This window comes from Tripterygium wilfordii, chromosome 9 (genome assembly GCF_013401445.1).
Source record: "Tripterygium wilfordii isolate XIE 37 chromosome 9, ASM1340144v1, whole genome shotgun sequence".
NCBI classification, from domain to species: domain Eukaryota; kingdom Viridiplantae; phylum Streptophyta; class Magnoliopsida; order Celastrales; family Celastraceae; genus Tripterygium; species Tripterygium wilfordii.
This window is the reverse complement of record NC_052240.1, coordinates 5,377,357-5,449,445: the sequence shown is the minus strand read 5'-3', so window position 1 is coordinate 5,449,445 and position 72,089 is coordinate 5,377,357. Positions and strand designations below refer to the sequence as shown.

The 72,089-nt window shown below is 35.4% G+C and overlaps 3 protein-coding genes, 2 long non-coding RNA genes and 1 other non-coding gene across 7 annotated transcripts; 3 read left to right on the top strand and 3 right to left on the bottom strand.

Moving 5' to 3' along the window:
* Positions 1-4,278: 4,278 nt before the first annotated feature.
* LOC120006746 lies at positions 4,279-4,385 on the bottom strand. The gene has a single exon (XR_005470089.1). It is a non-coding gene; the product is annotated as a small nucleolar RNA R71 (small nucleolar RNA).
* A 4,735-nt stretch (positions 4,386-9,120) lies between these two features.
* LOC120005123 lies at positions 9,121-11,110 on the top strand. Its single transcript, XR_005469734.1, has 2 exons — positions 9,121-9,186; positions 10,854-11,110. It is a non-coding gene; the product is annotated as an uncharacterized LOC120005123 (long non-coding RNA).
* A 20,570-nt stretch (positions 11,111-31,680) lies between these two features.
* LOC120005946 (secreted RxLR effector protein 161-like) lies at positions 31,681-32,136 on the top strand. Its single transcript, XM_038855824.1, has 2 exons — positions 31,681-31,813; positions 31,868-32,136. The coding sequence occupies exons 1-2, from the start codon at positions 31,681-31,683 to the stop codon at positions 32,134-32,136; spliced, it is 402 nt and encodes a 133-aa protein (XP_038711752.1).
* A 10,623-nt stretch (positions 32,137-42,759) lies between these two features.
* On the top strand, positions 42,760-43,876 carry LOC120006574. Its single transcript, XR_005470041.1, has 2 exons — positions 42,760-43,344; positions 43,478-43,876. It is a non-coding gene; the product is annotated as an uncharacterized LOC120006574 (long non-coding RNA).
* A 15,997-nt stretch (positions 43,877-59,873) lies between these two features.
* Positions 59,874-63,262, bottom strand: LOC120005711 (scarecrow-like protein 14). The gene is made up of 3 exons (XM_038855501.1): positions 63,107-63,262; positions 60,361-62,718; positions 59,874-60,256 (listed from the first exon to the last, which is right to left on the bottom strand). Exon 2 carries the CDS (start codon positions 62,632-62,634, stop codon positions 60,472-60,474), a length of 2,163 nt encoding a protein of 720 aa, XP_038711429.1. The 5' UTR covers positions 62,635-62,718; positions 63,107-63,262; the 3' UTR covers positions 59,874-60,256; positions 60,361-60,471.
* A 2,855-nt stretch (positions 63,263-66,117) lies between these two features.
* LOC120006182 (telomere repeat-binding protein 4-like) lies at positions 66,118-71,717 on the bottom strand. 2 transcript variants are annotated; one of them, XM_038856116.1, is made up of 10 exons: positions 71,406-71,715; positions 70,206-70,354; positions 69,268-70,120; positions 68,907-69,098; positions 68,757-68,819; positions 68,594-68,673; positions 68,080-68,303; positions 67,362-67,661; positions 67,177-67,240; positions 66,118-66,600 (listed from the first exon to the last, which is right to left on the bottom strand). In XM_038856116.1, the coding sequence occupies exons 2-10, from the start codon at positions 70,293-70,295 to the stop codon at positions 66,382-66,384; spliced, it is 2,085 nt and encodes a 694-aa protein (XP_038712044.1). In that variant the 5' UTR covers positions 70,296-70,354; positions 71,406-71,715; the 3' UTR covers positions 66,118-66,381. The 2 variants fall into 2 exon arrangements, with proteins under 2 accessions (XP_038712044.1, XP_038712045.1); XM_038856117.1 differs by lacking the exon at positions 66,118-66,600 and adding an exon at positions 66,911-66,993 and having other exon boundaries at positions 71,406-71,717.
* Between the last annotated feature and the right edge of the window lie 372 nt (positions 71,718-72,089).

The window sequence follows — 72,089 nt, the reverse complement described above, 5'->3', positions numbered from 1 at the left end:
TCAGTGTACGAAATATTTGCGACGGACAGAATAGTCCGTCGCTAAATTTAGCGACGAAATATAAGTTCCGTCGCTAAAATTGCGACAGAAATCCAATTTTGTCGCAAATATTAGCGACGAAACATATTTTCCGCCGCTAATTTTACAATGTTTTCAATTTAGCGACGGAATAAAATTTCCATCACCATATTTAGCGACGAAAGAAAATATCCGTTGCCAACTAACGCGGCCCGAATTTGCGAGGGATTTGGCGACGGAATATATTGGCGGCGGAATTTTCCATCATTAATTTTGTCACTAAAATGCCATTGCTTTTTTTGACTTTAGCGACAGCAAGTCAACGATTTTCTGTCGCTAATTACTAATTTAGCGACGGAATAATTTCCGTCACTAAATCCGTGTTTTCTTGTAGTGTCATAATTCATAACTAATTAATTTCCATTCTTAATATAAAGTCTGTTAACCGATATCTTTTTGTCGGATACATCTGCTGGTGTTGGAAGATCATTAATTTAGCTAGCTCTAGATCAATAACTTAATATCGATAAGCAAGCGTATCAAGAAAGATATGGATTTATCAAGGATTATATAAATTAACTTGACTATATTTATTCCCTGTTTTGAATTACAATTTATTCCCAATTGAATGTATTGGCTTTAGTTTAAGAAAACTTGTCATCAAGGTTACTTTTTCTTGCATGAGTAGGATCAAATGAATTCAATCAGATAATTATTAATTAGCAGAACAATATACTTTCCTTTCAAGTTTTCATCTTTTTTTTTATCAACGAGAATTGACTTGGTTGGCAATCGGTTGGGTTGGGTTGGGTTAGACATATGTGTACACAATGTTCGATTCCAACCGCAAATATAATTCTATGCGGTATTTAAGAAAAAATGTCTGTTAAAAAAGAAACTCCTCTTATATCCACTCAATTGGGTATGTTTCAACAACGAATCCCAAATAGGAGAAATTTGTAGATCCGTTAAGAAATCAAGTAAATGGGTTTGGGTCTAATTGGGAAATTGGGTCTAAAATTACATATATCTGGCTAAATGGGGGGTTCGGGTCTAATTAAACCTGACTCGTTAACAGGCCAAGTCATGACCTGACTTGACCAGTTATTTATGTTGTATATTGTGTGTAAAATGATGACATGAAAATGTCTTTTTTTCAAATGAATTCCTAACGTAGGAAAACCAAGAGATATTAGGGCGTGTTTGAGGCTCCGTTATACACCCAAAAAACTGAATTTTTGAGAGCAGTTGTCATCTGCTTGTCAAATCGCGTGTTTGGCTGAGTGTTCTATCGGAACTAAACCTACGAAGTCGCGTTTTAAGCGTAAGCTCGCGAGAGCTCATTTCATTTGTATAATCGTTTTATGAAAACAACTTTTCGTTAAAAAAAATACGGAACAACACTTTCGGTGTCAAATATTTATCTCTCTTTACACAATTGCCCTCAATTTTATCTGATAATTACACGCCTTGTCCCTCTGTCCATTTTAACCTAAATCACGAGATTTCTCTCCAGGCGCAGTTGTTCTCTTCATTTGCATTCTTCCTGCTTCTACTATGATCGATTTCATCTTTAGCAATCACTGCAGGTATGTTATCCTTTGATTTAGAGAGTGTGATTCTCTCTTTTGATTAATCTTCATCTTGTTGTAACCAATATCTGATTTATATGGGTTTTGGGTTTCTATTTTTGTTGGTTCGTTTGAGGTATTTGTGGCTTTTATTTTGTATTTCTTTGTTTGTTGGTAACATTTACATGGGTTATGTGTAATAGAACTATCATATTTTTGACAGACAAGGGGGATGCCAAGGCTATGCATTTGTAATCATGTATTCAGTGTGTTTGTTCTTGTTAGTTTGAGTTTGTAAAAGTAACTGTGACTTGTGTGGATTTTTTTTTGATTTCTTGTTGGATTCTCTGTATCTACATGATTGAATTGTTGTAGCATAAGTCATTGGACAACCCAAGTTGCTGGAGATGCGTCTCAAGCTGACAAGGCAAACTAGGATGCCTTGCTAATAAAATCCTTTGTGGAAATTTGTGTGGATCAAGTTAGGGTCGGGGATAAGCCTAACACTCACTTCTCAAAGGAAGGGTGGAAGAAGATAGTTGCATTATTCGTTGAAAGAACTGGCAAATCATTTGATCATACCCAACTGAAAAATAAATGGGATAACCTCAATAAAGAATGGCTCTTGTGGGAGAAGATGATGATCGGAGAGACAGGGCTTAGTTGGGATCTGATGTGTCAAATATATACATACATTTGTGCATCATTTACGCATAAGTTCATTGCATTTTGAGTTGATTAAGAGTTAATATTGCCAAAGAAAGCTCTATTTGCATATTATAGGTGTCAAGGCAAGAAAGGGAGGAAAAGAGTGCAAAATGAAGATTTGGAGCCCAGTACTGATTTCCGATCGATCGGCCATATTCCCGATCGATCGGACCTGCCAAAACACCTAAAAATATCATCGAGACAGATTGTATTTCCGATCGATCGGACTATTCCCGATCGATCGGAGTACTATTCACAGCACTGCGCAGTTTCGCGGAAAAGACCCGAATTCACGTGTTTCTAGCTCAAAACGACATCATCCTGTGAGATAAACGACTCTGGGTCATGGGGAGTATAAAAGGAATAAGTTGCTAGGTTTTGAGGGGGTTGGAACTTTGGAGAAATTCTCTCAAGCTTGGACGGCAACCCTTGGGAGCTCAAGCTGGAATTTCAGGGGTTTCATCTAATTTCTTCTCATTTCTTGTATTAAATGACTGCTAGTATGGATTTCAAGTTGTATTTCGTGATTATGAGGAACTAATCCTTTAACTAGGGGTCCTAATGGAACCCCTCTTTGAATGTTGAATGAACTTGATTTTTAGCCTTTAATCTCTCTTATTGTTGTTGATTTTCTATGGATACACTTATTGCTTTCAAATGCTTGATCACCATTTGAATGATTTTTAGCTTGAGTTGAGTCCGGAAGGATAGGCCTAAGGTTGCAAGAATCCATAGAAAACATAAGTTGAATGAACCATAGAAATATAGGTTTATGACTTATGCAATTGTTAAGTGATTTCCATTGATCTTAATGGGTTTACAATGTACTAATCCGAGTGTTAGGAATAACCCGGATTTATGTTGAAAACACATTCGATGTATCTAGGAATAGAACATTGAATAGAGTGGGAAATTGATTGTCAACAACTAATTTGAGAATTGAGAGTTAAAGAATCAATGGAGTTCAATTGGATGAGAGGTGGTGAAATTAGGAACCCTAGTGTTTAACTTTCTTGGAAATCAAATTGTCGTTTGTTGTTAGTTAATTGTTCAATTTGTTACTTACTTAGTGATTTTGCAGTTGCTTGTTAGCTTTGAATGACCACAATCACAATTCGCATTGCCAATTAGTGTAATAATTGTTTGAATTGACTTTGAATTTGAATTTGCTAAAATATCCTCGTGGGAACGATACTCTACTCATTCTTTATTACTTGTGCGACTTGTCCGCTTGCGAATAATTTCACAACAAGTTTTTGGCGCCGTTGCCGGGGATTGAGGCAAATTTTTATTTTCGTGTCAATTTAGGAAATTTTTGTGCTAATTCGGTTTTTAATTTTCTGCAGAAATTATTTCATCTTGTATGAGCTTGGGAACACGTTCTTCTAATCCAGAATTAATTGCTATTGATTTGGAGATTGAAAGGACTCTTCACAATCTTAGACGAGAGCTTATTAATAATCAAATGGAAGGCTTTGGGGACAATCAAGGAAGGGGAAATCTTGGTGATCTTGGTGGAGCTGTAAATGTGAATGGTGGCAATGGTAATGGTGGAGGTGTTAATGTAAGACATGGTGATGATGAGGTTGAAGGTCCTCCTAGACAATTTGATCCTCGCTCTCTCGAGGATTGTGCTAGGCCTACTTGGGACACCAATCCTTCAAGCATCCGCTATCCCCCTATCAATGCTACTAATTTTGAGATCAAGCCGGCTATCATCAACATTATCTCTAATTCAGTGGTTTTCTATGGTCTTCCTAATGAAGAGCCCAATATTCATCTTCGCTCTTTCTTGCATGTGTGCACCACTTTTGGGATTAACGGAGCTTCTAAGGATGCTATCTTGTTGAGGTTATTCCCATTTTCTTTGAGGGACAAGGCTAAGGGATGGTTGATGTCTTTGCCTCCCAACTCTATCACCACTTGGGATGAGATGGCGGAACAATTCTTGACGAAATTCTTTCCTACAAGCAAGGCGGTGCTAATTAGGGCGGATATCATGTCTTTTGCCCAAAAGGATTTTGAATCATTTTATGAAGCTTGGGAGCGCTTTAAAGGAATTATTCGAAGTTGCCCAAATCATGGCCTCCCGGAATGGGTAGTGTACCAAGCTTTTTATAATGGTTTGAGCATGCATACTAAGGAGACTATTGATGCGGCTGCGGGAGGTTCTTTTATGACCAAAAATCAAGAGGAGGCTCGGGAATTACTTGATAAAGTGGCCAAGACCACTAACTCTTGGTCCTCGGTGAGGGGGAATCCAAAGCAACGGGGAAGTTGTAGAGATGATGAAGTTATGTCTACCTTGGCTATTATGGCAAAGAAGATTGATGCATTGAAACTAAATCAAGCTCAAGGGGTACATGCTATGCAAAACACACCTTCCTACATTTCTTGTGATTATTGTTGTGGACGCCATCCTACGGGGGAGTGTCTCATTGCTTCTTCCTCTAATCCTAGTGAGCAAGTGAATGCCATTGGTGGAGGTAATTTCAATCAACCCCGCAATGATCCTTATTCCAACTTCTACAATCCGGGATTTAGGAATCACCCCAACTTCTCTTGGAACAATACTCAAAATGTACAAAATCCTCAACATCTAGTGCAGCCCCAAGAGAAGAAGAGGGATATTGATGACATGTTCTCAAAGCTTGCGGGAGGTCTTGATACGCTTACAACGCATACCTCCCAATTTATGACAAAGACGGAGCAATTCATGAGCAAAACCGATGCTACTCTTCAAGCCCATGCAACTTTAATGCAAAATTATGGTGCTTCCATTCGGAATCTTGAAGTTCAAATGGGGCAAATGGCTAACATTTTGTCATCTAGAGAAAGAGGTATCTTTCCTAGCCAATCGGAGGTGAATCCAAAAGGGAAGGACAAAGAGCAATGCATGGCAATCACTCTTCGGACTGGTAAGGTAGTTCAAAATGCTGCTGATCTTGATGCCGAAAAGGCGAAAATTTTGCAGGAAAAGGGGGAGTGCAGCAAAACAAGGGAAAAGGAAGCTGAAAAGTGTCCAGGGGGCATTTTCGATCGATCGGACCCCATCCCGATCGATCGGCCAATCCCAGAAAAAGTTGAAAAGTCAGAAGATGATCCGAATGTACAAACACGATATGCAGTTGAGTTGGATTGGCCTGATAGTTCTCTCCCCGCACCTCCAGTCAAGGCTTATGTGCCTCCAATTCCATTTCCTCAAAGGTTAAAGAGCAACAAGAAGCATGATGATCAATTCTCTAAATTTTTGGAGGTATTCAAGAAGCTTCAAGTGAACATCCCCTTTGCCGAAGCTTTAGAGCAAATTCCTTGCTATGCCAAGTTTATGAAAGAGATCTTATCCAAGAAGCGGAGATTGAAGGAGCATGAAAAGATACAATTAACCGAAGAGTGTAGTGCCATTGTGCAAAGGAAGCTCCCAATTAAGCAAGATGATCCAGGAAGTTTCACAATCCCGTGCACTATAGGTAACACCTTGATTGAAAGATCTTTATGTGATCTTGGAGCTAGCATCAATTTGATGCCATTATCGGTTGCGAAGCAAATTGGAGTGAAAGAGATTAGTCCAACCACGGTGTCTTTACAAATGACGGATAGATCTATAAAGTACCCTCTTGGCATAGTGGAGGATGTGTTAGTAAAGGTGGGTGAGCTCATGTTCCCGGTTGATTTTCTTATTTTGGATATGGAGGCCAACCCTACTACTCCCATAATCTTGGGAAGGCCATTCTTGAGCACCGGGAGAGCTTTAATAGATGTTGAAAAAGGGAAGCTTACTTTGAGAGGTGCGGGAGGTGATCAAATCACTTTTAAAGTATTTGGCAATAGAAGGCAAGAGGAGGTTTCTCAACAATGCCTCCAAGTGGAGCATATTGACATGGTCATCCCTGACACTCTTGAGAAAGAAGCTCCATATATTCCGGTGGAAGTTCTTCTAGGTAAAAATTCCAAGGTTGAGCATGAAGTTCTCAAGGCAGCCTCCCAAGCTGAAATTGAAGTTCAAAAGTCTCAAGTTGAAGATCCCAAGGAGAAGAAAAAGAAGAGGAAGAAAAAGAAGAAGAGGAAGACCAAGGAAATGAAGAAAAATGCCTATCCTAAGGAAATGGTGGTGATGAAAGCTTATGCTCCTTGCATGGCACCTAAGCAATCAAATGTCAATCCTAAGAAGCCATCAAGGGGAGTCTACACCACAACCCTCAAGGATCCCGGTTGAATTCACAAAGGGGAGTCGGGCTGAAGACTTTAAACCAAGCGCTTTCGGGAGGCAACCCAGGTTTTATTGTTCTATCTCTATCTTTTTATTTCTATTTTCACCTATTCCATGCATTGAGGACATTGCATATTTTAAGTGTGGGGGTGGGAATTTAGGTTTCTAGTTTTTGTAAAAAATAAAATTTTTGACTTCAAATGCCTTATGCCATGTCACTCTTGAGTGTATTTGGATGAATTTTGTGATCTTTGAAGCATTGATGGATCTTGCTATGGACATTCTTTCCAATTGAGTTTTCCTAGCTTGAAAATTGTTTTGTCCATTGTGCTTTTGTGAATATGGAACACTTGATTGTGGGGTATGAAATACGACTTGACTTTGGCATTTGTGGTTGTTTGAGATCAATTTGATTCTAAATAGCATTACTTGAGCAATGAAAAATGAAAAAAAAAAATAGAAAAGAGAAAAAAAATTGTGTTTATGAATAAATGGTTTCTTTCATAAATTTTTTGCTGAGTAACCGGGCCTCTTGCCTAGCAAGCAATGAGTTTCGCGTAAAAAGGTAGGAAATGAATGTTAGAGTACCTTGGTGACTAGTTTAACCTCGTAGCCTTTTTGACTTGGGTAATTAGATCCGTTGGGGTGTCTTAACACCTATTGCCCTAAGCCAACTGAATTGGGAGTCATTGGTCGAAAGCTCGTTACATGAGTCATTTAGAAAGCTTAAGGAGGTTGAACATTGCACAAGTCATCTTTGAGAAGAAAAAGAAAAAAAAATGTGAATAAGAATGAAGTTTGAATAAATGCTCATTCTATTTGCTTTTGGATTCTTATTGTTCTTGGAAGACTACATGGCCATTGTTTAGGTCACTTTGAAGCCAAATATCAAGTGAAATCCATTATGTGCATCAATTCTAGAATTTATAAGCAAAGTGGATGAGATAAGATTCTTGAAGGAATGCCTTTATTGGTTTGAATGCCCTAATGTTTGGTTTGTTAATGTGGATAGGGTTGCAATTGTGAATCCGTTTTATACTCTTGTTGATGACATGAATTTTGGCATTGAATTTGTTTAATGTTTGTGGGTATCATTCTGGTAAACCCTCAGGAGACACAACTCGTCCTACTAGGGACACCTAGGGGTTTAAAGGCTTGTGGCACATGCTAAGTGTCATCGTGAGCCCTACGAAAGTGGCATAGATTAGTTGCTTATTTGGAGTAGGTCTTTGTTGTTTTAGTTTTCATTTGAGCTTAACAGAAAATACTCTTTCCCTCCTTTATTCATTCTCAACTTGCTCGAGGACGAGCAAAGGTTAAGTGTGGGGGTGTTTGATGTGTCAAATATATACATACATTTGTGCATCATTTACGCATAAGTTCATTGCATTTTGAGTTGATTAAGAGTTAATATTGCCTAAGAAAGCTCTATTTGCATATTATAGGTGTCAAGGCAAGAAAGGGAGGAAAAGAGTGCAAAATGAAGATTTGGAGTCCAGTACTGATTTCCGATCGATCGGCCATATTCCCGATCGATCGGACCTGCCAAAACACCTAAAAATATCATCGAGACAGATTGTATTTCCGATCGATCGGACTATTCCCGATCGATCGGAGTACTATTCACAGCACTGCGCAGTTTCGCGGAAAAGACCCGAATTCACGTGTTTCTAGCTCAAAACGACATCATCCTGTGAGATAAACGACTCTGGGTCATGGGGAGTATAAAAGGAATAAGTTGCTAGGTTTTGAGGGGGTTGGAACTTTGGAGAAATTCTCTCAAGCTTGGACGGCAACCCTTGGGAGCTCAAGCTGGAATTTCAGGGGTTTCATCTAATTTCTTCTCATTTCTTGTATTAAATGACTGCTAGTATGGATTTCAAGTTGTATTTCGTGATTATGAGGAACTAATCCTTTAACTAGGGGTCCTAATGGAACCCCTCTTTGAATGTTGAATGAACTTGATTTTTAGCCTTTAATCTCTCTTATTGTTGTTGATTTTCTATGGATACACTTATTGCTTTCAAATGCTTGATCACCATTTGAATGATTTTTAGCTTGAGTTGAGTCCGGAAGGATAGGCCTAAGGTTGCAAGAATCCATAGAAAACATAAGTTGAATGAACCATAGAAATATAGGTTTATGACTTATGCAATTGTTAAGTGATTTCCATTGATCTTAATGGGTTTACAATGTACTAATCCGAGTGTTAGGAATAACCCGGATTTATGTTGAAAACACATTCGATGTATCTAGGAATAGAACATTGAATAGAGTGGGAAATTGATTGTCAACAACTAATTTGAGAATTGAGAGTTAAAGAATCAATGGAGTTCAATTGGATGAGAGGTGGTGAAATTAGGAACCCTAGTGTTTAACTTTCTTGGAAATCAAATTGTCGTTTGTTGTTAGTTAATTGTTCAATTTGTTACTTACTTAGTGATTTTGCAGTTGCTTGTTAGCTTTGAATGACCACAATCACAATTCGCATTGCCAATTAGTGTAATAATTGTTTGAATTGACTTTGAATTTGAATTTGCTAAAATATCCTCGTGGGAACGATACTCTACTCATTCTTTATTACTTGTGCGACTTGTCCGCTTGCGAATAATTTCACAACAGGATCCACAACGTCAAACTATGCTTGCTGATAACGAATGGTGGGAGAGAAAAATCAAGGTAGATAATCATTTGTTTAATTTATAACGTACTTAGTTCATGATTTAAACAAACTTAGGAATATATATATATATATATATATGTGTGTGTGTGTGTGTGTGATAGTATTATGTAATCTATTACATATAGGAATTGTGCAAAAGTTGGTTAGGATGCTTTGTTTGCGCACTTAATTCATTATCTTGTTTACTGATAGATTCTTGTTTAGGAATATATATATATATATGTATATATATATGATAGTTACATATAGGAATTGTGCAAAAGTTGTTTAGGATGCTTTGCTTGCGCATTTAATTCATTATCTTGTATACTAATAGGTTCTTGTTTAGGATGCTTTTTGTTTAATTAATTATATTGTTTAGGATGTTAGTTGGGTAGGTTCCGCTCACTTAATTCAGAATATTGTTTAGTTTGTTAGTTGATTTGTGTTCTTGCTCACTTGATTCAGAATATTGTTTAGGATGTTAGTTGTTTAGGTTCATGCTCAATTAACTCAGAATATTGTTCTGGATGTTTGTTGTTTAGGATTTTTTTTGTTTAATTCATTATCCTGTTTAGTTAGTTGCTTTGTTTAGGATGCTTTGTTTCTTCAATGAGGATAACTTTTATTTAGCATACTAACATACACAACCACTCGAATTTCATATTTTATATATTTTTTGAAATCTTATTTGTTTCTTATTTCTTGTTTAGTTAGTATTGTGAAACATTCATATCTTGGTATACATTATATTTTTTTCAATACTTCAATATTGACTCACTCAAGTATTCATATAATAGAAAGATAAGAAGTGCGCGAATTCGACAACTAGGAAATTGAGAATAGGGAGGATCTTCAACTCCTTTTTGGAGGAATGCTTTCAATCCTTTTGCCACTGTGTTTCCTCAAACTCCAAATGAAGATTTTGAACCTATAGAACAAGGTGAAGGGGGACATGAAGATTTGCTGCTTTCGCAAGATGATGACTTCATTGATTTGGAGTATGACGCAAATGCTGAAGTGGTTGTCGATATCTAGAGCTCACCAACTCCACCACCTCGTGCTAGCAGAAGGTCTACTACTCCTAGGTATCGTGGTAGACGCAAGAGGGAGGCTAATGATGTCCGAGATGAGATCAACAACTCATTAGGCCAACTTGTGACTGTAGTGCAAAGTCCCACTTTGCAGTGCAAAATTCAGATATAGATGATGCAATGATTATCCCAAAAAAGTTTCCAGAGACATCCCAAGAGAGACCTCTCCTAAGATTTGCACTGAAGTTATTCGAGAAGAGGGAGAATCGGGAGTGGTTCTTAAGGATTGAGAGAAGGAATTGACAGTTGCAATGGTTACAAACAAAATTTGATGAGGCTATTGGTGGGGGGATCTCTAGGATAGTATTAGGCGTTGATGCTTGATGCTATATGTGCTGCATTTGTTGGAATTCTCCTATCTTATGATTTTAATTATATTGTGTTTTTTTTATTTGAATGATTAAGTGATGCTTTTGTGCATCTAAACCACTTTAGTTTCTGGTATGTTCAATATCTGAGTACCTATATGGCATGTATAGATAACTTGTTTATGTAATTTCATTATTATGCTTGGACTTCATAGTTGTTGGTTGTACTAAGTGTAATTTCTTCCACTTTATATATGGATACTTATACTGAATTCTTAACAGGGTAATGGCGAATGATGACTCTTGGAACGATAATGAGTATTATAGATGCAACAATTCTAGGAGCAGTAGTAGCAATTAGTGAACTTACATATGTTGTGCCACGTCAAATGTGTTGGACTTCTCAAATGTCTGGTCATAAATGGATAACAGATTTACTTCGAGGTAGCCGAAGCAAATTGTTGTCTATATTGAGGATGAAAAAACGTGTATTTGTTGATTTGTGCAATGAATTGTCAATCAATTATGGATTGGTAACATGTGAAGTTGGATTGAGAGAGATGGTTGTCATTTTCATATATATTGTTGCTCAAGAGATTAGCACTAGAGCAGTACAAGATCGATTTCAACATTCGGGTGAAACAATTCATCGTAAATTTCACAATGTGTTGGAAAGCATTATACGTATGTCCACTGATATTATAAGGCAGAGAGATTCTGAGTATAAGGTTTTTTTTTTTTCCATTTTTTAAGGATTGCATTGGGATAATTGATGGCACATATATATCGATAGTAGTTCCATCGGATGACATATTCCATATATTGGGAGGAAATGAGTGACAACCCAAAAAGTGATGACAGTGTGTGATTTCAATATATTGTTCACATTTGTGCTTGGTGGATGGGAAGAGTCGGCTCATGATTCAATAATATTCAATGTCATCGTATCAAATGTGCATAGCAATTTTCCTCACCCATAGAGGTAATTTTTAATCAGAAATAATTTTAGTTTTCTATAAATTATTATACCACTAACTTATATTTTAATTTATTTTGGAAAGTACTACTTAGTTGATGTCTGATATCCAAATCAGAGGGGATACCTTGCGCTATAAAGGGTAGAGATACCACCTAGAGGTATTTCGAAATGGTTCACAAGCCTCAGCCCCCGAGAAGCATTCAACCATGCTTATTCTTCTCTACGAAGTGTCATTGAGCGTACTTTTGGTGTATTAAAAAAGAAATTGTGATCCTAACTCAGATGTCGTCATATAAATTTCGTACTAAAGTAAAGATTATTGTTGCGTGCATGGCCTTGTACAATTTCATTTGAAGGTACGTTATTGAGGATGAAGATTTTCTCGCATATGGTAACGAATCTGTGGTCATTGCAAATGACGACAACTTTGGTACTCCGATGGACATTGGGGAGCCTTCATATTTAAATGAAGATTTAGAGATGACCACTTTACGTGATATGATTGCCGCAGACTTACATGATGTATAGTGCAACATAGAATGAACCAATTGTATTTGATATTAATGTGTAATATTTATATATTTATCACAACTTATAATTATATTTCACAATTTATTACAACTTATAATTATATTTGCTAATTTTTAATATTTTAATATATCACCTCACCTCACGATAATTACACGCCAAACACTTTTTGTCAACATAACTCACCTCACAGCACTATAACTTTTTACCTCGCAACACGAAAATGCAAACACTCCCAAACAGACCAAATCCATCACTTGTAAGAGATAATTAAGAAGATTGATGTTGATGCAACAATGATAGCAAAGTGCTCTAATTGCTCAAATAATATAATGATAGTAAGATGTGGTCTTACAAGTACTATTCACCTATTGAATATTGATATTGTTCTACTTCTAAATTGTTTGAAGAGGTCGAAGAATGATTAATTTCTGAAAATCAACTACATAATAATCAACTAACTAAAATCACAATAAATGATGTGAAGCAACGAATTGATACAATGCTAAGCATTCAACTCTCCTAACCAATTCAATTCAAACACTAAGCAGATCCTATTGAATAACTATCATTCGGGTTGACGGTGAAATACCCCCAAGCTATCCAATTGTCTTTCTCAAGTAGAATTGAATTGCCAAAACATAAAATAACCCACAATATCTCTATATGAATTTAAAGGTATGATAGTGAATTAAGTTCTATGGCAATCCCTACAAAACTACACAAATTAATAAACTATGTTGACACATCTATGTCTTTCTTTCAATTCAAGGTATACATCACACGAGCAAGTAATTAATATGCATCATCTCTCGATCTCAACATGTACTAAAGATTCAATCAAATGGTGATTAAACACTTGAAAAGATTAAGCACAATGCTAATGTTGTAAACTTAACAAAATTAAATTCAATAACATTCCAATAATTTGAATTGTCACGGAGAGGCTACATCCTAACCTTAGCAAAAAGATTAACTCGTGCTAAATCGGTTACAAACCAACATGTTCAGAAAACCCATAAAAGAATTACAAGGAAAAATGAAATTAAAAGAGGAGAGGAAAGAACTAGTTTGAAGACGAGTTTCAATCCAATCTCTTCTTTTTTACCCAAGATCTCATTTCTCGAAAGCTCTATGTTCTGTCACAAAACGGTTGCTATCATCTAAGGATACCAGATTTTCTTCAAAAGCCCTTTTTATATCAACTGCAGAGTTAGGTTCAAAACATGTTGACCGGACCTCTATTTTGAGGTCCTAATACCATCGAATTAGGAGGTTCTAGTGTTTATAGTAATTCATTTGTGTTTAAATAAAGTAATTTTACCCTTATACATGTTTCCCGTTGGTTTTGCAGGAAATCGGGCTTAAATGACTGAATTGGGCACCTTTCGAGCTGAAAGAAGAAGTTGGGATTCAGCAAGTGTCCGGACACCTAAAGTGCCGTCCGGACGCTTTCTTCACAAATTGAGACAGAGGCTTCAAAGTTGATGGACGCATGGTGTCCGGACACCACCGCGGAACTACAATTTTTCTACACAACATTTCAATGGCATTTGGGGTAAATCATGTATATAACCAATGGGGAACGTTTGTATAAGGGTAGTTAGGTATTTTCAATGGTAAAAGGAGGAGAAAACCCTAAGACTTCTTCTTCCTTCTCATAATTCATCTCCTTCAACTTCTTGCCTCCATTGTTTTTCTCTCTCTTTCTCTCTCTAGGGTTTTACTTAGTTCTTGTGATCTTGATTGTAAACATTGGTTTTTATCTATAAAATTGATGTTTATTCTCATTATAATGAGTGGCTAAGTTCCCTCTCTAGTTTCTAGTCCCGAACGGTGGGTGCAAGGTTTCGATTACTCAAGGTATGCTCAAAGAATCGTAGCTTCGATTTCTCTCTTTTAATTTCGTGATAGTTGTGTGATTGGATCTATGAGAATGACATATTTGATTGTATTCTTGGATTGTCTAGTCTAGGGATTGCATCTAATGTGTTCGATTGAGAATTGTTAAACCCATTGCATGATTTCCTTAATTAATTGAGTTTTTCATTGCATAGCTATTAATTATGTGTATTGATGATGGGGTTTTGGGTTAATTTAGGAATGTGCATGGGAGAGTTATGGTTAATTGATCTTTGAGTGTGAAACTAGGGTGTTATCCAAGCCGAGCCCCAAGGGGGAACATTAATCCATAATATTAGGTGCTTATCCCTTTGCGTTCATCGTAGATTAAGAGACCCGATGGCCTACATGTATGAATTGAAGTCTTATATCCCAATTATCTTTGCATATGCATGATTGATAGTATCACACAATGCATTGTGTATGGTTGTGTGTGTTTGCAATGATACCTTGAGTATGAGAACCGAGTAGCCACCGGGACGAACTAGAGACTAAGTTTTTAATTAATTGTTTTAAATCCAATTTGTGCTTACTTTGATTACAAAATCGCTCATGCTACCGAGTCATTCGGCCCATTTCTTTTACTTGCTTTTATTTGATATTCATTGTGTTTATTAGTGTTAGCTAGTCATTTGCATATCATTCACTTTAAATTTGCATTGCTTTCTCGTGGATCGATACCGAACTCATCGGTTTATTACTTGAAGATACCCTACACTTGGGGTAAGTACACACACACACTTTGGTGTCGGTCACATGTCCCAATAACGATGCTGCTCGAGCGGTACCAAACTGCAACTTCAAAGAACGCACTCAGATCAAGCGGCGACTCCAGCATGACGATTCTATAATTGGTTGGACAATTCAGCTTGAGCGGCCTAAATCTGCAGTAGCTACTTTCTTCTTCAGGTGAGGCAACACTCTTTCTTGGCCCAAAATGCTCAAAATAGCGACAAGTTACTCCGCAATAAGCTATAGAGCTCGATTTACTTCAAAACAAGAACGAATGGCATGAAATTTATATAATATTTTCTCAAGAACCCAAAAGAAACTCAATCGAGAAGTGCGTAAAAATATTTTTTTTGGGGATATCAATACAAATTAATGGTGGAATTCAATTGAAAGGGGAAGCAAAATTTTATAGGCCCAATTATAACTTATACGTCTTTCTTTTTCTTTTCTTTTTTTTTCCTATCCCCAAATACAGCGATTAGCAACCTAAACCAGAGGAGCAATGACAGATGAGAAGTCTACTCAATAGTATCGTAGACTTGTAGTGGGTCTCATTAACCTTGATCAATGGGAAGCCAAAAAAGTCTATAAATATGCAAATTTGCTAGCCCATGAGATAGCCAAAAGGGCCGTAATAACATAATGGACTAAAAACATTTCTATCACGATATACCATCAATGCTATGACAATATGTGGTGCCATTACCCTTTATAATATTGTACTACTTCTTTTCTTCAGTAAAATTTACCGTCCAAAAACAGAAAAACATATCCATTTATGCTTAGAAGAGGAGTTTGAGGGATTTGGAGAAGGGAGGGTTTGAAAATATATTGAAAAATTATATATTTTAGTGTTGAAACCCTCACCATCCCTCATAGGCCGTCGACCGTGCTGCCAAACATAGTTAAATAAGTTATAACTAGCGATAGTTCTTAACAAATTCTCTATTTTACCTACTAAAATACCACTTTTTGATAATTTACAAATTTTCTATTTAACAACAATTGCAACAGTATCTCTATTCAAAATTCTACAGTATTAAAATATTAGTTTCTACTTATTTTATTATTACTTGTGTATATTATTTGACTTCAAGTAAAAATTAAAATATTTACGGAATATATTTTAGTTTATATATTAATTTTAAAAAATAATTAATATTAATTATAAATAAGAATATTTTAATAAAAAATTTAATAAATATAAACTAAAAGTATTTATTAATTTATAAGGATTTCCAACGGTTATATTTGAAAGGTAAAAATTCTCAACGGATATAGGCAATGTCATTGTGTTGCTTATAACAATTGCTTCCTCCATTTGAACACTTTCTTTGCTTGTATCTCAAGAAGAAAATCATGGCGTCTACGAGTGCATCCAACAACATTCAAAATACTAGCAACAAAGTTGAAAAACCATGGCATGTCATGAAATTTCTTTACCACACCTACCAAAGCCAACTGAATATAGCAGCACAATCATTCTCTCAAAATTAGAGGCTTCAATCCTGTTTTGCAAATTACCTACGTAATTTGGAAATGTTCAATCCTATTTTGTAAAATAATGCATCAATGGTCTCCTTAATGAGCTAGCGGTTGTGCTAGTAACTTGTTGAATACCTAAGAAGCACTCCACTACATATCCAATAATATTCACATAACATAATGCAACTTCCATTTGCTCCTTTGTCGAAACATCAAGAAATTCATCAACAATAAGTGAGAAACATTCATTCCCAGATCACTAATAATGGAAGTGATGTTTTGGTTGCAACAACATTTACAACGTTCTTCTGAATATAAGGATATGTTAGTTTGACATTCTCTAGCGTATTCATTAAAACAACACTTACAACTTCCTTATCATGAGTAGCAAAGCATTTCAAAAGTTCAAGAAAGTTTTCTCGAGATTCATCATTACCATGAAAAGGGAGTCTTCGTTGGAGAAGAAAATGGTTGCAATCAAATGAGGCATTCAAACGAGTTCTATAATCACTCCAAGCTTCGTTTGATTCCATGACAAACACATTTTCAATATGTTGATCTTGGTTTTGAAGGTCATGACACTTACTTCGAGCTCTGTTGTGAGTGCTAGTGAACCTCTAACATGCATGTCCACGAAGCTTCCCCTTCTTCCACCAATTTTTTAATCCCTCACTGGTAAATGCTTCACCTCCCATTTCTTCTCCAATATTATCTTTAAATAAATAACAATATATCAAAATACAACATCTTTATCTTCACTATATTCCAACCATTAACCAAATTCGTTATACCAAGCCGGGTTCAATCGTCTCGCTTTGTTTCCTACTTAAGTAGGTCAGAAACTTTTTACTTTTGGTTGATGAGGGCCTTTTAACAAATAAGCTCTACAAACTCTCTCTATCATTAGGATGGTAGCAACTAATCTTTTTTCATTTGCTTGAATCCATTGGAAGATCATCTATCGTAGTATCAAAATAACTTAATTGGTTTTGGAAAGTTTAAATGTTTTTAACTGAGTTTTTTAAGTGTTTGCATGTATTTTATGTCAAAGTTCTTTCTTGGCCACTTCTTTAGGTCTCACTTTAAAAACCTTAGAAAGCTTGCTTCCCATTCAGTGGGGTGAGCATATTAGTATGTTCACAAAATCAATACTGCAAGAGAAATTAGGATTAGTTATGTTTAGTCAATAAGATTTTTTAATAAAATGAATATGTCGTTGGATATAATTGTTGGACAAAAGGTCCTACATTTTAATTTTGATAATCGAATATCATTGTGTTATTTGATTACATGCACTCTGTGATGAATTTAATTACAAAGTGATTGAATTTGAAATTGGTTTTTATTGAAAAGGTTTAAACCTACTTGTGAACTCACTGATCATTTTTATATCAAATGAATTTGGATTAAGCTGAAATATGGAAGAGACATTATTTACATCATAATGAACATTTTTTATGAGACATGATTAAGAAATTTTGACGTTTTCCTACTCAAAATCGTTGTCCCAATATCTGTTCGAAATTGCTGTGCAATGTTATTATCCAATTGATTTATGTGACTCATTATATGACTATTTGATATTTGATTGAGCTGGAAACTTACATGTACATTAGTCTATATGTGTTATGATATTGTCGCAACCGGGGTCATGACGCGGACAGGCGTTGGAGGATGATAAATGTTTAGAGTCGCCACCAATTGATTTAAGGTGCAATTGGACACCGTAAAGACCTGCGAACCAGAGAAAAAGGGTACGGGGATCGATTGAGTGTGGGGACGGTGTTAGGCATCCCACAACTCCCGTTTGGAAACGGTTACCCTAATTAATTTAATTACTATCTTATGGAGACTTGCTCTTTGCAAGATATAATTGTTTTGAGGAAAAGTTTGTATGAAAAATACTATCAACTTATGATAGCTTTTGGAAAAAGATTTGTAAGAATACTATCAACTTATGATAGTACTTAAAAAAATGTTTGCAATATTACTATCGACTTATGATAGTTTTTATTTGGAAATACACTACCAACTTTTGGTAGGTTTAATGAAAATACACTACCAACTTTTGATAGTTTTTAAATGAAAATATACTATCAACTTTTGATAGTTTTTAAATGAAAATACACTACCAACTTTTGGTAGGTTTAATTTTAAATACCAACTTATGGTATAAATAATTATTTAGGAAAGTGTCATCATTCAATTTAACCTATTATTGCCAACTTATGGCAAATTCATAGTGAAATCAAATAAGACCCATAATCCAAATAAAGGAAATCAACTTATGATTTCTTTAATTGAAATGACCTACATTCCATTTTAAATTCATACACTCATAATAAATCAAAATAATTCGAATAATAAATGTCCAAATTACATGCCAATATGAATAAATTATCCAACCTAAGGGCCAAATATACGCACATTACAAATCACAATAATCTGGACAAACTCTAAAAATTACTCAAGCTCTCAATAATTCCGGCCCAAATCCTCTAAGTATGCCCTTCGGCCCAAGTGGGGTCAAGCACGATCCAAACCCAATCATCAACACAAAAATGGGTCAAAAGATGGATTCTCAATTATAAACATATAAACATATATACGTATATATACTCATATATATAAACATATATACAGTACTATGATATACACATATATACACCGTGCACACACACATATCGTGCTTATTCACACAAACCCAAACCATATGTATATCACCCATAAACACATATAGCACATATATCATATACTTATATACAATCCTAAACAGTGCCTATATACACACATATACATATTCGGATATACATATTCGGATCAAAGAATAACAAAGAGCATATTTCATTCAAATCAAACCTATAACCACATACACATACAACTAACAAAGTCTAAGACACAAGCAAACATATACCAACAACCCATGCAAACCATACAGAACCTCCGTTGCTCCTCATCGACAAAACCAATGATGTGAACCAGATTTAATGCACCATGGAACCGAACAGCTAACACGTGCACATTAGAAATATATCCAAATAATAAAAAATAAAAAAAATTGCAGAGATAGGAACCACACAACCAACCACATACAGAAACTCTTCTCTTGTGCGGCTACTCCCTCTTTTCTCTCAATTTCAGCCTTTGTTTTCTCTTCTTGTTTTTTACAACTCCCTCCTTCTTTTTCTCCCTCTTTCAATTGTGCTGCCCCTTTTGTGTGTCTCTCAATCGTCTCTTTCTTTTTCTCCCTCTCTCCATTGTGTCTCCTTGAGACTCCCTCTTCTTCCTTTTATATTATGAGACTAAAACCCTATTTTTCTATTTTTACCAAAATGCCCCCCCTTAAACCTTATTTCTTATTTAGAAACCCTAAGAAAATAACCCTTTTTTTGTTTTTCATTCCTTTTGCAAAACCCTAAAAAGTTGTCACCTTTTCCTTTTTAAGGTTTTATTTCCCAAATCTTTTAATTTCCTTATTTTGTAGATAATTTCTAGGGTTTGGTTTTATTGGACTAATATTTGGGTATTTGTGGGTTTAAGGATCCAAAAAATAAACTTTTGAATATCCGTGGGCTTGTGGGTCAAGAAAATGAGATTTTTTGTAGGCTTGTGAGTCCAAAAGTGCCTTTTGAATCTTTGTGAGCTTGTGGTCTCAAGAACGGGCTTTTGCATTTTTTTATTTTTTATTTATCGGGCCGGACGAAAACCGGTTACTACAGATATTATATGCTTAGATTTTAATTATTTAACATCAACTAACCTATGGTTCAAGCATGAAGCTCAAATGAGCTTACAAGCATATTTTCAGGAAAGTTGAGAGGGACTTCATCAAGGGTTCAATCAATGCTCAATATAAATTTTTTTTGTTAGATACGCAAGACGTGTGATCTATTTTAAAGAGGAGGATTGAGTTTCCATGAGAAATTTTTTGACTTGGTGATATTTTGGAGATTAAAAGCCAAAGGGTTACTTTCCTTACTTATTGTCCAAAATCATGGGAGAGCTGGAGGTCAATCTCTCATAAAGGAAATAATTTGCTTGTACTGCCAAATTACAGAGACTAAATGGAAAGATAGTTGGCCGGCATTTGAGTTCAAATGAAGAAAGACTTACATTATTTGATTGAAGCCATTAAGGCAAGAATTATGGAGAATGATATCAAGTCTTAAAGTCCTTATATGGTGCACTCAAGTCTTATCTACGAAGGGAATCAAAATCAAAACTATTACACGTGGATTCTCCGAACTCCTAAATTCAAGGGACGTGATTTGGTGGGGAAATTATCAAGTTGATTGGAGAATAAAGTGTGATATCACTTTCCATTTATAAAGCTTTGAATCAAGCTATTCTTAGAGATTGAGCGGCGGTCCAGCAAGCTATGATTATAATATGACAAGCTTGATTAAAATATTTAATGATTCATGTAAGCAAAAGTCAAGATGTTTCTAAAGTGGTGGAGTTGCAAATAAGGAGATTATTTCTTTTCAAAGACAAAAACGTGGAAGTGATTGAAGGATATCAAATGAACCAAATCAAAGAATCAACGCTATTACTTGATTGATTTATTTGGCTTGAGAAGAATCAAATTACCGAGAAAATTAAGAGGAAATAAAGGAGTCCTTGTGGACTATAAAAGGAGCTCTTGGGACGCCACCAAAGAAATAAGAAAAGTCTTAACCCTCAAACATATTCTATTGTTTCAAATCAGAGAGCTATACTTCATCTTTTCCTTCACTCGGCTACAAAAGTCTCTTAAAATTCTATCATATTCTTCACATTTAACTTAGTGCTAATCCAGGTGTGAAGAACTAATCTTTATTGTTTATCTTCACCGATTGCTATAGCAATTCCAGGTGTGAAGAATCATGTGTACTTGTGAGCTCTTCTAAACTCAAATCTCTTGAGAGTTCCTCTTAGCTTGTTGAGTGCAAACACTGAGTGAGTGAATCATTGAGCCTATCTTTGTAAAACCCAAATCGAGTACTATATTTGTGAGATTGTGAAAATTTTGAGGTAATTTTGAAACCCTTGTGTAAGAGTTTTGTGGAGCTCTTGAAAAGTCACACCTTAATAGAGGTTGGAAAATCCTAGGTTGGTGAACCTAGCTAGTAGATGTAGGAAAAGGGTCTCCAAACTACTCTAAACTACTTGTGTGCTCTTTAGTTGCTTTACTTTTACAGTTTTCTTTAACTCTTTTAATCTAACATAACTTGCTTTATTTTATTTACATAGCACTAATCTAACCAAGTATTATTTATTTTTTTTACTCCTATTGCTCTAATCTACTCTAACCATAATTATATTTGATTAATTAATCTGTCTTTACTTTATATTATTGTTTAGTCTAGTGGTGGACCCAGGAATTTGAATCAGTGGGGGCACAAAAATATTGCGGGGGTCCGGGGGCAGCGCCTCCAGAATTTTTTTTGTTGGGTTCTATATGTAATCGATTTATGATTATTTATTGTAAATACAAAAACATATTAATTTCAAAGCAATAAGAAGATACATTGTAATTATCACAATAGCATTCAACATGTCTCCATCTTTTATTTGCAAAGCCAATGATAATTCATATGTAATCCCCAACATAGTCAACATTAGTTGCAAATTGGAAACAAAATCAAATGATTGCAAGTATCTCAAAAGGTCATGTGCTTGAGCTTTTTTTGTTGAATCTATAGCGTGAAACAATTTCTAGGATTTATGAGGTTGGGTTGGGTCTAAACTAGTTAGTGAATTGGGTAAAAATTAATGGATTGGGGGCATCAATTTTTTTGATTGGGGGCCCTAAACTTTATTTGACATGTAATTAACTAATTATAGCATATTTAGTATTAAAATATATTTTTTTCACTGGGGGCACGTGCCCCCTAGGGTTCGGCATCGGGCCAGGCCAAGTTGGCCCGACCCTACTTTTTTGGACCCAGGCCCGGGCCCGGTTTAGATCTTCAGGCCTCAGGCCGGGCCAAACTAAAAATAGGAGGCCCAGGCCCAGGCCCATAAAGCTCGGGCCTCGGGCTCCCACGCCCCGCCACTATTCATCCTCTTTGAAAATTGTATAAATTGTTCACCATAGGATTTGAACTTGAGATTTTTAGATAGGAGAGCAATGAACTGACCAACAAGCCAAAGCTACTTTCATGTTATACTTGTCAACTAATTAAATTATTATCTTTACATACCACCTGTTATATTTTTAACACAATTAAATAATTTTAGTTTTACTTAATGAGTATTGATTTTAAATTTTATATTATACACATCTATAGTTTTAAATGGTTTAATTTTATACTTATTTTATAAAATCTTAGGGTCTTAAGATTTTATCAACATTTATGAGTAGATGGTCATATTATGGATTTAGGGTTAGTGCTTAGGTTTAGGGTTTAGGCCCTTTAGGGTTTAGGGTCTTTAGGGTTAAGGGTTTAGGGTTTAGGGACTTTAGGGTTTAGGGGTTTAGGGTTTTGGGGTTTAGAGTTTAGGGCCTTTAGGGTTTTGGAGATTAAATCAGCGCGGGGCGGGTCGGGGCGGATCGGGTACAAATTGTCATCCCTGCTTACAATTGATTAATGCCATAATTGTACTTTAATTTTTATACAATTGAACAATATTTTATAGAGGATGAAATATATACGTATTATGTGTATATATATACACACATACATTGCAATAATATATATATATACACACATATATATTATATATTATATATTATATATACATATTACATATATATATGTATGTATATATATATGTATGTGTGTATATATATATATATATATGTAAATATATACATATAAAAATAAATAATGTCGGGCTTGGGTCGGGTTCGGGCTCTGGCCGGGCAAAAATTGACCCGAGGTGTCGGGCTTCGGGCAAGGTCCGGCCCCAAAAATGGAGCCCAGACCCGCCCAAGGGGTTGGGCCAGGCTGCCCAGGCCCGGTCTACTTTCGGGCTTGGCCGGGCTTTGGCCCGCGGGCCCGGGCTGGGCCTAGGCCCGCGGGCCAAATGGTGAGCCCTAAGTGCCCCCAGTCCCTTCCACGTTGGTCCGCCTCTGGTTTATTCTGTTCATATTTGATTGCTATTGTTCTGTAAAATTGCAAGTTAAGTACTTTCTAGTGTCTATCTTGTTAGAAGCTTTGCTTCAATCGATTCCTATTGTGCAATTTATTCATATTGTTCATATAGGCCCATTTGTGTACAATTATACATTGACATTGATTAAATTGATAGGATTTTGCATCTAGACATATTATACACTTAAGTTACAAGTCTAAAGATAAAATTTGATTTACTTGGAGATAAATTAGGGCAACTGTATTAGTAAGACTCACTTTGTGTGATTGGTGTTGGACTTGATTTGTGAAATTTATATAAGGGATTCCTATTCGGAATTTGGGGACACAATTCACCCTCTCTTGTGTAACCTAGATCCAACAATAATCGCACCATCATTACAATAACACAACCTGTCACCTTGACAGGATTCATTTGGAATTTCTTAATTGATTGTGTCAATTTATTGGCTGTGGCCCTGGACCTATTATAGTTTCTTATTTCCTCCATGTTGAATAAAAACCTATTGAAGCGCATCGCCACTTGTAAAGAAATACAAATGTACAAAGTTAGAAGCTTTGCTACATCAGTCGCGTCATTGTCTGTCTGGCCTGTCATCGCTGCTTGCAAAGCAGCTTTTATGTTTGTTGATTTTAGCATCTTGACATCTGTGAATCTCGTATTGACAAAGTCCAAATCTATAGGCTTCGACTGTTTTGCCAAATTCATCAAATGCTCCCTTGATGACACACCAAAAATAAGTGTTATGTCGTTCTCCAAAAGTCGAAGCTCCTTTATTCGCATTATATGACTATGGCCATTCACTATTCACTGGAATATGGTATTTCATTATTTTTTTAAAACTGAATTACATTGACAATGGCCATTCCATTAATTTATTTCTACGGAATCAGTTATTTATTGATTATAATTAGTAGAATAAGTAGTTCCATTGATTTAAAACATAGAAATAACTAGATCCATTAATCTAAACTATGAAATAAGATACTCAGAAATTGATTTTAAAAAAGAAAACCAAAAACAATATGATACCATACATTATTCGTAGTTACAACTGGAATCAATTGTATATGTGTCTATCAATCTTCTCAATAATCAATGGGTAGTGATATTATACATTCGAAACTGTATAATCAGCCCGAAATAACAAATGTCAAACCTCTATTGTCATGAAATTCAAAGAATCACCGTAATCGGAACTCAAACCCAAGAATAATGAGAAATACCTAGTTTCTCGTTAAATACTCTTCCAAAAGTCCAACTGAATGTATTAACTTGCAGAAATAGTTAGTTGGGCTCTCTAGCATTATTGTAGGGAAAAAAAAAAAAAAAAAACCGGAGCTTGCCTGGAGAAGAGCAGAAATGTTTCTACTCTGTAGTTATAGTATTAGATAGATTAGATTAGATTAGATTAGATTAGATTAGATTAGATATGTTTGGTATTTATTATGGTTTGAACTTTGTAGTACTATGGGCCTATGGCGATGGGGGGGTTGCTTGTAGCCACAGACAGAGAGAAAGAGCTGTAGAAGTGACAGTGATTGACGTGGCTGCAAACCTGCAACGAGAGGAGAGAAAGAGAGAGAAACAAGCAGGAGAAGTGGAACCACAATCCTCGTACCGGGTCCAGTCACCAATGCTTTTTTAGTTCACGTACCCTAATTACATCAATTAATAATATTAACCACTTGATCTGCCCGGTTAATCTTGACAGGTAAGTTGTTTATTGGTGGACCCGGGATAGTGAAATTGAGCAAAAGAAGAGAATCCTCCTACTAATAGTAAAGCTTTTTCAAATTTGATCTTCCTTTCACAAAGTGAAGGGACCCACCTGCCTTTTCTGCAGTTTACTCAAAAATCCTGCATGTATTTTACTATTTACAACACAACCATCCATTCATCCAATATCATCTTGTGGGCCTAACTAATCATCAAGTTTGAAACGGATTAGGGAGTTCCACAATTAGTTTTAAATAAATTGTAGAATTTACAATTGAAATCCAATGGTTAGAGAGATGTGCCACATAACACCACATTTTTGTTTTTTCATTTTTAAAATTTGTATGACTTTTTCTTCATCATTGAATATGAATTGTAGATTCTAACAAATTGTTAAACCTCCAAATTCGTTTGAAACGATGCGTCAAGCACATGCATGCAGCCCTTAAATCTGGCATGCAGTTGCAGCTGCTGATATATTCACATCTAATGGCACACCGTAGAATCTACGATTTTAAACGAATGATGGAGGCCCTTAAATATGGCTGAACACCCACATGCATGCTGTAGAAACGGGTGCTACTGTCGTATGTTTGCATTGCTACCTTCTTCTAATCCATCTACTTAGCCTACTCCAAATCAAAATCCAAATGTCACCATTCGCAAGCTTGCTAACCCATTAGTTTTTGAGTTTCTGTCCTACTTGGTCCGTTCTCTTGGTTCAAGTTATTCTTTATTTTCATACTAAAAAAACATATAATCAACAGTACTAGAGAGTTATGTCATATGAGCCACAAATATTAACTAAGTATCATACAAAAACTACATCTAATCAACATTAGTTTCTCTTGTCTTTTTTTAGTGCTTATTTGAGATTTTCCGTCAACTAATTTCTTAAAACAAGCATAGCCCATCAAATATTAACAAAGTATCATACAAACACAACATCTAATCAATATTAGTTTCTCCTGTCCTTTTTCAGTGCTCATGTGATTTTTGTTAGTTTAACGACATACACATACTATAATTACTATTGATTGATATAATCAATCATAATATTTGTAATATCATCCATCAAATACCCTAAAATCAATTAGGAATTTGATTGATTGATTTCCTCACCACACAATCCTATAAATAAAAATCTCCTATATAATAGATATCAAGCAATAAGAATATGTCTACTATTATATTATCTTCCCCATTCAATTATAAACTTCTTCAATATATGTATGTACATTCTTACGTACTCAAAGGTAAGTTACTTGAGATTTTCCGCCAACGAATTTCTTAAAACAAGCATAGTCCCGGTCTCAAGTCGAGTTTTGGCTTAAACTTTGTGAAATGCTTATGTAGAAAAATATAGGTCCCACGTGTTATCACATACATCATACGATTTATTCTCTTTGGCACATAAAAGAAAAAAAAAATAGAGGTGAAACAATCGAACATCCAAAAAAAATAAAGGAAAAGTTAAGGCCCTTCTGTATCACCTAACCCAAAAGAATGATTAGGTGAATCGTGCGTGCTGTCAAGCTACCATTGCATAGATAACCATTTCAAAAGCATCTCAGTAGTGTGTGACACTCATTCATTGAGTGTGATGATATCATAGCAAGAGGGCCATTGAAAATCACACACTATGAAGAAGTTTTTGGGATGATTATCATTGGGATCTTTTGTTGGAAAATAATGATATTAAATATCATTAAGTGTAGTTGAATGAAATATACTTCATTCCAAGACACATTTTCCACTCATGTGTAATTCTCATATGCATTGGTGCATAATATGACCAATTCAAAGTTAGTTAAGGTCCTCCCACAAATTTCTTGGTTTGTTTATGGTCAATGATTAGTGGAGATAATTTCACCATGAAAATGGGTCAATAATGAGTCCTAAAAATCAGTCCATATTGCTGATTTTGTGGACCATTTTGTTGAAATGCTCTACTATAAATAGAGAGCTTAGTTGTAGAGTTGAAAGACTACAAAAACCATTATTCTCCTCTCATTCTTTTGTTCACAAATCTGAGAGTACATTCATTTTCTTGATTCGAAAGTGTTGTGTGGTATTGAAGTGTCACTTACCTACACAAAAAGAGCATTGTATATTGGGAGGTGTTTGTCCGGAAGTGTTGACACCAAGTGGCTGGGGCAAATTCACCTTAAGGAGATTCGGTGCACACCGTACCTCGCTCTTCCTTGTTGTTCTCCTATCAATTGTCTTGACGTTTTGGTTTGGTATTCTTTAATATAAGCAATTGCATTTATGTTACTATTTTGTTAATGTATGTTACTGTTTGTGTAACTTGGTCATTGTTTATGCAATTATTACTATATTGGCTTATGCATGCTATATATATCCAACAATCTTAAGGTGAATTTTGGCTTTTGCATCTTTGTTAAATCTGGCACGCTTGCATATATTGAAAGTGTATTGAACAAATTTTGCATCTGGTAAAACGCGTATCTTCGCCTATAAATTGCTATATCATTTATTTGTATAAAATTACTGGTGCATGCATATTGAACGAACTTTGCATCTGTCCATCTTTATATGTACGTGCATATCAACTTGATTAAAAAAACCGATTAGTGCAGAATCAATGAATTGTCATATAAGTTTTTGCATGTGAATTGTCATATAAAATTACTATTGTTGTTGGTTCGGTGCAATTGTTATAGTTGGATTGATTTCATTGGAACAAGGCATGCTATATGCTTACCTGCTTCTCTGCCAAATGAAAAATTAAATTAATTTTTTTTTAACCGTGTATGTCTCAATATACGTGATACACAAATTCAATCAAGTACTATTAATCGGTTTTTATCATTACTTTAGTTATTACAACTGAAATTTTTTGTTAAGTGTTCATTATTGATTCTGGTTCAATATTCTTATATACTGAATTTTGTCATTGTATGCAAATATTTTGGTAATCTTTTTAGTGATTTAATGATGACTAAGCAATGTCTAGAAAGTTCTGTATAGGAAAGGCGTTATTTAATTGAGCGCCGTAATATACGGAAGACCCCCTCTTACCTGGGAACGATCTGATTTCTAAAGTTGTTAGTCTCTAATTTAGAAAGCCGACAAAGCTTTTTTGTGACTTTAAATTCTGTGTTAATTTTGTGGTGTTATATCTTAGAATTATTTGATCTATTTGTGTTACTTACACTACACATTGATTTGTGTAGAAAGACAATGGCTGAAAATCAAAATAATGAGAAATCCACCGTCTTTCATGGAGGTGATGAGAATACCACTGGTGGTCTGACCCCAGTTGGTTCTGTTGCCCAAGCTGGCGTGACTACTCAAGGTAGCCCTGCTCTTCCTACCAACGTGACTGGTATGGTTGGCCCCGTAGCGTTGGTGTGACCACTCAGATGGCAGCCACTGTGGGGACAGCTGATCCCGTGATTGGTCGCGTGACTTCTGTGGTTTTGGGAGAAAAACCGGAGAAATTCAGTGGTACTGAGTTCAAGAGGTGGGAACAAAAGATGCAGTTCTACTTGTCCACTTATGGACTTTCAAAATACCTCACAGAAGTGTGTCCTGCCATAAGTGCGGATGGGTCGGATCCTTCGACTATTGCTACTGTGCAAGCATGGATGTATGGGGACTATCTATGCAAAAACCATGTTCTTAATGGATTAGTGAACTCACTCTACGGTGTGTATTGTAAGATACCCACCGCTAAGAAATTATGGGAAGCTCTTCACAAGAAGTACAAGACCGAGGATGCCGGCACAAAGAAATTTGTGGTAAGTCGGTTTCATGATTTCAAAATGGTAGACTCAACGTCTGTCGTTGCACAAGTGGAAGAGTTTCAGCTTCTCCTGTATGAAATTGAAGCAGAAGGAATGAATTTGAGTGAGGCTTTCCTAGTAGGAACAGTCATAGAGAAATTACCTCTTGGGTGGAGCGACTACAAGAATCGCTTGATGCACAAAACCAAGAAGATGAATATGGAGGATCTAAGCCTTCATCTAAGGCTTGAAGATGAAAATACGAAGAAGAGTGGTAAACTTCCAAGGGTGCCCAAGGCAAATTTGGTGGAAACTTCCATGCCCAATGGGAAAAGGAAAAGAGATCACCAAGCCAAAGGCAAGCAATCACAAAAGTTTCAGGGTAACTGTTATGTCTACGACAAACCCGGACATAGAGCCAAAGACTGTAGAAAACGCCCAAACAACAAAGGAAAGAGCAAGGGAAAACTTGCTAATCAAGCTCATCTGACCGAGCAAGAAGGTGAAGAAGATGATAAGATGTTGTGTGCTGTGGTCTCCCAGGTGAATCTGGTGGCAAATACCAAAGATTGGTATGTGGACACAGGTGCAACTGCTCACATTTGCACTGACAAGAATCTCTTCGCCTCCTATGAAAAGAGAGATGATGGAGAGAATATCTACATGGCTAATGGTGTTCCTGCCACTGTAGAGGGAAAGGGTAAGATGATCCTGAAGTTCACATCCGGGAAATCCTTGGCCCTAATGAACGTGCTTCATGTTCCAGAGGTTCGCAAGAATCTGCTCTCAGTCCCTGTACTGATCAAGAAGGGATTCAAGATGGTGTTTGAATCCGACAAGTTCACTATTAGGAAGGGTGAAATGTATGTAGGAAGGGGTTATGCTAGTGATGGTCTTTTTAAGGCTTGTGTTGCTGTAATGGATGAAAAATCCAAATTTGTGTACCCAAGGCCGTTATTGCCAATAATAAAGCAGAGTCTTCAGTTTACTTTGTTGTTTCTCCTTATCTATGGCATGGTAGATTAGGACATGTAAACTATGGTACAATGAAAAAACTAGCAAACTTGGGGTTAATTCCCAAATTTAATTTGGATGACAACCATAAATGTGAAACATGTGTTGAAACAAAGTTTGCTAAAAAACCCTTTCAATCAATTGAGAGAAGCACTGAGCCTCTAGCATTAATCCACAGTGATTTATGCGATTTGAAATTTATTCAAAGTAGAGGTGGAAAGAAATACTTCATCACTTTCATAGATGATTGTACTCGGTTTTGCTATGTCTATTTATTAGCGAGCAAAAATGAAGCTTTGGACGCTTTTATCAAGTATAAAAATGAGGTCGGAACTCAACTTGATAAAAAGATCAAATCTCTTAGGTCCGATAGAGGTGGAGAATATGATTCTGCCTCATTTGATGAGTTATGTGCAAATTTTGGAATAATCCACCAAACTACTGCACCATACACTCCTCAGCAAAATGGGATTGCTGAAAGAAAAAACAGGACATTAAAGGAGATGGTTAATGCCATGTTAATAAGTTCTGGTTTACCTCAAAACTTGTGGGGGGAAGCAGTTTTAACTGCTAATTATATTCTTAACAGAATGCCCCACAAAAAGACAGGCAGTATTCCATATGAAATGTGGAAAGGAAGAACACCTTCTTTCAAATACTTGAAAGTGTGGGGGGTGTCTTGCTAAGGTGGCAGTACCTCCACCAAAGCAAGTTAAACTTGGACCTAAGACAGTTGATTGCATATTTATAGGATATGCACAAAATAGTAGTGCATTCAGATTTATGGTACACAAATCTGAAATTGATGACATCCATGTTAATACAATCATGGAAACAAGAGATGCTGAATTTTTTTGAGGAAACATTTCCTTATAAAAATACAGAAAACTCTCAGAAAAGGGTTAGAGAATCGAATTCTGAGAATGAGAATCAAGAGGCTGATGAAATAGAACCAAGAAGGAGCAAGAGATCAAAAATCTCTAAATCCTTTGGTTCAGACTATCAGCCTCAGACATTCAATGAGGCAATATCAACTCTAGAAGCTCCATTTTGGAAAGAAGCTGTAAACAGCGAAATAGAATCCATTCTAAGTAATCATACTTGGGAATTGGTTGATCTCCCTTCGGGGAATAAACCAATTGGATGTAAATGGATTTTCAAAAAGAAGCTTAAAGCTGATAGTTCTATAGATAAGTACAAAGCAAGACTTGTAGCCAAGGGGTTTAGACAAAAAGAGGGTCTAGACTACTTTGATACTTATTCACCGGTCACGAGAATTACATCCATCCGGATGCTAATTGCCATAGCCTCACTATATGAATTGCAGATATATCAAATGGATGTAAAAACTGCATTCTTGAACGGTGAACTCAATGAGGAGATCTATATGGAACAACCTAAAGGGTTTAAGGTCAAAGGACAAGAACACAAAGTATGTAGGCTTGTCAAGTCATTATATGGACTTAAACAAGCTCCTAAACAATGGCATGAGAAATTTGACCAAGTGATGATTCGGAACGGATTCCAAATCAATAAGTGTGACAAATGTGTTTACACCAAAGTCGTTAACGACGAATGTGTAATTGTTTGTCTATACGTCGATGATATGCTAATTCTTGGACGTAATATTGAGATAATCAATAGTAGCAAGAAAATGCTATCAAAAAATTTTGATATGAAAGACTTGGGTGAAGCTGATGTGATACTGGACATTTAAATTTTCAGAAATTCGGAAAGTCTAGCTTTATCTCAATCACATTATATTGAGAAAGTGATTGAAAGGTTTAAAGGACATGGCATCAAGGATGCTCATAATCCTTTTCTCCCTCATCTAGTCTTACATAAAAATACTGGTAACAGTATTGAACAGTTGGAATACTCTTGGGTTATAGACAGTCTCATGTATATTATGAACTGCATGAGGCCAGACATTGTGTACTCTGTCAGTAAACTAAGCAGGTACACAAGCAATCCTGGACATGAGCATTGGAAAGCTCTATTAAGAGTATTAGGGTATTTGAATAAAACCAAGGAGAATGCTTTGCATTATGGTAAATACCCGGCTGTTCTATAAGGGTATTATAGTGATGCTAATTGGATTTCAGACTCCGAGGAGTCGAAATCAACTAGCGGTTATGTATCCACCCTAGGGGGTGCGGCAATATCTTGGAAATCCTCAAAACAGATGTGCATAGCACGTTCAACGATGGAATCGGAGTTCATCATTTTGGATAAAGCTGGTGAAGAAGCAGAGTGGCTTCGTCACGTTTTAGAGGATATTCCCATATGGCCGAAACCCATGCCTACAATTTGCATTCACTGTGATAATCAAGCTGCAATTGCAAGGGCACAAAATATGATATTTAAACGCTAAGTCCAGACATATTCGTCGTAGACATAATACCATTAGGCAATTGCTCTCAAATGGAATAATTTCCATAGACTTTGTGAGGTTTAAAGACAATTTAGCGGATCGGTTTACAAAGGGATTGAGTAGAGAGCAAATTGACTGCGCATCGAGGGGGATGGGCTTGAAAGCCTTATAATAATGAATTATCCAGATGGAAATCTAACCTAGCAATTGGAGATCCCATGGACTAGGTTCAATAGGACAACACAAGTTTGTGTAACTCAAGTGAGTACTTTGGAATTTTAATTCCAATCCATTCCTTGGATGCACTAAGTGCTAAGCGAGTATCAAGGTTAAGCAATGCTTTTAATGATACCTATATCTTGTAAAAACAAGTGGAGTATTAGAGGATACTCTTGATAGGATATCACCTATGTGAGTGAAGAGTAAGGCCGACTCTACGAAAATCTTTAAAGGCGGAATTTTCTAAAGCACTCACTGAACCCAAGATGTTCAGGGCCGAAATAATGAACACAACCGAGAACCAATTATGAATTGGATTAGTGCTGTGTGAGATTTATTGACTAGGCTTACATAAACAACTGGCAGTTCAAGGCATTAGTCCACTGACTAGTTAAGTGAGTCCGATAAGTTTTCACTAAGGAAGGTTCAAAGCCAAAAGCTACCTATCTCGATGCAATACTTCTCCTAATGTACTGTCAGTCTAACTTCCGTGTCTGAATTATCGTCTATTATCATTCAATGTGGGGGATTGTTGGAAAATAATGATATTAAATATCATTAAGTGTAGTTGAATGAAAAATACTTCATTCCAAGACACATTTTCCACTCATGTGTAATTCTCATATACATTGGTGCATAATATGACCAATTCAAAGTTAGTTAAGGTCCTCCCACAAATTTCTTGGTTTGTTTATGGTCAATGATTAGTGGAGATAATTTCACCATGAAAATAGGTCAATAATGAGTCCTAAAAATCAGTCCATATTGCTGATTTTGTGGACCATTTTGTTGAAATGTTCTACTATAAATAGAGAGCTTAGTTGTAGCGTTGAAAGACTGCAAAAACCATTATTCTCCTCTTATTCTTTTGTTCACAAATCTGAGAGTACATTCATTTTCTTGGTTCGAAAGTTTGTGTGGTATTGAAGTGTCACTTACCTACACAAAAAGAGCGTTGTATCTTAGGAGGTGATTGTCCAGAAGTGTTGATACCAAGTGGCTGGGGCAAATTCACCTTATGGAGATTCGGTGCACACCGTACCTCGCTCTTCCTTGCTGTTCTCCTATCAATTGTCTTGACGTGTTGGTTTGGTATTCTTCAATATAAGCAATTGCATTTATGGTACTGTTTTGTTAATGTATGTTACTGTTTGTGTAACTTGGTAATTGTTTATACAATTATTACTATATTGACTTATGCATGCTATATATATCCAACATCTTTATCATTTTTTAGAATGAAAATAGTGATTTTTTTTGGTATAAAGGAGCTCTTGGCCAAATAGTGATGTGGAATAGGTTATCGAATACTCGAATCCTCTCACACGCTAAAAATAACTAATTAAAATAATATCATTCATAAAAAATAGTGATTTTTGATATTGAGCTACCATTGCGGAGAACGAAAATAGTGATTGAAAATGCATGTCTCCAGCCCGATCATTAGAAAGGGCCCAGTTGACTAATTTTACATGAGTCGGAAGATGAGAAAGTGTAGCTAGCTAGGCTGGCCTTTACATGAACGTCCAATCTGAATGTGAGTTTTGATACCCAACTGTGGTGTTCTTGTTCATCAGGGAAATTAACCTCTTTCTATCAACTTACTATTTTTGTCGTCTCTCTCTCTCTCACACACACACACACATAATTACTTCACAGTTCATAATGGAATCAACCCTACCAGTACATACGTACATTTATGGGTATGTCAGTTTTAAGGAAGAAACCGAAAGTAAACGTAGAGTAAATGAGTGTCACCGTGATCATCGCATGCATGATGTTGACTATGATGATGCCATGCAACGCATGCAAGAGATTACTCCTCTACTACTACTACTACTACTACTACGTACTCCCTACGATTCAATCAATGGTATCATTTCATCACATCAAAAGCCAAAAAATGGTCAGAGGAGAGATCTCTGTATATCATCATCTGAGAAAATGTCTTGTAAGCTTGCACTCTTTTGATTGTTGTGTGTTTTCTTTTCTCTATGTTATAAATTATTCAGGGTGGCTCTGCAGGTGTCAATATACGATTGGTTCTATTAAAGCAGGCATGTCTATTTGCTTTTCTTTATGAGTTGACCTACGCAGCTTCAATTCAAAATATGCAACTTTGAGTACATTGGATCAATTTCTAGTGGTTCGAACCTATTAATTAGCATCATATTACAGACTCTTGTAGTGCCCTTTGCCGCAAGAAGTCCCCTTGATCCAACAGTTTGACCCACTACGTATGCTATTGCAACCCATATATTGCTTTATGGCTAGTTTTCCCCCTTTTGTTATACGTTTATACTATTTTTGTTTCAATATGGGAAAGGGGAATAAGAACGCAGGGACGTAGCCAGGATTTGCGATTAGGGGGGCATCGTGGTAGTTAGGGGGCAATGCCCCCAAAATTTTTTTGGACTATTTTTATATTGTTTTTTTATTATTCAATTTAGTAACATAACTTGTTTGCAAGGCTAGAGCTATTCTAATTGAATTATATACATTGTTTTTATATTACTAGAAATTGACATATAACAAGCAAAATAAAAAATATTAGAGTAAGTAGCTAAAATTTAACTATAATTAGCTTTGTTTTCCCCAACTGAATCTATGCCTAATAACTTCAAAACATGAATAAATAAATTGAATGAAATAAACACAGACGATTAAATTTATTATTTAGATAAATAAATTTAATAGGCCAAATAAAGTAAATGAAGAAACAAAAATAGCCAATAGGAACAGCATCAATTATTGATACTGTAAAAAAAGAGACAAAATAAAAAAAATAGTAAATGCAATTAAAAAAAAAGCACAAAATAAATGAAGTAGAAAAGCACAAAGTAAATAGGGCATGTGGCCGGTGAGGGTAGACCCTGGGCGGCTGGGTCTTGAACTCAACTAAAACGTTAATAGCCACTAGAACAGTCACCATTATATAGTCAATTAAGTAAACTTATATGTATATCTACTAATTTGTTTGTCAAAATCCAAGAGGGCACGTGCCCCTTGGGGCCCTCTGTGGCTCCATCCGTGCAAGAACGGGAATGGGAATAGGAACGGAAACAGGAATGACAATAGGAATGGGAACAAAAATTTCTTACATTCCTATGTTTGGTTAGTCAAGGAATTCCCCGAGGAATATGATTTTCCTATGTTTGGATGTAATGATTCAACATGGAATTAGAATATGAATAATGATTAAATAACTAAACAATCCCTCATTTATATTTAAATGTCTAAATACAAGGGTCTTTTTCGTCTTTTCAGAACTAAAACACAATTCCTACTTGCTTGGAATTGGTGGTTCCTAAGTCCAAGGGGGGAAAGCTAAATTCTCAAGTTAGTCAGAATGCATCATTTCATTCCTTGTATATTGTACAACCAAACACAGGAATTCGTCTCTCCACTGGAATTTGTCATTCCGTTTCGGCTGGAAGTGGTGAACCAAACATAGTGTTAGAGCTATAAGGTCATTCACATCGGTTACGATAAAACTAAATCTCTAGGATAAAATCGAATCTGTCTCTAAACTATGTCATGAACCGCATATATTTAGGCAAAGAATAATGCTAGAAACCCCCAAAAGATGACCCCCAAAAGTCCTCCAAATATATGTGACATTAAAATAGTCATTGATTAAAAACACACATATAGGGTCCACTGCATATCTAACACTCCCTATTATATGGGGGTCTTTTGGATTCACTTTTTAAGGGTCTCAAACATTATCCATTAAAATATATCTTGCATTGGTATCTCTTAAAAATTTGTGTAATTCAGATTTTTATTGATCATGCAACACCTCTGGCACAGAGTTGCCACATGTTTGAACTTTGTAAAAATAATTTAATTGTTTTTGTTATTTTTTTTCTTATGGTGGTGATAAACATTGGTGAAGTATAGAACCTCATCCACTATTTTTTTTGCATATTTAAATTGTGATTTTAGATCATGAAAATGATCAAATAAAATATTCAATCTCTATTAAATTCTTAAAATAGAAAATTATTTAAATTATTACAACTTAGAAAATTACAAAATAATAACAAACTAATAAAATAACGACATACTAATGAGAAACTTACACGCACACGAAATTAAGATCTATTTGAACAATAATTACAAGAAAATAAACATATCGAACAATAATATTACCAAGCATTGCTATGAATGTTCCACAAATACTCCACAAGGTCAACTGAAGTTGAGTATGTATTTCTATGTCCTGGATGCGGTGTACTGGTCAATAAAGTCTCGAAACTCACAAATTCGTAAGTGCTCTAGCGTTGGCATAGAAGGACCATCTTCAGCATGATCATACATATCTACAATGTCAAGTTGAATGGGTAAATGTCATTCATCTTCAACGATCATATTGCGCAATATTATGTATGCCAACATTATATCATAAAGTGTTGAACGTTTGAAGTATCAAGCTGACCCACTTACTTTTGAAAACCTCGCTTGAAGAACATTGAAAGCACACTCAACATCCTATCAACAAGATTCTTGCATCCTTTTGAAATATCTAGCCTTACTAGTCTATAGCATAGGGGTTATCTTGACAAAAGTCCCCCACGACGGTTAGATACCGTTAGCGAGATAGTAACCCATTGAATAATAACGACCATTGATGTAATAGTGAATTGGTGGGGGGAACATCCTTGAGTTAGATCTGCAAACACAAATGGATGATCCAATAAATTGATGTCATTATGTGAACTTGGTAGTCCAAAGAATGCATGCCAAATCCTTACGTAGTACGATGTGATGACTTCTAATATAAGCGTTGGTTGGTGAATATGACCAGTAAACTACCCTTTCCAAGTGGTTGGACAATTCTTTCGCTTCCAGTGTATGCAATCAGTACTCCCTAATATTCCAGGGAAGGCTCGACTTTAACCGATAGCCAATAATCTAACAATATCATTACTATGTGGAGATGTTAAATATTCATTTTCAAAAATAGATATCAATATTTTCAAAAATTTCTTCATAGACAATGTTGCCGTGCTCTCTCCAATCCTCACATATTCATCCAAAACGTCAATAGAGACATCATATGCAAGCATTCTTAATGCAGCCATTATCTTCTGAAGTGAAAATAACCCCAACTTTCCAGCCATATCCATTTTAACTGAAAATAATGTTCGTGAGCCTCTATTACAGACTAGAGGCAAAGAAATAAGTGACGTCCCATTCGAAATCTTCTTCTGAATCGATCATAAGCATAAACTGAATCTCAGCAAAATAATCATTAAAAATTTGTTTGTGACCCCTAATAAAGCCACGATCGATGTAAATGCTGAAACCCTCACCATCTCTAACCTCTATTGCTCCGGTTTGAATATGAACATATTTTCTATCTCTTCATCGGAGGAAGAGTAGAAAACAGATTCTTGAGACCATTTTTTTAAAAATGAATGTACTGATTGTGGGAATGATGATAGCAAATGCAATAAAGTTGAAATTAGGGAGTAAGACTGAAGGAACTCTATTGCACGTGCTTCTAATACACATGGGGATCACATTATGGAACTTTAGTAAGCTTGATCAAACTATTTGGATCAATAATTTATATTCTTGAATTAATTCGGGATGAAGGGTAAGGAGATTAAAAGGGTTTAGCAAAGGGTTTTTTTTTAATATATGTCAATTTGCCTTTGTATTCAACCTATATTTGCTGAAAATAGTATTGACAATTACGAATGAGTTGTCACAAGTATTATCGAGGAAAGATCAAGACATTGTGAATACTGAGGCTATTTCAATTTTCCAAAAGTATACTACAGGGGGATGATGAATGAGATTCTTTCATTGATAAAGTTCATCATTTGTGGCTTACATAGTATTAGTGTTCCTATCATGAGAGAGTATTATCTAGTTACAAAAAGATCAAAACATGGAGAAAGTAACAAATTTATATCATTATCGTACTAAATTTTTCTACACTGTTGTGCTCGATAGAAAACTTAAAATTTATTCATATTAAGTGAGAAAAGCATGGATAGAAGGCTAACACCAGGATGAGAGCACTTCTATTAACAAAATGAAGTGTAACACATCACTAGAATGCATTAGGATTTTCATTGGGAATACATATTGGAATGTATGAAAGAACGTACTTTACAAGATAAAACAAACATAGACGCAGAGACTATAGCCACACCTATATTATATCATAAAGTGTTAAACGTTTGAAGTATTAAGCTTGTCAGCGCACTATTGGAAACCTTGCTTGAAGAACATTGAAAGCACATTGACATAATAGCGCACTAGTGGGAAACGTCCTTGAGTTAGATCTGCAAACACAAATGAACGATCCAATAAATTGATGTCATTATGTGAACCCAGTAGTCTAAAGCATGAATGTCAAATCCATAGGTAGTACGATGCGACAACTTCCAATATAGGTGTTGGTTCGTGAATAATACTAGAGAACTTCCATTTCCAAGCGGTTGGACAGTTCTTCCACTTCTAGTGTATGTAATCGGTACTCCCTAACATTTCGAGGAAGCCCCGACTTTCACCGATAGCCAACAATCTAGCAATATCACCGCTATTTGGAGACGTTAAGTATTCATTTTTAAAAACAAATATCACTATTTTCACAAATTTCTTCATACAGAATACTATCGTGCTCTCTCCAATCCACACATACTCATCTTTTGAAGTGAAGATAACTCCAACTTTCTAACCACATCCATTTTAACTGAAAATAAGATTCATGAGCCTGTATTGCAGATTGTGAAGAAATAAGTCATGTCCCATTCAAAATCTTCTTCTGAATTGATCATAAGGATAAATTGTATTCTCAACAAAATAATCATTAAAAATTCATTTGTGACCCTCAATAAAGCCACGACTGATGTACAATCGTGGAGTACGTGATGCTGAAACCCTCATCCTCTCCAACCTCTGTTTCTCCGCTTTGAATATGAGCATTTTTTTCTCTTTGTCGGAGGAAGAGTCGAAAACATATTCTTGAAATCATTTTTTTAAAAAATGAACCCATTGATTGTGGGAGTGATGATAGCAAATGCAATAAAATTGAAATTGGGAGCAAGAATGAAGGAACTCTATTGCACATGTTTCAAATACACGTTGGGATCACATCATGGAACTTTGGTGAGCTTGATCAAACTATTTGGATTAGTAATTTATGTTCTTGAATTGATTCAGGATGAAGGGAAAGGAGATTAAAAGAGTTTAGCAAAAGGTCTTTTGTTTAATATGTGTCAATTGCCTTTGTATTTAAACCTACATTTGCTGAAAATAGTATTGACAATTATGAATGATTTGTCGCAACATTATAGAGGAAATATCAAGACATTGTGAACGCAATGAGGCTATTTTAATTTTCCAAAAGCATACTACAAAGGGATGATGAATGAGATGCTTTCATTGATAAAGTTCATCATTTTGTGGCTCACATAGTATCAGTGTTCATATCATGAAATAGTATTATCTATTTGCAGAAAGATCAAGACGTGACGGAAAAGAACAAACAAATTTACATCATTATCATACTAAATTATTCTACACTGTGCTAGATAGAAAACTTAGAATTTATTCAGTGTCAAGTGAAAAAAGGATTAGATAGAAGGCTAATACCGCAATGAGAGCACTTCTATTGATGAAATGAAAAGTAACACATCACTGGAATACATTAGGATTTTCATTAGGAATACATATTAGAATGCATGAAAGAACGTGTTGTACAAGCTAAAACAAACATAGATGCAGAAGCTACAATCATGGAGGCTTTGAAAAAAAAAATGAGTGGGATAAACTAGTTGACCAGAATCATGCTAATTGTAAAGTAAATGATAAAGTTTAGAGACACGGAATCTATTTTGACGCAGGGTCAGTTTGAATCTCTTTTATTCTTCTTCTAGTCTTCCTAATGATCATGGTGGTCTCCCTCTCCTATTTTTTCTGGCTCGATTTTGACATGTTCTATCATGGTAGATCATGAAAAATTGTCTTCTTTCTTATTGCTTGGGTTGCTGGGTCGAAACTCTTTATAACCGCAACATCTTCAAGGTAAAGGGAATCTTGGTGAAAGTCTCATGTCGTGTTCCTTCTTTAAGGTGGATATGGGAGCAATGGGAACATGCAACTCACTCCACTCTCCTAGAATGTAGGTCTTATACTTGCTGTCAAAGGAAAAGGGCTGATAGCTATCATTCGTGGCTCCTCCTGGCCGATGAACGTGGTCTAGTGGCTTGATTTTCAAAGTGTAGAAGAAAGTTTGATTCTGGTTTCTGATAGTCGTGCAATTGTTGAAAATGTGTCTAAGACAAGTTAGGGATGTGTCAACTGTAAACTCTATATTTTCCTTAAATCTGTTGAGCTTATCCAGCTAAACTATCTCTTTGTTACTAACAAATCACTTAACAACAGGAGAAACGACTGTAACATGAAATCACTATATTTTAGTTTTCTTCGGACATATATACTTCTTCAGACAGTCATGATTTCCAACAACTAATTCTTGGATTTTAGCTCAAATAATATCATATTACCTACAAAATGAGCAATCGTTAGTGTAAAATTTCATTGTCCTCACCACTTGTTCATTGGTCATTGGATGAACATGGCAATTGGTGTGTCCCACACGGCCACGTGTCATAAGGTGACCGCATGTTTCTTTTGGTACAAACAAGAGTACAAGTTAGAATTCAAAATGGTGCGTTTTCAATTACCTTTGAGTGATGCATGAATCAAGGTGAAAATCAAGGGCGGACCCAAGGCTAATGCTATGGGGTCAAGTGACCCCATTTAAAAAAAATTCATACATCTACTTATAAAAATTAGAATTTGACCCCACTCTTTTTTTTTAATTTTGACCCCATTCTTATAACATATTTCACACATCTTAGAGTATTCCATAAAAAATTTAAAATGCCCAATAAGATGGGCTTAGTTTTGTAAATTATTGTATTAATTTTAAGAGTCCTAGCCCATTAGTGATTAGTAATCAATTATTCTTTAAAGACCCATAACTAATAACTTGTCATTTGCAGTTTGAGCTTTGATACTTTTGTTGTGTTTGTGAGTTGTGAGGTGAATAGGCTAGTAACTTACTAAGCTCGAAGCAGACATCAGACATGAGCACAGAGCACTTTGACCTTGAGTAGTTAGTCCTTATAAAGAAATTTGATAATTCAAGTTCAAAATATAAAAAAAAATTATCTACAACATATATATATCAATTTTCAATTATTAGTTACTTTTGTCCTATAACATTTTGATTTTTAGTATTTTTTTCATACTTTTGAAGACATAATAAATAAATAACCCAAAAAAATTTCTGAGGGTTCCGCCCCCAGATCCCTATAAATAATTTTTTCGCTTCCTATATAAACCCGATCCCATGTGCTTGGGAGACTGAATCCGCCCCTAGTGAAAATAGATGTACTTATCGTTTATACTACTATACTTCAATTATGTCAGTAAGTGGTACTCAATCACAAAAGGAAAAACAAAATTCACAAATAAAGTTGTAGTCATGTCACCAAGGTGAAAAATAATTCAATTGTTGGGGGTTGTGTAATCACTAGTACACTTTAATTAGGGACTAAATAACTTTTTTTTTTTTTTTGGTTTCCCAAATATATCCCCAGGCAAGTCTGAGACTAATCCTCCAAGGTATGGTAGAGCGCCAAAGGTGAGGACCTCTCCCAAGAAGGTTTTCTGCATTCCCAAGGACTCGAACCCAACACCTTGCTTAACGACCAGAGCCCTTTACAACTTAGGCCAACCTTGGGGGACTAAATAACCTTTTCAGCCTTCAAAAGATAATCATTTACAAGTCCACCGTCAAAATATTTTTAAGAACGAAAAAACATTAAAATTTGGTTTAATTTAAGTGGGAAATTGTGTTAACGATTACTTTGATTAAGCAAAACTTTAAAACTGTTGACACATTTTCATATTTTGGGTGGTAGTCTGATAGAACTGTAAAATGTTTTCTTTGACTGAGTTGAAAAATGCCTATGCGTGTGCTTGGGAGTTGGGAAAGCTCACTCTCAATGAAAAAAAAAACAAATGAGGGATCAAAACAAGCAACCTTAAATTGAATTCCTTGGATGATCAGAACATAGAGAAAGGGGACTCACAGGCCCTACACCCCTAACCACTTGAACAAATATGCTTGTTGAGGACGAAAACAGATATTTATCCTTGAACCTAAATGGCACTATTACTGGTTAAATGATACATTTATGGTTCACACTCTGCAAGGGAAAGTGACTCACTCACAGAGTAATTTTAAAGATATTGATAAATTTGGTACTTAAGATTACGATGTCTAACTGTTGTATCTACACACGCACCCCCTTCACACACACATAGTTTCTCTCTCTCTCTCTCTCTCTCTCATCTGGCAAATCTCTTGGCACCAACCAATCTCCCTCTCTCTCTTATTCATTATTCGTCACTCACTCTCCCTCTCCCTCTCTCTAATCTTGTACGTATATTTATACCCCCTTGATCTCTTTGATTTTGCATATTCATCTCTTGAATTGTACTTCTTTCTTCTCTTTGGTTGATCAAGTCTTGTGTGTTTGAGTATCTTCTGCTTTTTAATTCTCATCTACATATATGTTCTTTCTTGTTTCACTTTCTTTTTTTTTTCTTGATGGGTATGTATTTTTTTAGATTTTAGGGTTAGGATTAGGGTTAGGGTTCCCTTTGTGACCAATTAATGAAACCATGATTCCTCTCTTTTTCTCCATGATGATTGTGGAGATCTGATTATTTAAAGCAGCTCAGCAGTCGTTGTTTGCAGATGCAGCATCTTCAAGATTCACAAATCCCTTTAGGGTTTCCAAATCTGGGTATCCCTCTTTGATGATATATGAGAATCTTGATGATGCTGCAGCGGCAATAAATGGCTTTTTTTTTAAGTTTCTTGAGAGATTTATTCAATTGTTCGAAGATGGCGCTCTTGTTATGGTTCCCTAGCAGCTCCAAATGCTCAAGGTAAATTCATTGATTTCATTTTCTATTAAAAAACAAAACCCTCTCCTTTTTAAATAAATCTTGATTGTACTGTTTCAGTTTTATTGGTTAATTTTTTGTATTAAGGTGTGTGATCTCTGTATCCATCTTTCAGAACAGTATCTGCTCCGGGAGACTGACGATGAAGCAGAAACTTTTACTTTTGGTGGTGATGATGGCATTTTAGTGATTTTTTGAACTGTGTGTGAACATCTGGGGTTCAGACGTTATACAGTAGGTATGTTTGTCTGTACTTTGAAGCTACAACTCTATTGAACTACAAGATAAAGCTTGGGGATGCTTTTAATATTTATTGGTCACTTGGGGGTTTTCTTTACTTTTTCTTAGTACTTCTCTGTAGATCTTGATTGCCATCTTGCTATGGTGTGCCAAACAGTCATTCTCTCTGCAATCCTACACCAAATGGTTGATCATTGGAGTTTTTGCTTGTTCTGGGTCTTTAGACATGTTTTGATTTTACTATAGGGCTTTAAATGGGAAGATATTTTGTTCACAATTAGTATTACTTATGCTTCTCTTCTTTCCCTTTTTCTTTTATTTGTTGGTCATAAAGACAGGGAAAGAGGAGCTAGAAGGTTTTCTAGCTACTCGGATATTATTGTCGCATGGCATACATATATAAATTCTAATATATGTTCATGCTTAAAGTCTTAAACTTTGTTTAGTTCGTTTTTTACTGCTATTTTTGGGTTTCTTAAAACATAATAATCATTTACACATATGTTATTTGGGTATGTAGCTAGGTTGAAATTAATCTATCATGGATGATCTGAATGGCTATGCAATTTCTACTTCTTTTCTCTTAATGATTTGATATCATACAGTTCAGTTTGGAATTTGAACATTCCAATATATTAGTGTCATGTGGAAAGGGATATGATATCCCAAGCCCAGAAACAACCAAACCAAAACACCCAAGACAAAAGGCAAAGATCGACCACTACAGAACCCGTGCAGAACAAAACAAGAAGCCCAATCAAAGGAGTTTCCCAAGCAACAAAGAAAAACGAGCAAGATGCCAAGAAAGTCGCAGACAGACGACCTTGAGAATAGGAAGGCGAAGGGAGCTTCTAATCTCAAACAACTGAGAACAATGCAAATCGAAGTCCAACACCAGAGGACCATCAGCAGGGAACAATCATCAGCGAAGAATCTAAACCAGCATCAGCAAACCTCCAATCTTCACCAAGGCCTTTTCAAAATTTAAGTAGATTAGGCAATAGCCAGAAGAATAGAGTCGTGTGAGTCCGTATCCGGAACGGATAATATTGGTTTGTAGTATTTGGATGAATTTTATAACATGGTATCGGAGCTAACAATGTCTTATTACAATTGAACATGTCTCTATCTGCCTACTGTTGAGTCTGAAAAGACCAAATACAAGTGTGAGGAACTGTATAACCCACATTATATTTTTATGTCATTTTTAGTTTTTCCCATTTGACATTCGTGCCTCTAATTTGGCACAATTCTGTAATTATAATTTTATGTCATTTTTATTTTTTCCCATTTGACATTTGTACCTCTAATTTGACACAATTCTATAATTATAATTTTATGTCATTTTTATTTTTTTCCCATTTGACATTTGTATCTGTAATTTAAAACAATTCTGTATTGCCTTAAATTGCATATTGTATCACTTCATCAATTGTTGTATTGATTAAGTACAAAATTTATCATATCAAAAGCTATTTGCGTGTTATGTCAATCCCAATAAATGTACGAGAGTGTCAAGACGAGTAAGCTCACATCGGTTGAAGAGTACCAAGCGATATTGTTTATAAGAAAAGCTCAAATGTCTCTCATATAATAAGACCTTATAATAGGACAAATCCGTGAGTAATTCGACGTATCCACAGTAAATCAAAAACTCAGAGCGGACAATATTATTATTGTGTGAGAAGGTCAAATCTCTAATTTCCATGAAAACCTTTTCTTGTCCACGCTTTTCACCCAAAGTTTGTGTGATTTTGCCTTTTTAAAAATTGCCTCAACTATTGAAAGGAATTGGGTTAAAACTCATAAACCATATGGTCGGCTCTCACCTAATCGATGTAGGACTTTTTTTTAAGAAGAAAAGATAGTTTCATTCAAGATAATTAGATGCTATATAAGGTAGAGCATTGAAGGAGGACACTCCTCAATCACAAAAACATCTTCAAAAGATGAAAGAGCTAACTTTGCTAAATGATGAGCCATAGAATTTGCAGATCTCTTAATATGGACAAATTAACACGCAGCTATGAAAGAGCCTAAATCGAGTCTGAATATCTTGAAGGACAACCCCACAAGGATGCAAAGAAAAATCCAAACCATTAATCGTAGCAATCATCTCGGAAGAGTCACTCTCCCACATAGATGTTCATCTCGCCAATAGAGAGAGAAAACTCAATACCAAAAAGAATATAAACCCACCTAATCCAACAACATGTGTAATTAAAGGGGATGACCAAAACACTTTCAAGTGGCCGTACAAGAAAAAATGCACTGCTACATATGACACCATTAATAATTTAATTTAATACGGAGGGTAGTATCGATCCAGATATGCCTTCTCCTCCTCCTCCTATTGAGTATTGACTATTCTATTGTGGTAGAATAATTCAAACGGCCTTGAGATTGGGCATGTCAACAATCACTTCAAGGGGACTTTGAGATCAAATAATGGGACCTCAACCAGATTCTGTTTCTGTTCAATCGGTCAGGTCATGGGCCCATTTGTTTCCAAAGGACAATATTGTATAGGCTTAAATTTACTGCAAGTTAATCTTAACGGAAAATGTTATTTTAATACCCACTTGATAAATGTTGAACACATAAATCAAACAAAAATTTTCTTCTCCATATAAATACCTCATTTCCACATGAGTACCTGCTTTAACTTTTAACAATTACATAATCCCAAAATTGTCATTCCTCAAAATAACTCTTAGTATTCACACACGTTTATACCTTCGCTCGAGTAACGAGCCCAGGCCATGGTGCTCGGCAAAAAGTTGAAAACGGATCCCGATCTTCAATCTGCAAAGCAATGGAGCATCGAGGCTTTGAAATTCATATCCCGATATTTGGGTTGTGTAAGGATCGATGCCGTTGATCCTTCATACTTATTCGTTGTTCGTGGAGGACTAGGTAGGGGCTGTATGCTGATGGTTTGTGGTTGTTAATCGGATTGCTTGGTTTCTCGATGTATGCGTAATCTTAGGTTATATCGAAGTCAAATTGTTTCTTTGTGATTTTATAAGTTTCGAATTTGAGTTTTGGTTCAGGAATTATTATTGTATCATCGTATTTGAGCGTGATACACAAGATTGTCCCAAGGCCTTGTTGCTTTTGGTTGGCTCATACATTGGCTTCGGGCAGTTAATTGTTAAATATATTTACATGATTTCGACAAAATTCTTAGCAATCATGCAGAATTGTTATTGATAGTTGCAAACTAATAACATGAAAACCTCCACAATCATCTTCTTCATTTTTTTTATTATCCTTCATTTTTTTATTATCCTTTCTTATTAGATCTGAGATGTAATATGATATCTGAGATTTTAATATGAGATCTGAGATTGTAATCTCAGTTCAGATCTGAGATCATAAAAATCTGAGATCGTATGTTACCGTTTCAATGTCACTGTTTGAAACAGTAACATTACATTACACGAGCAAAACGTACCAGCTTCGAGTCTCCCTTTCTAGTGGTCATTTTGGACAAAATCTTACTGTGCATTGTGCATCTCAGTGAGGGAAGTCTAACGGCGATGGTGATGTAGCGAACTTTAGTCAAAATCGTCTGGATTTGAGACTTTTTCTTTCATGTTACTGTTTCTATGTTACTATTTCAAACAGTAACATCATCATGTTACTATTGTAAAAGATAATATTAGACTAATATTGACATACATTATCATGTTAATGTATTGGCATTGTAATGTAGAACCATGTACTATAGATCGAGTATTTTTTTAAGGTCATTTGCTTCAATAAGAAATATAACAAGGGTTTTATTTATCATGTTACTGTAAAACCGTAACATGAACATATCTGAATGATTTGATAGAACTTGGTTGATTGTTTCAAATCAAATACTCATAAACTCAAGAAAATCCTGAACGAAAATTCTATACCCAACATCTATAACTAAATGAAAGCCAGTGACGTATTTGAGTCTACGGGGGTCTCAGTCGAACTCTACAAAAGGGGTCATATTTTCTTTTTTATTTATTTTATTTATTGGTTTTTTAGTTGAAATATGTTGGGAATTATTAATTTTTTTTGGTTGATTTTTTGTGTTTAAAGTTTAAACTACTATAAAATTAATTTTTTTAAAAAATTTGTGGACCTTAGGGATTTGGGGGCTCGGGACAGCCGCCCGTGTTGCCCCACCCCAAAACGGCCACGGATGAAAGCAAGAAAAAATAGAAACACTATAATTGAAATCATCTAAATGCATTTAAATGTTTAATTAATTAAAAGAAAAGAAAGCTTCTGTCTTTAGTTATTTATTAACGCATTTTTGAATTAAAAAAAAAGAAAGAAAGAAAGCTTCCGTCCACGAAAGATGGAAGTACTAAAGCAAGCGGTCCAACTTAAACTAAAGGGTAAGGAAAATGACATAGATACATACATAATTTTTGAGTTCATAAGATACATAATCTATGTGACATGCCAACTAGGCATGCCACATAGATTTTTTGACACAAACCCAAAGAAGCAAAAGAGATTTCCCGCTTCTCTCTCCTTGGTCGCTCTCCTTCTCTCTTTTTCGATTTTTGTAAAATTTGTTTAGTTTTGTTGCAGCTTTTTTGTACATCTTCCTTCTCTCTCCAGTTTTCTTGTCATCTCCTCATCTCTCTCCAGCTTTCATGTTCTCTATCATCATCTCTCATCACCCATGTTAATGCATTACGAATTAACAAGGTATTTAACATAACTGTCAATGGCAGTGTCTTATTATATTATGTTTTTATAGTGTCTTTGTATATCATACGTTAATGCATTACGAATTAACAGGGTATTTAATGTAGTTGTTCATGGCAATGCTTTATTACATTGTCTTTCGATAAAGTATTTATTACTCATTTGTTAATGAACTACCAGTGTATTTAGAAAAATTGACAACGTATTTGACACTTTTCAATACAATCCATGTCAACAAAAATAAAATCCTCGAGGTGTAATTTCCACGTGTTTCTTGTCGATGAACACCTTGAACAAATTCCAAAAAGGTGTCTTTCGCAAACTTCTTTTATGTTTGTTCTTCAAGCAAACTAGTGGTGTTAGCCCTTGCATATTATACCAATATTGCAATGAGATGAGTTTCTTTTTTGTGTCTTTGGTTTTGACCATTATGAAAAAGAAAGGTCAATTACATTACGCATTAGTGCATGACGACCTTCAACAAACAAATTAGGTTGTGCAAAATGATATGGTATCGAAATACAAAAAATGCATTCGAAAAACAATTACATATCAAAATGTCAGTGTATTGAACGAGTGCATTGTGCATAATTTACAATGTTCCAAATACAATATGCATTGCCCGAGACCCCAATGATTACATCCCAATTTCTGCAGTGTCTAAAAAGAGCGTATAATTTGATGTATCTATCAAGGTTGCTATGTTTTTTAGACAATACCCAACAATCTTTGGGATAATTATATTGTGCACAAATAGCGTACTAACACACTGGGCTAAATACACTACAAAATGCATGGTGTAATAACCTGCTGTGCTAAATACATTGCCAGATTTCATTGTGTAATAACCCACTGGGGTAAACAAATTGGGAGAAATACACTATCAGAAATCACAACATACATAAATAATACGAACAAGTATACTACCAAAATAGCAAAGTGTAATCACTGGGATCTTGAACACAGCAAGCCAAAATAATCAAATACACTTTCATACTTTCATACTGTCAATGTATTTAGCAACTGCATTGTGCAAAATTTACACTATCGGGAATATACTATGCAATATTGCAAGGCCTACAAACAAATTAATTATATTGTGCATACTTCAATTGTATTACACTTTGAACTGACAATGTAATAACGAACTAGAGCATACCTTTGAAGTGGGTCTCCATTTTCCGGTGACCGTTTTGGTCGACAAAAGGCTGGGCTAGGTGCTCCTCACCTAACGGAGTTCATTGGTGGTGTCGGGTTGTCAAACTGACACCGGAATTCGTCGGATCGGTGTTTTTTATCCGGTTAAAACCCGCGGCTTCAAGGTGGATTTCTGGCAAAACCAGTGTCGGATGACGACAAGTGGTGGCTGGGCTTTGCTTGTGGGAGCCGGGCGCTTCTTTTGACAGCAGTGGTGGTCGGATTGGTGGCTGGACGGTGGAGATCTGGTGTTGGCCATGAGAGAGGAAGAGAGAAGTCGTGAGGGAGGAGAGGGAGAGAATGATGAGAGAGAAAAAAAAATATTGGAGTCCAAAGAGAGATAAAAGAGCTATTTTAAGGGTTTGATTTTAAATTTTTGAATTTTGAATTTGTCTAGTCAGCATCCTACATGGCAAGCCATGTCATTATGTATCCTTATGTATACCAATATTATGTATGCATATCATAACCGAAAGGGTAAAGTCATAATTGACTATTTTATAAGTACTTTTATGTCCATGAGTTTTTTTTATTGAATCTAGATGTCTAAAAGTTCAATAGAGAGTACCGGCCTCTCAATGTCCCTAATCTTAACTTGGCTGAAACCTACCAGGCCGATACTGGGCCTTTGGAACGCATAAGCTCATTATTAATCCAATTGAATTCGTGGGCCACGCTCTGGCAATTGAAGTATGCTATTGGGCCCTTTTGACTAATTGGGCTGAAATCATTATAAATCACATTGGAAGCTAAACCCCAACTGTAAGAGCATCTCTAACCCATGCTGTAAATGAGGTTGCAAAACTCGTAACTGCCAAAATACCACCCAAACATAAAAATTTTCAAGTCCAACCGGAGTTGTATGTAAAGTTGTATTTTAGTTGGATATTTAAGCAAGATTCAAAGGCTAAATCAAAGTGGTCAAATTGAGCAAGGAAGAGTAAGCATAATGTCATATTTAATTTGGTATTATTCCCAATATTAGTATAAATTTTGCAACAACTATTATGTATGTTTTTTCAGTTCAATGAGACTCTAGAGACTGAAACTATACGCCTTCGATATGGACAAGCCATTTCATTATACCAATTGCTTGGAAGTTTTGAAGGAAAATCCAAAATGAAAAGCCTTTTTTATCACTGAAAAACAAAAAAAATAAAAAATAAAGCTAGTGTTGATATGTCGGATGCTATTTAGCTTCGTTGGGCAGTTGGGCTTTTGAGAGTTGTAGGCTTTTGAGCTTTAAGAATATGTTGGAATGTTCAATGGGTAACAAATGTCTTGCACTATACTGTCCTCTTTACAATCATTAAAAAATATATCAATTGAATCTCGAAAACATTGAACTTTTAACCGATACACAATTTGATGTACGGTTCGATTTGAAAAACTATAGGTCTAACCATTTAGGCATTTACCACCCCATATCACTTGTATACAATCAAATTATCAATTCATACATTTTGTTGAAGACTCGTTCCTTAGTTGATTCAGATATTTGTACATGGATCTATAACAACAAAATTAGTTATCAATGCCACAGAAAGTTTAAAAGCTTACCATCAATATTCTATACTAGACCTGAGTTACCCTAACTAATTAAATCCGAAATATTCAAGAAAAAAAAAAACCATAATCTACCAAATTAGATCATTTGAGTATCCATCAATTTAAGCACAAGCTCCTCTTCTCAGCGCAATAGCGAAGAAATCTTCAAGTTCCGGTGGCCGGAAATAGCCGTTCTTTGGTGGCTCTGCGTGCCTCAAGTACTTCATGGGCTTCTTCATTGGTGCGGCGGGACACTTTAACACCGTCGGAATCTGACACTTGCCGCTGCGAACTGGTGTCCTACATCCCTCATCTTCCATCTCCATGAATATAAAGTGATTGAGTCTTTTTAAATCTGTATAAAAAGATTGGGGTGGATTTTGCAAATTTATAGTAGGAGAAATGAAGTGGCTTGTTCGGGAAGGTGCCAGATTTTGGCTTATCCGAGCTTGTGGTAGAAGCTACTAAAACTCCGCCAAGTGGAGCCCACAAAAAACAAAAAACAAAAACTTGATGCTTACGTGGCATTACAAGCAAGCCGCCAATTGGGTTGTGTCCGTCCATCCATCGAGATGGACGATTGTTGTAGGGCGAAGAATTGTTGAAGGGGGAACGAGTGGGTTTTGAATCTGGACCACAGATTTTGATATACTTTTATGGGGTTCTTTTATTATGGACTTTTTGGTGGGCCATACATATCGTGTGGTCAAATCGGGTGAGTTAAGTGTGGGGAGACGGGGTTCACGTGTGAAATGGCTTTGTCTAAAAATCTCGTTAATACAACCTTATGTGATTGAAAGATTGTTCGTCTTTTAATTTGGTTAGAAGTGAAATTGTGTAAATTTAATTACCTAAAGTTTAATTTGTTTCAATTTTATTATTCGGGCAGAATTTATCAATTTCAATAAGTCAATCTATTGATATAGTAAATTAACCGTTAAACCAAGTGTTCCATGCGTGGGGGGATTTAGCACTAGGCTGCACTAAACGATAATTTTTAGTGATTTTTGGATATGAAATTAAGGAATGAGGTTTCCATTTCCGTTTTAGTTTTTAGTGGAAGGGAGTCAATGGGTGTTTGCCTTCAGGTTTGGTTGGTCCATGGAACCCATCTTCAAGATTCTCAATATACACTAGGTCCATCTTATCTTATATCGAAATGAATTATTACTTCTCATGATGTCATGGTGACATTTTGAATTCATGAGATTAACAAAAATAATTATAATTTAATTATATATTTTAACTCAATATATAGTGCGATCTTAATGTTTAAAGGGTGAGTTTTGTGATTTTTTTTTTATCTTGAAAATCTTCCTCTATTTTAAGTAGGAGAAGACAAATAAGGATTAAAATTCTCCATTTACAATGGAGGCAAGGATGACATTTTCCTTGTTTCTTTCTAATGTGATATAGATTACGATTTTAACTCTTCTTCTATTTCCATGGCGACTACAGAACAAATACTTTCAGTTATGAAGCATGTTAAAACAACACTTTGCAACAAATAGATAATGAATTTTTTAGTGATTGCATGGTACTTTATATTGAACAAGAATTTGGTTAGAAAGTCAATTTAAATTTAATAATAGATGATTTATATTTCTTGAAGTCTCATAAGGCACAATTTGATATTGTTTCATCTTGACACCTGTCTGGACGGCCCACAGGACCATAGGAAGTGTCCGGATAGCCTTTAGTAAGTCTGAGATTTCTACCTGATCTTCTTGTCTAGATGACCTACAAAGGGTGTCTGGGCGGCCTTCTGACGTTGGCGCAATCATGGGTGCGGAAGCATGCCAAAAAAACCATTGTTATGCTTTAGAAGTTGCATCTTTGCACATGTGAGCATTGGTGGGCGCGGGGTTGCTGTCCGGACGATAAGTTTTGGGTGTCCGGACAACTTATCATCTGTTAGGGATTTCTTGAGCGCAGCTTTAGGACTTGACTGCTGAAGCCTTTATCATGGAACACCCTATTAAAGGAGATTGAAACCTCAATTTAGAGGTTCAATCATGGAGGAACTTGTGAGGAGTTCAAAAATTCAAAGTCTGGAGATGCATTCCTTTGATAAGGTATGCTGCTATAAAAACAGTATCACCCCAATAGGACTTTGGGAACAGAAAATAATGAATGTGGTGCAAAGAGTCATGCAGTAAGTGTTGGAAAACAACCTGAACAAAAAAGTTGTACATACAATATGTAGCATTTGTATCATCATCCATGTTCACATGTTTTATTGTTCTGCCAACAATACTGAATATGCTCAACTGATGGAGTTATATTTTACACTATGGGTGTACGAGGCTTTCTATCTAATACCAGATGAACTAGAGTGGTTCAAATACAAAATAAACCATTAGTGATTGTCGATCTAGAAAATCGTCGATTAGAAAATAGTCGTTCAACATCAACACGATTGACTAATAAAATGGATACGAGAGAAGGTTGATTGCAATACAAATATAGTATTTGTGGTCAAAGAATACATAACAAAAAGTTCCAACAATCAACGGGATAAAGTAAATTTTGTTCTCAAAGTACTTTAAGCTCAATGATAATTAATTGTAATTTTTTTATTTTTATTACATAATAAAAACATATAATGTCATGCATATTCTAGTTGCCAAGTTCACGTGGTACCCTCACATCCATGTATTTCAGTCCCCGTTTGACCATCTGCGTAACAACCCTCTCTGGTTGGATTTGGTCAATTGCACTAAATCTAGGTGGGTCCACCTATTGCCCACAATGCCTAATAATATTTTACATGATAATCTGGTAGGATCTTCTTCACATCGTAAGAGCATCCACAATGGTGTTATATTTAACATTGTTAACAATACTTTTTGGATAAATATAGTGCTATACTCTCACAATGGATATAATTGAGTGTATTTCAAGTACTTGAAATGTTATTTTTTTGATAAATATAGCGCTACATGCACACAATGGGTGAAAAATGACACTTGAAATTTTAGTTGTGGAAAAATGATACTTGAGAGTTGGAGTATATATATAGTTGATGAATAGTGAAGAGAGAGATGATGAAAATGAAGAGAAATGTGATGAAAATGAAGAAAGAGAAGATTAAAAGGAAGAGAGAGGTGATGAAAATAAAGAGAGAGAATATGAAAAAGAAGAGAGAGATGATGAAAAGGAAGAGAGAGAAAATAGAGAAAATGAATATAGAGTGTTGGAATTTATGGAGTGTTGATGAATAGTATTTATTATGGGACTCATTCATCCAATTAAATTGTGCCACATAGGAGAGAGGAGAAGAAAGAGAATAATTTTGAAGTGCTGTATTATATTATACTACTGTGGATGCTCTAATCTTATCCGATCTTCTACATATTATCAAGTGTGCATCCCTTGCAAGTTGTTTATTTATCCTAGTGGGTCGAGACATTCTTGGATTGCTTGATGCATTGAGCTTTTTTCTTTGTTATAGTTGGCTAGTTGCCGAACATTTACTAGTAGACTTTTAGTTTGAACGACCCAAAGAAGTGTCGGACTTGCCCATTTGAGTAATGTTACAGATACTAAAAATATGACCATGATTTTAACCTCAAATCTATTAGGCGTGAAATAGTCATTAATTATAGGATAAATTAGACATAAGTCCCTCATTTAAAAATTTTGTTCTAAAAAGGACACTGAAATAAGTTTTGTTCAATAAAGTCCATTAAGTTTGAACCACTATTCCATAAAGGACAAAAATTTATATTAATTTATTTTATTGACTAAAATACCCTCATTCTATTTATTTAGATATTTGACTTAAATCAATTTTTTTAGAAACTCCTTGCTTAATTCGCACATCATTAGCTCTAGTGGATCTTATTATTTCAATTCCTTGTTCTTCTTTATGGATTTCTTATTCTATACAGATTTGTCAATCGATTTGGTTTTCTATTCTGATTTAGTTTGAGATATTGGTTCTTAGGGCAACTCCAACAAATGATGTATATGAGAATGTAAAATTATAATTGTCAATATACATACTCATTTTTAATTTTTATCATTCCAACAAAGTTCTTACCACAACATGTAGATTTACATTCCCTCACATGAGTTCTCAAATATTATACAAACTTAGAGAGGAGAGGGAGTGAGTTTGTATATTTTTTAGAGGGTAAAAATGAGTTAGTTAATTTAGGAACCATTGTTGGAATGAAGAGTTGTTAGAATTTGTAAATGAGTATGTAAACCACTTTTGAAGTATGTATAGCACACATTTGAAAACTTATTTTACATATCATTGTTGAAGTTGCTCTTATAGATCTATTTGGTATTTGAAGTTGATTTTATTGCACAAAGGTGATTTTTATTGTAATTTTTCTATTCGATTTATATATTCTTGTTTGATTCTTATTGATTTTATACTCAATCTGTGTTCGATTTGCATTATTCTTTCATTTTGGCTTGTAAGTGCTATGGTGAGATGTCTTCGAATGCTTTCATTTTCGTTGTTCGACTTCAATTGATAGGTGTAGGTAAGATCCAATCTTTTTTTTACCTTTCCTTATGCTTTATTTATCTAATCATCAAACTGATATTTAGTTCTGGTTCTGCCTTTTAATCTTTTTCTTCTTTCTTTTGAAGTCGTGACGTTAAAGCAAATAAATCTCTGCTCGTTATCATTTTTGCAGCTTTCAAGTAATTGTGAGACCTTAAACTCAATTTGCTTAAGATTTTCAAGATTTTTTTCTATCTGTTTAAGCCTTGTATCATATGTTTATTTATTTGAAGAGTGTTTTTGATGTCTTAGAGTCTCATTCTCTTTTTCAGCACTTCATTATCTTGCTCAAAGACATCCACTTTTGCAACAAGTTCTTCTTTGTCTCTTTTTCAGCTTCAAGTTCATTACGTAGTGTTGAAATTATTAATTTTTTTTCATCTTATTTCCCATAATCTCTATTTGTTCTATTTTCTTCACAAGTTCTATATCTTCTGCATCATACTGATATTATTATCTTCATTTTCCTCATAAGTAGTTGTCCTATTTCCAACATTTTCTTCCTCTTCCGTATCCTCATCTTCTTTTTCACGTTCTTCTTCTTCATCATCTTCTACCTCTTCTATTTGTTCTCCTTTTTCCTCTTCTTCTTCTTCTTCTTCTTCTGAAATTTCATTTTCTTGTTTAGATTCTTCTTCCAAATTAAATTTATTAATTTTCAGCATCTTTATTTCATTTGCAGTTAGTGTGAGTTCTTTTTCCTTGATCTGCACATTGAGGAAAACATATAGTATTTGAGCAAGATAGATAACATTTGAGAAAAACATATAACATTTTAATGAGACATATAACATATCAATAAAAACATATAATATTTTTGTTGGAAAATAATGATATTAAATATCATTACGTGAAGTTAAATGAAATATACTTCATTTCAAAACAAGTTTTCATCTCATGCATAACTCCCATATACATAGTAATGCTTAATATGACCAAAGTCCACCCAAAAAGCATGAGTTGTTTATGGTCAAGGATTAGTTGAGATAAGTCCACAATGTAAGTGGGTGGTTGAGCTAGTATATTTGGTCAATAATGAGTCCTGAAAATCAATCCATATTACTGATTTTGTGGACCATTTTGTTGCAACGCTCTACTATAAATAGAGAGCTTGATTGTAGAGTTGAAACACACCCGAAAATATTCTTCTCTTCTTCTTTCTTTGTTCACAAATATGAGAGTACGTTCATTTTCTTGGTTCGAAAGAGTTGTCTGGTATTGAAGTGTCACTTACCTGCAGTAAAAGAATGTTGTATCTTAGGAGGTGCTTGCTCGGAAAGTGTGGACACCAAGTGGCTGGGGCAAATTCACTTGAAGGACATTCGCATTCACGTACCTCGCTCTTGTCTTCAAGCAGGGGCAGAGCCAATGTAGGCCCAGAGTCCAACCTCAATTTTAGAAAAAAATTGATTAAATATACGCAAATTTCAATATAAGTCTATTTTTTTAATACAAAATAAGTCCAACTATTCACAAGCTCCAATATTAATATATGGATATATTTGGACTATTTTTTGCTGAATATTTGTAAATAGCTCTAAAAAAAAAAATTCAGGCTCGTTGCTCCCGAACCCCCATCAACCTTTTTGCTCTCTCCTATAGACCAAACCCCTCTCATAACATTTCCTAGATCCTCCCCTATCTTCAAGTGTTCGGTAACAGTGTATAGTTTGGTCTGTTAATTTTACATCCTGTTGTTGCTTAACATTGTTAGTATAATTGATTTAGGTGCATGTGATAGACTGATTTCATTTTACTAAAAACTAGTTTATAACTGCTACAATCCTCTAGTTTTGCATTGTATCTATACTTGCTTCTTGATATATATATATATATATATGTTCGGATATCATTTGTGATTGGTCTATGGATTTCATTAAAGCATACTGATTCATATATCTGTTATGCATTTGATACGTGTTTTTATATGTGTAATATTTAGTCAATTTCTATATTTCTTTATATGATAAAAATTGTTAACACTATACTCTGTCAAAACACGTTTTTCATAGGTGAAGTTTGTCTTATATACAATCAATGAATATATTTGTCCATTTGAGATACATATTGATTACACATTCTTGCATATGTGCTACTGATTAGATTTAATGTAAAGTATTCTATTTGTCTTGCTATACATTATAGATCTCTCATTTAATTTCCAACAATTTTAACAAGACAAATAATATTTTTAAACAATACATATAACATTAGGACATCAAATTGTTAACGTCTTTTTCAGATATCCGTGTAAGATATTTTTTTGTCACTACTTTATCCAGTTGTGAGATGTCCCATTTAATAAACTTGGGATCGTATCTTTCTTCTTTGGCTTTGTCAATCTTGAGTGCTCACATAACTAATACTACAAAACAAAAGAAATATCAAATTTACAAGTTTACTGAATGATTAATGTTATTGTCAAACTAGTAGGGCTAGAATTTATTTACCAATCGTGCAGCCATTGACACTATGTTATTTTTTAGTATTGATTTCATTAACCTTTTGTAGATCGCTTATGGCCAATTCTATCTTCTCATGTTTGCAAAGTATTTCACATAATGAACAAAGTTTCAAGATATTTGTGCAACAATAGTTGGGAACAGTGGGTAGTGACATGCATAAATTGACAAGATCATTGCTACTTGTTGTGTATCTTTCTTTGAAGCCGCATCATAATAAGAAATATAAACTTCCTTCAAATCTGTTACAATCAACTTTTTTAATTTGTTGAATCTTCTCTTGATGAATTCTAATTTCTCTTGTTCGGCGTCCTCTTGGTTTGTTGTCAATGCTCATTTTTTCTTGACCTGATGACAGACCAAACAATAGTTGTATACATCACTTATTTTGATCATAACTTTTTTTATGGCCAATAACAAATGTCTTGGACTTCTTGTCATATATTTGATTCTCAAAATAGTGGTGTCTAATTTTATTATTTTTTTAAGAACATCATCATTTATGAACGGCTTGAACAAATTTTAGAAAACTATTTTCTTCAGTTCATTCTTTTGTTCAGTCATCAGTTGAAATTTATTAATCACTCTCTTTATTGCATGCAAATTTGATTGGTATTGTACGTTGTAACGCAACCCTAATTCTTTTACAACTTCTTGTATCTTTCTTTCCCTTGGATGTTTTATTTTTGAGAAAATAAGACAAATATAATAAAATAGAGGTTTTATGTTGGAAGAGATATTATATATAAACCCAAAAAAACACAGAACTGAACAAATTTGTTGTTTAATAGATGAAATAGACAGTGAATTTGTTCAAACAACCATAAAAACCAAACCAAAAAATAGTATAAGAAACAGTTATAATAAGACAGAGCTCAGAAGATATGGTACATAATCAAGTAAATTTATGGAAAATTGAAGGGATAGATGAATGTATATAACCATAGCAACAACAAGAAGCACAATAATAAAATGTAGTTTAACAAAAAGAAATAGATATAATTTCGAATTAGGTTTTTGTGTTAGGAACACATGAACACTAAATCAACAGATGTAATACAATGTACTTACTCTTTATAACTCTTTGTTTCACCATTTTGATTTGTTTTCCCTATTCTTAGCAATCCGAAGAGAACGACGAAGATGTTTGTGTGATTGAGTAGGTTTTCTAAAAGTGACAACAATAGAAACTATATAGATCGAAGTGTAGCTTCTTTGATAGTGAATGCAAATCGAAATCAACGAATACACAAGTCTGCGGTTGCAGATTCTATAGTGTAGAATGAGGGCGTATTTATCGTAGAACGATAGGCGTATGCGCGTATAAACCAGACGAAGGAGAAGGTACACACATATAGGGGCATTTTAGTAGTTAATAATAGTCGTCCTTTTTTCCAAAAAAATTTCCCAATTTGTCCTTCGAATATAAATATTCCATTTTATCCTTCAATCTAATATCCTCTTGATTATAAATATACATATAGAGTTCACTTAACATCTAACACTTCTAAAATGATTAGGGATAAAATGAGGGTCATATTTTTAGGGTGTCAAGCATTATTCTTGGCTCTTTAATAAAAGAGTAACAGAAGACATTTGCATATTTCTAGGCCTTGATCTCCTGAAATTTTAATAAATGAGCCCTTCAAGAGAGGATTCAAAATCAGAAACCAACTCATTCACAACCATTGGGCACACAATATTGATGAAGCTGTTTTTTTTTTTTCCAGAAAGAGTGACAACTATAATTAGATTTTGCATCACCAGTCCAACCTAAGAAGTAAGAGACTGTGAAATGCAATGAAAAGCATATCAGAGTTTGCATACCGACATTCGAATCAAAGTGTTCGACTACTCTCTTCACTATCATTTGCAATTACATAATACATTGCAAGAAATAAGGAGTGTCATGACATGAAGCTAATATGCTAAGAAGAACACAATACATTGCAAGAAACAAAGAGAATCATGACAAGCTAGTCTGTTAAGAAAAGAAAGTGACAGGAGAAACTACTACCATTTTCGTAGAAGAAATAATCTCTGTTCCACATATACATCAATGCATGTCTTGCTAGTCTGAGGTAGAGGAAGCATCAGTACAATCTAACATATGATTCATGTTTCATCCAATAAATTGAATAATTCTATCCACTACCTAAACAGAAGAAGTTGCTTTTCGTGGCGTAGACAAAAGGCCGTGACCAAAATTATGCTCCCAATTTTCCTGTTCAGCAAACACAGTAAATTGTTATAAACAATAGATTTGTATATCAGCAATTTCATTTACTAATGTGTATAGAGTTTAATTAAACTAGAAAATACTCGTACCTTAACTTCATTAATCAGAAGCCTAGGGGAGAGCAATCACAAAGGACAGGCAATGAGCACATGATAACTCCAAACCCTGCCTTTTTATGTGATGATAATTTTGTCATGGACTTAAGATGCAGGTCTCCAACAAGAGAGAGCATAAACAATCCGACCTTTCCAGCCCTGAAGCAACCACTCACTATCTTCATCAATTACGAAATCTTTATGGTAGAGGGAATTTACCTTCTCCTTCGCTATCTTGACAATTTCCCGATCCAAAGGAAGCTGGGTAAGTCCAGCTCTTAGATTTCTGACTTGCCACTGCTTGTATGTCTCTGGTCTCTCAATCCTCTCAGAGCCTTCACATGCAACGACATTCATTGCCTCCCGCCCAAATATTTCTCTCTCTAATAGAGTCCTCTCTGGACTCTCATGTGGCACATTAGTCTGCAGCATATCAAACAATGTAGAAAAGTGGAAGAGAGCTTCTCGGAATCGCGAAATAAAAAATGGTGCATTATATGCACCATTCACAGTCCCTAGTATAAAAATATCCGGATTCATCTTCCTGATTAAGTTTAGAACAATATTCCTTGGACTCTCCACAATCACAGTTTCGTCCAGTAGATTTCTAAGCCTGTAAATACTGTTAACAACAAGTACTTCATCTTTATCGATCTTCAAATCTTCAATTTGAATGGTGTCCCACTTCTGAGCTATTGCATTGAACTTGAATGGAACTTTAAAAGTTTCTGCATATTTTTCTAGACGGCGCCCCGTCTCTTCAACCCTTTCTGCTGGTCGAAAACCTGGTTGAGGAAAATCAATCCCAGTAATCCGAATCCTAGGAGGTCCACCAGGTCTTGATGAAAGACGTTGAATAAGGCAAGGCCACTGGAAACCGTATAGAATGCCAAAATCAATAATATGAAGCTTTGTTGCTTTCTCAGCTACATTCATAATTGTTTTATTTGAGAAAAAATTTGAGAGTTTCCTAAAAGGACACGCAGCGAGAAGTAAATGATACGCTTTCAAAACATCGGCTGCTGATGTTCGCTTGGTGATAAGGGCTTTGTATATCTTGGTTCCAGAACCAGCCAAGCGAGCATGAAGCCCATCAGCAAAATAGCAGGCCATTCTTTGCATACCATCCCCTGTGGGCGATGAATACTGTCTAATTTGCGTCAACAGGTCATTTGCACTTCTACGATCATCAGCTGAAACAGCTTGTGCACACATAGTCAGGAGAATTCTCAAATCAACTGCATCTCTTTTGCCTCCTGGTTTCTTCTTACGGCCCTTTCCTTTGTTAGACCCTTTTGACTGCCCATTCTGTTGTAGGTTCTTGTTTCTCTCATTCTGTAAAGCTTCACGAAGTGCAGATTCTTGTCCACAATTCAGTAATACTAAGTCAAAGGTATCCGAATTTTCACTCGGTTCAGTGAAAACTGCCGACTGCTTGTTACTCCTCCCACCCTCCAAATTCACATCCTCAGGATGACGATTTTTCTTTCCCCTGGTTTCATCAACAGGATGGTCATTCTCCCGCTTATTTCCTACGTCAACTGTCACATCCTTAGCTTCTAACCTCAGATCTTTAAGAGAGAAGCCATTACTCTCCAAATCAACAAAGAAACAATTACTATTTGGAAGAAACTTACTAGCTTCTTCAAACCCTTTCTTAAACTGCACAACAGATTCAGCCTCGGTAAATATTTCAGGAATTCTAAGAGGGCTGATTGGAGAATCCACAGTAGTGGTGGTGCTGCTCCCTGAGGTGTAAGATGGAGAAGTGGATTGTGAAGCGTCATTTAGAGACTTATGCTCATCCAGATCACAAGTCAACCCAGGATCCATTACATCCCTCGCATTAGTGCTGCTACTGTAATTCACTTGATTTCCTGCTCGACTTTCATGACTCAGATCAACAGAAGGGCTAGTATCGTGAATAAGCTCGTACAAGGATTTTTCAGTGGCTTGAAGTGCTGTGGAAGACTCTTGATACATGCAGTTCTTCTCTTCTATATTTTCTTCCATAAGCATCTGGCTTATGTATTTCAAAACTACATCACTGAAATCGAAATCCTCATGTGCATCTCCCTCTTGGCTCATCATTGAAGCAGGGGAAAAATTGCTAGAAACTGTATCAGATTGCAAAGGTGTATTCCCATTCATTTTATTGACAAAAGGGCTGCTGGTTTCGAGATTCTGATTGGACAAAACAGAAAGGTTTGTGCGGCCGAGTTTAAGTTCATCAACAGAACCATACAATCCCCCCAGGATTTGATCCATGACAATCTATTGCAAGAAACTATCACCAAAGCAACACTTAATAACAAGAAAAATCCCCAAATTCAGCTACAACCATCAATATCCCTGCAACCAAGGGCACCCGAAAAAACTTCAGTCCCCAATAGAAACCCAGATACCCAAAATCGTATTTGGTGCAAAAAAACTCCAATCCCAGATAGATTAACCCCAGAAGCACCGGAAATACAGAACAAAAAATGAGAAATTAAGAAGTTTGTGAAGTGAAATACATCGGATGCAGAAAAAAAATGGAGAAAAAAAAAGCTGATCAGTACATGCTAAAGCTAAGAATTAATCATAATAGATTTGAAAAACACATGAATCAAGATCAAATCAAAGGGACCAAAAAGAACACATACTTGTACATCGAAAAGTTAAAACATGGAACCAAGTAAAATCTAACGTGTTTAAACATATAATAATGCAATAAAAAGTAGCTGTAGCTCAGACAAACCAGAGAGACGCAGAGAGAGTGCTTCGCTTTTTCAATTGCAGGAAGAGACTAGAGAGAGTTGAAAAATGAAGGATAAACATTTGGCAACTGGCGCTGCCAGCATGCGCCGACTATAAAAAAATCTCGCTGCGATTGACGCAATCCCAACCGTCCAAGTTCAGTGGTTCTGGAACGCTTGATTCTTCGAAGGATGGTTTATCATTATCTGGATGGAAGGTCCGAGACTAGCACTGGTATTTTCTTTTCTCCAAGTTAAGACATGTAGCTAGGCAATTGGCTGATGTTCATGATTAATCTGGGAAGTCTGGAACATTACATATATGCTGTAATCAATGGAAGACAATAATTCCGCTTTAGATTTCACATCAAGATAAGGGTGTATGTTAATTTTACGTTTCTTAATCTTAAACTTGATTGGTCTGATTGTCTCACCCTCAATTACCAGAAACTTTTACGGATCCTGCGCATACCTCCCAACAATTTTGAAAAATTGGGATCCCAGATACCGCGATCTTTCTCTTTTTCGTTCATTTACCATTGTTGCGTGTAAACATATCATAATCACACGAATACTAATTTTTAAGTAATAAAATGACATTGACATGGGAATGAGGTCATGCTCTTTGACATATGTGATTTGTTGTTATTTTAAGATACTAATTTGGTTACTTGGTCTATTAAAAGAACAGTATAAAAGGGTTTAATTTAGGGGTGAACGTAACTCTTTTCTGTTCGGATGATGGAAGTTGTCCCCTTGGAACACTTGAATTAAATAAAGTTTGGACATAAATTTTATGTCCGAAACTCAAGTCTAAATACAAAATTTTGTCCAGTTTAAAACTAAGTCCGGATCCAAACATAGAAAACTTATCCGATTTATTTGACCATATCGGATTAGATTGTTGTCCGACTTACTTGTCCGGATTTAAACTAATATGGATTTCATCAATTAAGTACTTTCAAAATTCAATCTGAATCAGAGTCCGGACATGTAAATATTTTGTAAACACGTGCTCTTATCCGATTTGGAACCCATTTTTTGTCATCCTTAGACTTTAATTAGGTTATTTACTACTTTGATTAATGCAATGTTTCATTTGCAAGCAATTGACATGTAATTTAGACTTTAATTGCAAGTTATCTCTAGGGAAAATTAAGGATTAGTCCCTCATTGAAAAGTTTTGCTCCAATAAAGACACTCTTAAAAGTTTTATTCCATAAAATCCATGTAGTTTGAACTAATATTCTGAAAATGACAAAAAGTCAAAATATATGATTTTATTATCTAAAATACCCTCATTTTCATCCTCAAACATAGCGCATGCCTTTTGCACATGATTCATCTCTAACCTCTACCGGAACCTTTGTCTGCCCCTCATAGCTTATTCAAGAGTTTTATGACATTTTTTAGTTATTTTTCATCCCAATTTTTATTGTATTCGAACTAGATCTACTCATACTCACCTGAGACTTGTATATCTTGTTACTTTCATTCGATCTGTCATCACATCATTATTTTCAGTAATTTATGTGGTTTTTTGGTTTTGATTTGGGATCTACAGATTGCAGGTGATTTGTTATCTGTTTCGATTAATTTGATATCTATCATAATGTTATTTGTCTTGCAAAATGTTATATGTCTTGTTAAAATGTTATCTGTCTTTAATGAAATATTATTTATTTGAAGTTTCAAAACAGATAACATATCAGAATAGATCCGAAACAGATTTAATATCTACAGATTCAGATCCGATTTCATATGGAAAAAAAGGTTCAAAAAAGCAATAAAACCTCAAAGGTGATGCTCATTGCTCCGTGGAGTTGATTGGGGGTGTTGATAGTCGTTTATGCTGGCCGTATTGGCCGGATCTAGCTCTTTTTCAAATGGTGGCTGTGATTTCATGAAGATTTTTCAACGAATCAAGTGATTTTCTACTATCAATGATGACTAGGCTTTGATTGGGCTGACCTAGAGCTTCATTTTGATAGTTCGTTCATCAAAAACGATGATCGGACGGTCAACTTCCAATATGGTCGCGCAAGGAAGAATAAGGAAGAGGAAGAAGAAAGGAGAAACAAGGAAGAGGGTATTTTGATAAGTTGGTAGACTTTGTCATTTTTTAAAAATTTTTTTATGTTGTGCTTGTTGAAATACAACTTTTATTTTTTATCCTTATGGGTAAAAACCTCTTATCTCTATTACAATTAATGATAATAATAATATTATTTATTGTAAAATGTGAATTTATTTGGTGGAGATTGTTTTTTTTTTTTTTTTTTGACATGGGATGAAGGGATTCAATCAGTCACCATCAGGTGATACATACCATCTTTACCACTCCAACTAATAACTAGATGTAGTTAAACAACTTTTATTCTATATAATAAATCATACTAGTCTCATTGAATGGGTCAACTTCAAACATCATATTATAAAATGAAAGGGTGGCTGTATATGATATGCCTAGTACGAAAGGTCATAGTAATCCAAGGGTTAAAAATCGTACATTATCTCATGTGATGATTGACCCGTCAATCGTTCTCGATTCATGAACTAGGCTGGTCATTGAATCCAACTTCAACTCCCTGCATTTAGAATCTATGATCTACCAATTATTTAAGAAGAATAGAACGACCCAAATACACATTTACAATTGACTAATTTTTTGAAAAGCTCTGTTAACATATATAGATGATTTTAATTGCGAACCATCATCAACACGTTTTTCTTGATGACAACATCTTATAATAACTCCGTAGTTAAGCGTGTTTCTACGATAATACTATTGGGATGAGTATCCTCTTGAGAATGCAAAGCCGTGTGAGCCTGATGTATCTATGAAAACCGGACAACCCAAAACAGACATTATCGTTGATGTATATATGTGCTGTAAATTCTAATAAACTCCTTCAACAAATTCAGGGGAAACACCTTTAAACCCAGCAGCTCACATGAGTTTTTTGGCAAACGTATTTCCTCATCCTACAACTACCACACACATGAATGATCATGCCAGAGTCAAAAGATAACATTTATTAGAATCAAATAAACAAGTGTCAAGAAAGAAAGTAAAAAAAGACAACCTACTTATTGAAAGGGGAAAACAATTCTGTGTAGATGTTAGAATGACCTTATTCCAGCGAGTCATTTACAAATGCCAGCCTCTATCTAAGCAGGAAAGCGGCAATGAATCAATCATGTGAGTGGGAGAATGTTACATTGAATGATTTGTACAATTGGCTTTTCCTATGCACCTGTCAACATTTTTCAATTTTTACACTATGAGTGGGATACCTTGGGTTCCATCCTTATCAGAATGAATTTCTGAAGCGTTCAGAATTCCAGGATGAGGCTTCCCAGGCTGCTTAATTTGATGATGAGACCAATATGCGTGAGCGGCTAAGACTCTGTCCAACAGCTCCTGTGGCACTGGTGCACCCCTTCTTTGCTGAGGAGCAATTTCCCCTGTGTGAACCAATGTTTTCCATTTGTCCTGAACAACCCCATATCAAAAAGCTTCGGTTAGAATATATCTGCCTAATTACCAATGCTGGCAGCATCCACTCGGTATAAGCTCTGCTTTACTTATTTCTGGGCTATGGAGGGGGTGGATACTCCATAAGATCTTTCCAATAAAAAAATTCTGACTGCTGTATCATCTGTCGAACTGGGTATATTGTCATCATGTACACACCAGAAACACACGGGTGGGCACGACTCGCAGTCATCTACACCACAAAATTAGCACAGGCAATACCGCCTTTTCTTTTTCTCTTTTTTCCCAATTATTTTCCCCTTTTTTTTTTTGAGTGGATGATATTAGTTGTGAACTTGTGATCTATATAAACAGGGAAAGGGTATGAAAATTTCCTTTCCTAAGAAGATCCTACAAATATAGAAAAAAGAATCACCGATTAAATATGCAACCTAATCACTTATTAAATGGGACTACACAAGTATGTTAATAACAAGAAGTCAAGAACTATCCATTCATATGAATGGCAGCATGAGCACACCCTTTATTATATATGTCATAAATTGAAAAATAACCAGAATGGACGATCCTCACCTTCAAGTCCACGTAAGTTCGATGGTCTGCATCCTCAAAAGCAAGCAATTTAACATCACGCCACCTAAGAAAAGAACAACATAATTAAATAAGTTAAACTTTTGAATAAGCCAACCATAAAAACCAGTCAAAGAAGCCAGTTATATCGACTCTCTGTGTCAGTTTAGCTGTTATGGACATCAAACCTTCCAGGTCCTAGTTCCTCAACAGCGTGCACCAGCGCTTCTACTTCTGCCACAGAAAAAGGTCTTCTTGTTCTACGCTGTGCAAATTCAGATCGCCTAGGTTTCTGGTTTGCAGGGACCATAGCAAGTGCCTCAATATTCATAGCTGGAACCGGGACAAGAGCTCTAGAATGGTTAACTGTTGTGTCAGCATGGGATATCACTGATTCATTATTGAATTCAACATTTTTGCCCGAATTGGTCAGTGAAGGAGGGTTAGGTAAGGCATCAGATGAATCAAAAATAGGATTTGCTGGGGACCTGGAGATAAAGCAACAAAGGCATTAGTAACAAATGATATGCAACAATGAATAAATTAATAAACCTAAGACCATTATCTAAAATCTTATCCCATCCGATTCAAATTCTCACATTGAGATTATATAATCAAGGAAACTAAACTGTAGAATAAGAAACCATTTCTTTTCAATTACAGGGTGTCGCGGTAATAAGCAAGATTGTAAGACTACCATGCCCTTAAGCCCAATTCCTGGGAATAATAGTGCAACTTTTTTCAATGGAAGAAATGTTTATTAAAGCACCACAAAAGCCATAAACACCAATATTCTTCTCCAGCTATAGAGACAAAATTATAAATCCTTCTTCAGCTATGACATGGTAAATAAGCCACGAGGTCTAGCAGGTTTAACTTATAGACATAAAAGCACATCTGAATTACCTAGACACAAGTTCAGGAGTGTCACATGGATCATCTGCACATACAGGAGGAGAAGCTTGCACATTAGGCTCCAATATGAAACCCAGACTATCCAAATTGTCTTTACATGAAATACCAGTCTGTGAGAGGGTTCTGTTGTCATCTCTAACGTTCTTTCCTCGAAGAACTACACCAACACGTAAACCATCTCCAAATATGGAAGTCACTGCCTCCATAACTGTCCTCTATAGGATTTTGCATATAACGTCATAATACAAAAATTAGAAACTTAAAAACAATTTGCTTGAGTCATCTTTGATGCCATTCAATATAAAACAACAAAAACCAGACAATATCCTAAAGGAAGGCAAGAGAAGGGGTAGTAAAAATGCAAAATTTAATCATTAACATCAGTTATGATTACTGCTATTCACAATACTAGTGAAGTCATGAATTAGAAATACAACAATGTTTAACGCTACAATAAGGATATGTCTTTTCATCGTATTCAGAAAATCAACACACCCATAAATACCTTCAATGAACCAACAGTTGCTGTCTCTGGGACTTCAATGAAAAGCTCTGGTACCCTGAAGGATTTGATGCTTAATTTCACTATACAGACAAATGTAAGAGTCAGAACCTTTTCAATGCCACTCAAATGTGTGACTTTTCAATATTTCACCTAAAGCTCTAACCATGAGAATCCTTGGAGCAGAAGGTTGCTTGATGCCCCATAACTCCAGGTGATACTCCATTTCCTAAACATAATGATTAAGAAATTTAGTGACACTACAGAATTTCTTATACCACGAATCCCTAAATAATAGGAGATATAAGGAAGATACCTCTATTCTTCTCCCTGTTCATGCCCTTCTCAGGAGAATTTGAAACACTCTCACTACTGAATCCACCATCAGAAATCACGACCGAGTTCCAGTCAGAAATTTTCCTCCTCTTGTAAAGACTGTTATATTGGCATCTTTCACGATTCTGATATATCTTTCTCTTGTGACACAGAAAAGGCTTTAGTCCACCGTCTAGAAGCCACAATCACAGTACATCAGCATCAGAAAAATCAAATATAAGTTCTCAGAGGCATGCACTGACTGACAAAAATCATGAAGTTCAGAATAAAAACCATTATGACACTCTCACACAAAACAGAGAATCCGACAATATTATTCAAACCACTGAAAAGATTCTTACCAGTTTTTCCAGTGTCATAGTCCTTCAATTTTGGACCTACTTTCCAGTATTTTGATGTCAGCAACTTCCTAATTCTTTGGTCACCAGTTCGTGTTAGAGTCCTAAAAGCTTTTACATTTGTGCTAGGTTTAGTGCACCTAAAGAATTTTTCATCATCATCTCTACTAACTAATTCAACACCATTCTTATGCCTAATAAAAGAAGCATCAGGAACAGAATCCACGCACATTGGCAATTTGACTTTACTGCCTGAATTGACCAACGCAGGAATTTCTAAACACAAATCCATGGGATTCTTTGAACCATTTGCATTATTCATAGTCATATACCCATCCACCAACTTCTCAGCCTCTTGCTGCCTTACAAATCCCTTCTCTATGTTGCCATCACAAGACTCCACAAGATCGGGAGAACCTCTCTCTGTCACCCCACGAAAATCTTTAGAAGCCGTCTCACGTTTGCAAAAAACAGACTTCACATCACTGCTGAGTTTCTCTGAGAAATCAGAATTTCTGGTTACTGAAGCATGTTCCAGAATATAATCGCATTCATCCGGCGGCATTTCCTTCAAAAAGCACTTTCCATCCCTCTTTTGCAAACCCAACTCAGGGACAAAAGCACTCTCTCCGTGACTCCCATGATTATGGCAATCAGCTATCAGTGGCTTATTTTCATCTTTCTGTTCTTGTTTAATGTCAGCATCACTGATCAAAGGTAGATCATTTCCTTCAGATGCATTGCTGGAGGCAGAAGAGCTTTCATTCTCTTGCAACAGCTTGCCAGCTAAAGATGCCAGCAATTCAAATGCGCATATTTGACCATCATCAACTGTCTTCTTAAGTGGACCCCTCCTCTAGCACCAATGACAAGAGCTAATGATTTAAAACACATAAAAGACAATGGAAATACCAAAGAAACAGATATTGGGTTATACTCACTCGAGCTGATCTGGGAGCTTTAGGTATAGTGGGGACCCGAAAACCATTAAATCCATAACGTATCCTCTTCTTCAACACCATTTCAAGCATACAACGTAATCAGAACTCATCAAACCCAAAAGAGACTTTGTTTAACAAGATCCAATTAGCTGCCATCAAATTCATGATCAAGTAAGTAGGAGACCTATTATGCAGACAAATATTTTATATAAAAGGAAGCCGTATGTCAAATTGAAACTGATCAGCAGTTTGAATTGCACATAAGAGTATTATCCTAACAATTCTTCCCTTATTTGGTATATTAAGAAAAGAATTATGGAAAATTAAGAGTATATGAATAAAAGCATTATGGAAAATTTCTGCAACCATGGAAATTTCTCTCTCCTTACTGGGTGATAATCAATTAAAAAGCACCAGGAAAATGCACGCAGAACAAGCCAGAGAAGAAAATGTTATTGAAGACTCGGTCAAACTTTAGGAATTCAGGACACTTGAAGAATCATGTACGAAAGCTAACCGGTCAATATTTCTATATTTCAAACCCAGTTCCCAAATAATATAGTCAGTTCTAAATGAAAGTTGCAGATTTTGTTAATTAATATTTAACTCCCACTTACCCTGAAAAAATAAGTAAAAGAAAATCCACAAGGTATTAGCGTGATATGATGGGTAAACTACTTTATTCTAAAACAAATTATTTAGATCCGGATCACCAGAACCCAACCACCAAATGACCTCAAAAGAGGCAGAGAAAAGTGAACTAGGACTTCGATCCAATGCGTGACATTATGTCCACAGTGTGAGAATAACAGGCGTTGATCCCAAATTTTACCATCCAAATAAATTTGGAGAGAATTACAATCAAATTCCATGAATTCTAATAGATAGAACCCACAAAAAGCATAGCCAAATTCCATTCTTTGATTCTTAAGAAACACATAAGCTAGGCACCAAATCAAGTTTAACAGACCGGATCAACCACAAGCTTTCCATACCACAGCAAGAAGTTACAAATCACCGATAATGCCAATTTTTTTTTTATCAAATTCTACCTCGCCCAACTTTGTAAAATTCAAATTCAGTTCCACAAAGAAGAAATAAGAAGACGAGGGGGAAAAAAAAACATCGAGAATACACGGATGATCAAAGCCCAAACAACACAAGCAAGAACTAGATTATCACTGGACTTGATTAACTCACCTTCTCAACAACGATCACCAAATCAAACAAGCATACGGAATTCCCAAGAATTTATCAACAAAAATGGACTCGAATTCTGTACAGAATTGCGCGATCCAGCGGAAACAACAAGGATTATAGAACTCGAGAGATCTTTCGGAATTCTACAATGATGTTCAAATTCATTGATCGATCACGCCCAGCTCCAATTCATCCTCGTTACAGTTCTCCCTCTCTTTTTCTCTCTGTTTTTTCTTCTTCTATATTTCCCAGCCCCTGTTTCTTTATAGACAAAAACCCACACAAGGTGCAAAAACCTTTAAAACAAAAATAAAACGGTGGCGTCAAAACCCCCGATTCTCTATCTTTATAGCTTTTTGACCACACAACCGGACCAGCCAGTAAAACAGCGGCATTTAACTTCCATTAAAGCGCGACGAGATGGGTTTTCGCCACGTGGCATTGAGCAACTTTCTCCCGGATTTCTTAATTTGTGAGGATAAGAGCAATCACAATGATAAAATTTTGCTGAACCAACAAAAACGTATTGAATTTTGTGTTTTATTGATGTAGTTGTATTGAAATACGTGTTTTGTTGATGTGACTGTATTGGGAGATATGTTTTGCTGATGTAGTTGTATTGAGATCATGTGTTTTGGTGTAATTTTGTTGAGGACAACATGAAAAAATGAATGTTGTTGATCT

Bases quoted from the DNA above. Each gene is read 5' to 3' on its own strand.
- LOC120005946 (XM_038855824.1), top strand. From the start codon at position 31,681: ATGAGGCCAGACATTGTGTACTCTGTCAGTAAACTAAGCAGGTACACA. The intron at 31,814-31,867 runs GTAAATACCCGG...ATTGGATTTCAG, and splicing joins GGAGAATGCTTTGCATTATG to ACTCCGAGGAGTCGAAATCA.
- LOC120005711 (XM_038855501.1), bottom strand. From the start codon at position 62,634: ATGGATCAAATCCTGGGGGGATTGTATGGTTCTGTTGATGAACTTAAA.
- LOC120006182 (XM_038856116.1), bottom strand. From the start codon at position 70,295: ATGCTTGAAATGGTGTTGAAGAAGAGGATACGTTATGGATTTAATGGT. The intron at 68,304-68,593 runs GTATTTATGGGT...AAAATCCTATAG, and splicing joins CAACTGTTGGTTCATTGAAG to AGGACAGTTATGGAGGCAGT. The intron at 67,241-67,361 runs GTTTGATGTCCA...TTCTTTTCTTAG, and splicing joins GAGGAACTAGGACCTGGAAG to GTGGCGTGATGTTAAATTGC.